The 72089-nt window shown below is 42.4% G+C and overlaps 1 long non-coding RNA gene across 1 annotated transcript; it reads left to right on the forward strand.

Moving 5' to 3' along the window:
* Positions 1 to 12973: 12973 nt before the first annotated feature.
* On the forward strand, positions 12974 to 54494 carry LOC149461210 (uncharacterized). The gene is made up of 3 exons (XR_016312917.1): positions 12974 to 13592; positions 52606 to 52662; positions 52863 to 54494. It is a non-coding gene; the product is annotated as an uncharacterized LOC149461210 (long non-coding RNA).
* The last annotated feature ends 17595 nt before the right edge of the window (positions 54495 to 72089 follow it).

The following is a 72089-nucleotide window of genomic DNA, read 5'->3' on the forward strand; positions in this document are numbered from 1 at the left end:
CTGGGCAGGATGGGGTTGAAAGCATACCTGCTGTTCAGGTAAGAGGATGCATACTATAGTTTCTACTTGAGATCTGTTGTCATGATTAAATACACCTAAAAGTGATGGCTCAGTGAAGAATAACTGTCTTTATACATATCCTCTGGTAACACATTATTTGATTACATTTTCCATTTAATCCTCTAATTAACAGCTGTGACTGTACTTTCTTGAACAGTTATTCACAATACTTTAGGTGAAATAGACATACCAGACAGACTGGTTATTCTCCAGACTGGTTAGACTGGTTATCTTCCACTAAACTGACCTAGCGCTTATGATTCATTGCAGAGCAATGTCTTTTGTTTTTTATGTGAACAGCACTGGGACAACCCCAATCCATATAGTCAGAAGTGTGTTTAATGTATACAGCTTAAGATTCCATGGGGATTAAAGGCATATTTTAACCAGCATGTTGGGTAAGTGCAGTATGGTGTGGTAGGCAGTAAACACACAGAGTTTCAATTTACAAAGAATTATGTATTGAAAGAGCAGGTTAACAGTACAAACAGACCTGGTGGGGAGGCTCACCTGTCTGGTGCCACTTACAACTATGTAGTGAGGAGACTGCGGTCGGAAGACTCAGGAATGCCGGCAGCGTCTGCCACGAGGAGTGGAGTGTGGGCTGGCCAGTCTGACCCAAAAGGGAAGATTCCTAAGAAGTTAGATGTAGTCCATGCTCTCTCCCTTCCCCACTGGAACCTTTCCCTATTGTTGCCAATGTCCCCGACAGGTGGAGAACCTACACTAGCCACTTACATAAAGAGTACCAAACCCAGGGGTCAGAGTCTTAAATAGACTCTGCTTGACCCATGACCACCAGGGTCATATGGGGCATGTGCATCTAACCGGATCACTGCCCTGGGTAACCAAGGAAATCATAGAGAAACCCAGGTGTCTCAACTATGTCTCCCATCTGCATTGCTGCTGCAGGCAAGCACCACCTGCAGTGGAAAATACAGACTGCACCTGCCTGCACTACCCACCTTTGTCAGATGCTGTCCTTGGCATAGAACACAACAAAGAACAATACATGAACAACATAATACAGCTATAGCAGAAACACTTCAAACAACATAATCAGAATACTTTGCAGGGAGTTGTCCACAGTTAGACCATAGTGGATGTAGGACCCCACTGTCTGTGGTGTTATCAACAGAGTTCTTATCTCTCACATGGGACTCCCAAGCCTCAGGCATCTGGGGGACAATAGTGTCAGCTACCCCCTTTGAGTTTGGGGCTGAGTCCTCGGAAGAATCCAGAGAGTCAATAGGACCAGAAACTTCTTGCAGAAGGGCTTCTGGACTGTCCAAGGCACTGTGATGGGGTTTTCTTCATCAAGATCTGCAAGGACCAGAGGCTCTAGTACAAGGGGAGGCAGGGGACTTTCTGTACTAGTGGAACATCTATGGAGCCCTTGTCTTCTCTAGCTATGGGCAGGTTTGGCAGAGTAATCCCCACTTAGCATGCAGGGTCTCAACAGGTTGTGGTGGAGCCACCTTTTAAAAGGGTCAGGGCCATCTGAGACCACATCATACACTGGGGTCAGAGAAAAAGACAGCTTCTCCACCATACAGGGGGTGCACTCACCTGGTCCCCCAGTAGCAACGGCAGATCCTCTAGGACGGAATTGGTGGCCAAGTTCTTGTGTCTATCCAGCATTATCTGTTTGGCCCTTTGTAACTGGTTCCAATGGTCCTGCACCCATGTGCTGAGCATGCAGGATGTGAAGCATTTTGGAGAGTCCAGAAAGAGATCTACATGTGAGAGGCCTTAGAGTCCGATGGTTTAATGTACTGCAGGCATGTCCAAAGTCCTGCCCGCGGGCCATTTACAGCCCGGGGGTCGGTTTAATACGGCCCTCCAACAGCCCTCCCTGCTCTGTGTAATGTGGCCCTCCCACGGGCCTCCCTTCTATGGCAGACAGTCTTCTGCTTGAGAGCAGAGGGCAGTGCGCATGCCTGACTGCGGCGCGTTCTCCCTAGTCTGTGTAAATGCGGCTGTCGCACGGCCCTCCCTTCTGTGGCAGACAGTCTTCTGCTTGAGAGGAGTGCGCATGCGTGACTGCGCTGCGCTGGGAGCGACAGAGGGCTGTGACGTCAGGGCCGGGCTTCCAGTGTGAAGTGTGTTTCTCTTCCCCTCCCGGCTGCCGAGCAGAGACTTCAGCTCCAGCTACCTTTTTCACCCTTCACATTAGTGCAGGTAAGTTTTTTTTTAAATTTATTTTCAATACATTGTGAAAACTCAGCTGTCAGTTGATCTTAATGTTATGAAATGAAAAGTATGTCGTTTGCAATTAACTTGGCATAAAATAATTTATTTGCATTTAATTGTAATGGTTCAAAGAATGTTCGGAAAAATGTTCGGCCCTCCACCATGTTCACTTCATCCAATCTGGCCCTCTTTGAAAAAAGTTTGGACACCCCTGATGTACTGTGTTGTTGTAGGCCCAAACCACAGCCACACATGCTGGTACCAACAATCTCTGGGACTTTGCTCAAGAATCTGTAACATGCCCAGCAAGATGTGGTTGAAACGTTCACAGGCCCCATTGCCCTGAGGCTGGTAAGATGTGGTATGAGACTTTTGGATACTACCCAAATGGTACAACTCAAACATGATTAGTGACTCGAAATTTGGGCCCTGTCTGAGACTATGCATCTCAAGCAGCCATACGGTTGGACCACATATTCCTAAAAACAGTTTTGCTGTGGCCGTGCCCGTCTTATCTTTGGTGGGTACTACCACAGCAAACTTGGTGAAATGGTCATCGCAGACCAGGGCATAACAGAACCTTGAGAGAGTGTTGGAGACTGTCAGAAAGTCCATTGTGACAAGCTCAAAGGGTTGTGAGGTAGTAATAGACATGGGAGTAGTCTTTTTGAGAGGGAATTTATGTATAGAGCAGGTTGCACATTCCAGGCAAGCTCACTGCACCCACTCTGTCAGATGTGGGCAAAAGAAATACCTCCTGACCAGGGCCTCAATTTGGTCAGCCCCAAAGTGCCCACTTGAGGCATGCAGTACTTGACAGACCTGAATAATGTGCAATTGGGGGAACACAATCTGTAATATGTCCCACTGCTTGGTAGGGATGCGTGGCTGGCGATAGAATACATTGCCCTGGGACTTGAGCTGATCCCTTTGGCTCAAAATCGCTCTCAATGTATTGGACAGTCTTTAGTATCCTCGTGAGGATAGCTTGTGCCATTGTGACGGAAACATTGTACATGTATAAGGTTGGGATCTTTCTGCTGGATCAGAGCCCACTCCTCCAGGGTGTGAATTTCGGTGGGTCATGCCTTGGGTGCTGCTGACTGACCCTTGAGGGAGTGGGAGAAGGCAGCCACGGGCATAACAGGAGCTACCTCCACATCCTCCTAATTCTAGTCCATGTCCTCCCCTGGGTGCACTACCGAACAGCGGGAAAGAGCATCTGCACATCTGTTACATTTCTCTGGTTTGTAGTGTATGTTGAAGTTGAAACAAGCAAGTCAAGCAACCCACCTCTGTTCCAGAGCCTTCATTTAGGCAGTTTCTAGGTAGGCAAATGGGTTATTATTTGTGAAGAGTTCTATTTGCTATTTTTGTTAAATAATCCGCAAACTTCTCCTTAATGGCCCACACCAGGGTCAGCAATTCCAGCTGAAAAGATCTGTGATTATGGGGATTCCACTCTGTGGGCTGCAGGCTGTGGCTCGCATAGGCAATTACTTTCTCGCTATAAAAACAAGAACAGAAGCCTTGAGCATTACCATTGTGATACCTTTTATTGGAATAAAAACAGATGTCTACTCACAAACAGCATAAAAAATCAAGCCCATCAATGTCCACAGTGTTGTGTATGATCTTGTCCACTGTACAGGTCCCAACCGCAGGAAGACCCTTTAAGCTGGCTGATGTGTTTAGAGGGAGTTCGGTCTTCCTCAGAGGTGTGGGCCTGCTTCTGTTTAAATGTGGACATATGTTGCCTCACGGAAGCCATGTTCTGGGTGAGCATCCCTATGGCCATCTTCATCCAACCGGATCTCTGCCCTGGGTGATCTAGAAAATCATAACGAAACCCAGTTTCTCTCAACTTCCTCTACCATCTGCATTGCCACTGCAGACAAATTCCACCTGGAGAATACAGTCTGCACCTGCCTACAAGCACAGTGTGGCCAAAATATTAATGCTTTGTAGCCTGTATACATATAAACCCGATCATTAAAATCTAAATCTTAAAGAGTATCTCCACTTTTGTTGAGAAAAAAACATTCCCCTCTGGGTGATATATGTGCATTGCAAGGATTTTATCAAACCTTGTTGCAGATACCTACCTTTAATTATTCTGAATAAATAGCTGTTTGTCCGTGTTCATGTGCAAAGTGAATGTGAATGGGAGTGATCTTACAATTATCAACCAGCTACTGCACATGCAGGGTTCTAATAAGGAAAGTGTCAAGGTCTGCATTCCTGTAGAGGCGATTTCTCTTTAGAAATATCTCACCACAAATTATATTTTTTTTGCAGGGGATGCCCAAAATCTGCTTTATGCAGATTTCTGGGAAAATCAGTAAGCTAATCATACAAGCAGGAAATTCCTGGGTGGGGTTTCCGAACGCCATCTGTGTACAGAATGCCTCCAACCCTGCAGATTAAAAAGGAAAGGTAATTTTTAAAAACATTTAATTACAATTTGACTTGTGTAGTAATCATATATTCTATATTATTTTTTCCCACAAAAGTGGAGTTACCCTTTAAATACACTATATTGCCAAAAGCTTTGGAAGGCATGCCTTTACACGCACATTGCATTGCACTTGGTGATGTCAGGCTTGGATGCAGCTGCTCAGCCATGGAAACCCATTCCATGAAGCTCTCTACGCACTGTTGTTGTGCTAATCTGAAGGCCACACAAAGTTTGGAGGTCTTTAGCTCTTGACTCTGCAGACAGTTGGCACTGTGCGCTTTAGCATCCGCTGACCCCGCTCTGTCATTTTACGTGGCCTAGCACTTCGTGGCTGAGTTGCTGTTGTTCCTAGCTACTTCCGCTTTGTTATAATACCACTAACAGTTGACTGTAGAATAGTTAGTAGCAAGGAAATTTCACAGATGGTGGCAACCTATCACGGTACCATGCTTGAATTCACTGAGCTCCTGAGAGCAACCCATTCTTTCACAAATGAGTGTAAAAGCAGTCTGCATGTCTAGGTGCTTTATTCTATACTCCTGTGGCTATGATGGTGATTGGAACACCTAAATCCAATGATTTGGAAGAGTGTCCCAATACTTTTGGCAATATAGTGTATATTTAATTATATGTAAACTGAATCACTAATGTCACATTTCAAAAGTCATTAAAGCAGCATTAAACCCCCAAACCAAAAATGTATTGTATTGCAACTTACCAATCATTAGATGTGGTGGCTGCATCAGAGGGGCTTTTCCCCTCAGTTTTCACCTGCTGATCTGGCCAGTAACACATACAGCTGTTACATCTGTTCTTCTCTTTTTCTTTTTTTTATTTCAACAATTTTTTATTAGGTTTGTAGGTCACAAATTCAACATACATGAGTAGTCAGTAGGCTTGTAAGGGTGGCATTATAAAATGCCAGCATGGTAATGGTAACTAACAACTAGAAGAAACAACAAGAAAGAGACGAATGATAAATTGGATTTAGTAAAATGCTGATGCATAAAGCATGAGTTTAAAAGACGGAGCCAGTAATAAAACCAATTAAGATGGTGATACTGATGTGCTACCCATGTGGTTATACCAATGAAACCAGTTAGACCAATCTTTTTTTGCCTTAAGTAGCTTGCCTTCTCTGGAGGCTAACATTCATTCATAAAAATGTGTGTGTGGACCATTGTGATTACTATACTTCAGAGGGGTACATTATGTGACCTCCATTGTTGGGCTATAACAAACCTCACTGCTAGGAGGATATGGATGATCAGTTTGTGCAAGTGATTTGGGTATTTCTCAATACCCATATTTAGCAGAGATAATGCAGGGGTCGAAGGGCATGGTGCATTTAGGACCTTAATATTAGTTGGCAAATATCGAGCTAAAATTAAGGTATTTTGGGGCATCCTCAGAATATATGAGACATGCTCCCTGTCTCCCCACATGCTCTTTGGCTCTTTAGTTCCATTTATGCACCTAGGCCAGGGTGATGTAACAGCAGAGGCTGATCTTATGGATCAGCTCCTATACGGTAGTGGAGCAAGTAGCTTTAAAGGTTGCTCCTATAGCTGCTAACCATTGGGGTTCAGTGAACATTTGTCCTAGGTCAGTCTCTCATTTGAGTATAGGGGGGAGCCTGTGGAAGGCTAGTTTATTTTGTAACATGCTGTAGAACAGCAGTAGAACGGGGTGAGCTGTCAGTTAGATATTGCCAGGCTAGAGTGGGTATGGGTTTGAATAGATGTGTATTATGAATCAGGCTGTGGGTTATTTGCATGTATCTATAATACTTCAACTTAGAGCATACGTGGTTTGTAGAGTAGTAAAAGACTAAAGGTGATCTTGTGAATATAAATCAGATATTTGGGTGATACCTTTGTCTAGCCACAGGTGAAGGGGGATATTGGGGAAAAGATGATGGAGTAATGTTAGGGCAAGTGTAGATTTAACAGGAGCTAGACCTAAAGGGGTTTTGTGCAGATGACAGTATGCTAAGATTGAGGCTGTGATTGTAGGGGAGAGGAGTTTGTTGGTAGAATTGGGGTGGGGTTGGCTGTGTAGCCATAAATATAAATCATGTTCTGCTACTTGTGTGGATTCTATATCTTTCCATGGGCAAGAATAATTAGGCAAGACCAAGCTCTAAGTTATGCCATAATGGCCGCAAGGTAGTAATCCCTGATTTCCACAAACCCTGTCCCACCTACTTTTCTGTGTCTAAGTTGGTACATGAGCACTGTGGTTTCCAGTGTTGCCAAAAAAAATGTCCTTTAACAGACTGGATGGATCTGAAGAATCTACTGGAATAGGTAGCGACCTGAAAATGTATAGCAGTTGAGGGAGTTTAAGCATTTTGAATGTTTCTACCTGACCCAGCCACGAAAGTGTGGTCTTAGCTTGTGTAGCAGAGGAAATGAATCCTATCTGTGCCTGCTGTAACCTGCTGACTTGCATCTTCATTAAATCCTGACACCTGCACAGTGAGGGATTTCAGCCCCTCCCTTCTCCTCTCAGACTGTAATAGAAAGAGAGCCAATCAGAAGAGCCATTAAAGGAGTCAATGGCAGGGACTTTCTCAAGCAGGAGGTGCAGCTGCAAAGCATTGTGGAATATGCGGTCTTGAACAGATATGGCCTGATAGGCTTATATGAGGAATGTAACTACAGGGACCAGCATGCTTAGTGAGAGCATAATGAAGGACTTCATCTTATTTTTCCTGAGGGGAGGCAGTCTGCATGTGGCAAGGTCACAGTCTGGACCTAGCAGAGAAGTGCTTAGGGTCAGTTCACTGCGTGTTTAGTTATCTGCATCAGTTAAGGGGATGCCCAAACTGAGAGATGTGGGCCTACAGTACATTACCTATACTGACAGTGTGAAGCGCTCATCATGAGGTTACCAGAGGAGCCTGTAATTTCCAGGACAATCGTTTGGGCCTTAGTCACAGGATCGGATGAGAGGGATTTTGCCCACTGGCAGATGACAGGAACACTGCACACAGACAGAGACATTACACTTCGCCCATACTCACCAGGCACTGGGTTGTGTAGATGGCTCTGCTAAACAGACACAGTATTTGCTATGCTATACAAATACTGCCACGGGATTAAAATTATACTTTACCATAGGAGTTTAAGTGCACCAACGAAAGTGGCTAGCTGAAGATCCCAAGATTCATCCTGTTACCAAGAGATTGAAGTTACAGGTGCCATACGGGCACGCGCATGCGTATTCAGGCCTCTATATTGCATAGTGTGTGAGGGAATAGCTTTACCTTGGAAAGTAGCTATTAAGCATTATTATTATTATTATACAGTATTTATATAGCGCCAAAGAGTTTGCTCAGCGCTGTACAATAGCAAGGGGGAAAGAACATGAGACAAAACAATAACAATACAATACACGAGGGGTTCGAGGGCCCTGCTCTTTCGAGCTCACAATCTAGGAGGGAGGGGAAGTGGTACAGGAGGAAGTGGCTTTGGGGGATAGAGTGGTGGGAGAAGTGGAGGAGATCGGTTGTTAGGTGAGGGTGGGGTAGGCTTCCCTGAAGAGATGGGTTTTCAGGGTGCGCCGGAGGGTAGGTGACAGTCTGATGGATTGGGGTAGGGAGTTCCAGAGGATGGGGGAAGTCCTGGAGAAGTCCTGCAGTCGGGCGTGGGATGAGGAGACCAGGGAGCTAGAGAGTAGGAGGTTCTGTGAGGAGCGAAGGGCACGGGTAGGGTGGTATTTGGGTATCAGGTCAGATAGGTAGTTTGTGGCGGCGTTGTGAGTGGCTTTGTAGGTCAGACTTAGTAATTTGAATTTGATGTGCTGGGCAATCGGGAGCCAGTGAAGAAATTGGCAGAGGGGGGTGGCAGATGTGGAGCGGTTGGTGAGGTGGATGAGTCTAGGGTGGGCAAACTTTTTGACTTGAGGGCCGCAATGGGTTCATATATTGGACCCGGGGGCCGGACCAAGAGTAGATGAATGATGTGTATGTGTCATCCATAGTAAGTATAGTAATATTCCCCAATAGTAAGCATAGTAATTAATCCCCCATATAGTAATTCATCCCCCATATAGTAATTCATCCCCCATATAGTAATTCATCCCCCATAGTAATTCATCCCCCATATAGTAATTCATCCCCCATATAGTAATTCATCCCCCATAGTAATTCATCCCCCATATAGTAATTCTTCCCCCATATAGTAATTCATCCCCCATAGTAATTCATCCCCCATAGTAATTCATCCCCCATATAGTAATTCATCCCCCATAGTAATTCATCCCCCATATAGTAATTCATCCCCCATAGTAATTCATCCCCCATATAGTAATTCATCCCCCATAGTAATTCATCCCCCATATAGTAATTCATCCCCCATATAGTAATTCATCCCCCATAGTAATTCATCCCCCATATAGTAATTCATCCCCCATAGTAATTCATCCCCCATATAGTAATTCATCCCCCATAGTAATTCATCCCCCCTATAGTAATTCATCCCCCATATAGTAATTCATCCCCCATAGTAATTCATCCCCCATAGTAATTAATCCCCCATATAGTAATTAATCCCCCATAGTAATTCATCCCCCATAGTAATTCATCCCCCATATAGTAATTCATCCCCCATAGTAATTCATCCCCCATATAGTAATTCATCCCCCATAGTAATTCATCCCCCATATAGTAATTCATCCCCCATATAGTAATTCATCCCCCATAGTAATTCATCCCCCATATAGTAATTCATCCCCCATATAGTAATTCATCCCCCATAGTAATTCATCCCCCATATAGTAATTCATCCCCCATATTAATTCATCCCCCATATTAAGTCCCCCCTATGTCAATTCACTTACCTTTGCTCCGCGCGTTCCTCTCGCCGTGTTCCCGTGCTGTTCCGGTGTAGCATGAAAATCTGTCTCCTATGAGGATCTGTCCCCCTCGACGTATCTGCGCATGTGCCAGTTTCAGGCATTAGCAGCCGATCGGCGATCTCCGGCACATGCGCAGATACGTCGAGGGGGACAGATCCTCATAGGAGACAGATTTTCATGCTACACAGGTCTTCAGGGCGGACTGTGAGAGGAGCCTAGCTCCCCTCACGTTCGTCACTCTGCCCCGCCTACACACATCCTGACAGCCATCCTGACAGTATCACGCTCCGCGGGCCGGATTAAAAGGTCCTCCGGGCCGTAGTTTGCCCATTGCTGGTCTAGCCGCTGAATTCAGGTTAGACTGGAGTGGGGATAGCGTTTGTTTGGGTAGGCCAGTGAGAAGGGAGTTGCAGTAGTCCAGGCGTCAGATGACGAGGGAGTGTACTAGTTGTTTAGTAGTGTCTGGGGTGAGGAACGTACGTATCTTGGAGATGTTGCGGACGTGGAGCCTGCATGACCTTGATAGTGATTGGACATGAGGTTGGAAGGAAAGGTTTGAGTCCAGGGTGACACCCAGGACTTTGGCGTGCGGGGTGGGATTGATGGTGGCATTCCTAGTAGTGATGGAGAGGATGGGGGGAACACCAGGAGCTTGGTTTTGGATAGGTTTAACTTGAGGAAATGGAGCGACATCCAGTCTGATATGTCGTTCAGGAGGTGGTCGATGCGGGCGGAGAGTGAAGGGGTGAGGTGGGGGGTGGAGAGGTAAATTTGTGTGTCGTCGGCATAGAGGTGATAGTTGAAGCCGGGGGGGGATCCTTTTTGCACCTTGGAGATTGCTTTGAGAAATTTCTTTAGGAGTAGATTTGCTGGATGTTAGGTGTATGCACATTGACGATTGTGTACGGAGAATTGTTCAGATGGTATAAAAAAATAAGGCATCGACCCTCAGTTTATGGACCGCTGGAGTGGATAGGTATGGTATGTTTAATAGCTAAGAAGATACCTTTCTTCTTGGCTGGTGCACTTGCAGTGAAAAAGTGCAAAAAGGACTGATTAGTGCAGGATGGTTGGTGGTGAGCATAAAAGTGCGTTTCTTTCTCACAGAGATTATCGAACTTGGACAATAGAGCCAGTTCCCAGGGTGAGGATCTTTTAGCAGGATGATTAAGGCCCTTTGTATTATTGGGGAGTTTTTGATGATCATGGTAGCTGATCTACAGGTTGGTTGAATACAATTACACAAGTTAAAGTTAGTGGCAGAAAAAGAGTTCTTTGCACAGGTGAAATAAATTCAATTGGCAGTTGCAGAGTTGAATGTACCCTTGGAGACAGCAACAAAAGGAGAACTGTAAATAAAAAAAATAAAAATAAAAAAGGGTGGGATTACGAACCAAAATGTATTGGTAACTGTTAGGTACTTCCTGCAATTCAGGCAATACTGTGCCCAGGAAGGGAATATGGGGGTAAGGGATCGTTCACACTTTTCTAACTCTTGCCAAACACCCCTATAACGTTTGACAGGTGTTAGACAGGCATGTGGGAAACGTTTTTAACGCTCCTCAAATGCTCCCCAAATGCCCTGTGCTCATTTTTTGAGGCATTTGCCAAGCGTTAAAACTGCACCACAAACACCTATAATGAAGTTTAATGGCATTAACGCTCTGCAAATGCCTGCCAGGTGTTTGAGGAGCATCACCATAGACTTGAATGGGAGGCTTCAACTCCTCCTCACATGAGGCATCAATTTTGCCATGACGCTTCAGTGTGAACAACAATGTGTGCTGCCATGTGTAGAATTTTCATAGGCATTTGAGGAGCATTAAAAACGCTTCCCAAACGCCTGTCTAATGCCTGCTAACAAAGCTAGTGTGAACTGAGCCTAAGAGTTCAGAAGAGCTGAAGACTAAGAACCACCAGGTTTGGCATTTATAGCATAAAGTGCTCCTTGGCGCAAGATCAGCATGGTCTGGAACTGTTCCAGTTGTGTTGAGCTGTGGATGGTTGTGAGATGTTGCCATTCTCTCAGATTGTGTGGAGTCAGAGGCAGGGAATTCTGGTATGATGCCCCAGGAATGCAGTTGTTGCTGACCAGCCTGAAGAGATGAAATGACATGCTTGGAACCTTGAAAGGCAACCATTAATTTGCAGCATAACACTCTCATGGAAAAAAAGAACATTACATATATGCCCAACAAGGACCAGCAACGTACTGGTATGTCACTGGACTTTGAGTGGTTATACCAGAATGATCATCCTGGTATAATTTTTTCAGCTGGCGGTCAGCTCTCATGTAAATGCAATCCTAGTGGCTAATTAGCTGTTGGATCCCTTTTACAAGCAGCAGCAAGGGATGTTACCCCCCCCCCCCCCCCCGCCACCTTCCACAGCTTTCTCAGGCTTTCTTGTCCCACTGAGGAACCCATTAATGCAGCCAGTCGTTCCATTAGCTGACTATAGAGCTAACCAGAGACAAGAATGGCTCCATTCATCTCTGTGGTCTAAGAAAACCGGAAGCAACAAGCATTTCATCATTTCGGTTTCACTGGATATAAACAGCTCTATTTTTAAATTGGAAAAACATATGATCACACCAATCTTAGTTTGATCACATGCTTTAAGAGCAGAGGTGAGCTCTAGATTCTAATAGACCCCAGATTTCTCAGAGAAGAGTACTTGTCACTTGCTATCACAGAGGATATTTACATTCCATATGAGAACAATAAAAGTGATGGAAAAAAATGAAAGGAACAGTGTAAAAATAAAAAAAGCAAAATAAATCATTTAAAAAGATCACACTCGCATTTTAGCATCTCAAGAAATGTGATAGGCAGTCAGAATATAAAAGCTGCGTAAATTCCAATGTACTGTATATACCATAGTTTGTAGACGCTATAACTTTCCCACAAACCAAATAATATACACGTATTGGGTTTGTCTTTTTACCAAAGACATGTTGCAGAATACATTTTGGCCTAAATTTATGACAAAATTTGAGTTTATTGGATATTTCCTATAACAAAAAGTAAATGTTTTTTTCAAATGTTTTTATTTATATCACAAAAGATGTAAAAAAAACCCAGTGGTGATCAAATACCATAAAAAGAAATCTCTATTTGTGTGAAAAAAGGACATACATTTTGTTTGGGTACAGCATTGCATAACCACACAATTACCAGCTGAAATAATGTAGTTCTGAATAGCAAATAATGGCCTGGTCGAGAAGGGGGTCAACCTTCCAGGGCTGAAGTGGTTAGGATTATTTGTATAACATCCTTGTGTAGCCCAGTGCTATAATAAGAACTATGTTGAGCAAGAGTTCTCTCTAGAGTTCAGCTGTGATAGCAAAATATTGTTCTGAGGCACAGAGAAAGGGAAGGACCCTACAGAAGAGACGAGGATTGTGAGATGAGTGGAGGATTCTGGGATATGTAGTTCAGAAGGCTGGATATGCAGAGGGGCCAATACTGTTGTGAGCTACAAGTTCCAGCCAGCTGGCAGAGAAGGTGGAATGCTGGTAGATAATATATAAATCAGACTTCAGGAGAAGGGCTTACTCAATGCAGGGGTCTCCAAACTACGGCCCTCCAGCTGTTGAAGTACTACAGGTCACATCATGCCTCTAGGAGTCTGGCCTGTGGCTGTCAGAGTCTTGCAAGGCCTCACGGGACTTGCAGTTCCTCAACACCTGGACTGCCATAGTTTGGAGACCCCTGCTCTAGAGACTACAGGCTGATGTTGAGAGGAGGAACCTGGCTGCTGTGAATAGTGGAGTAGGCTGCACAGTCCAGAGAGTGTGGGGGATCTTTGGTTGGTGAGCTACAGAAATGCAGACAGATCATCCGTCCCCAGCTTGTCAGCAGAGTGACTAACTGGAGTTTACACATGTCACTGCCACAGCCACAGCGGATCCCCAGTGTCATAAAGTGCTAGGTCAGGCACCACACACTGGTTGCAAATTGTGCAGGAACCTTACAGGACATCCTGAATCCTTTGAGCCACAGTGTCATCAGGATTGGTGAGTTGGCAAAAGCCCACACTGCATGCACATATCTTTTACCATACGTCTTCTCATAAATCAGAAGGTTTCACTAGAAATCATTTATTTATATCATCCACTATTGCTGGTCACCATTGCAAAGCAATCTCTTTGGGCCCTAATTGAGCCAGCTGAAGATTCAAGACCCCTGACCATCAAGACTCCTTTTGCTACCTCTCAAGCCAAGTACTCTGTGCCTCACATTTGCGCTTATATTAAAAGAGGACTCTATCTAGAATCTGTACATAGAATAGCTAATACGTTTAGCTCTTACAAAGTGTGTTGTCATTACTAGACCTGTGGCATCTTTATTTTAAGGGAGTAGGCTGACACTGAGAAATCTTTCTTTTCCCTTTTCATACCTGGGGTCAAAGGCTCTCTCTGGAAATATTTGAAGCATTATCTGATTTATTGTGTTTACCAATGCAAGTGTACTTGCATTTCGCCTTGAGAGTAGAAAACAGGTGACTACTCTGAGAAGTATTTGCATTAACTGTCTTTTGCCTAAAGAATCTTTAGTAAATATTTAATTGCTTTACTGTATTTTGGTGTTTTTGCAATCATGATTCCTTGTGCATTCTGTATGAACCCAGGGTATCAGAGGTGTTGGAAGGTTTTCAAGGTCAGGGCAACCTTTGGGGATCGTCATCTCATAGTGGCCCTTACAAGGGTGGTGCTACATTTGGGGGCTTGGTCCTAGCAAGCAGACTGATGAGCCGAGAGATGGAGAACAGATGGGCCCAGCCAAAGTGGCAGTGTGTGGCCATAAACAAGGTAGCTGACTGGAGTTGTGTACAGTGGCGGAAATACCTGGGAGTGAATGGACTGAAGAGGAGATTTGGAAGCTAGTGAAGAGAGTTGTACCAGAAAAGGGGCTTATCTCATTGACATGAGGACCAAATTTGGCCTACATTGCACCTTTGCCCAGCTAGAGTGGAGAGAGGCAATACTGGCTTGCTTCAAAAAGGACATTATGTGTTTGGCAGAAGGGGTTGAGGCTCGAATAATACCCCTGATGGACCAAGCTCTACAAGCAGTGGAGGACTGGGATGTCCCAGAGGTGGTGAAAAGAGAGAGATGGATGGGGAAACCAGACTATGTGGCTACAAACTACAAACTACATTGAAACGTTGTATGCGGTTTTTGGTAGCGTAGCGAAGATCTCAGATCTAAAGTACAAGTTTGAACATACCTATTAATCACTAGCCTACAGGGCACTTATACCCCCTTCCTGCCCAGGCCTGTTTTCAGATTTCAGTGCTGTCACACTTTGAATGACAATTGCGTGGTCATGCAACACTGTACCCATATGAAATTTTTTATACTTTTTTTGAGACAGATAGAACTTTCTTTTGGTGGTATTTAATCACCTCTGGGTTCTTTATTGTTTGCTAAACAAACCAAAAACAACTGAAAAGTTTGAAAAAAAACACGTTTTTTCTTAGTTTTTGTTATAAAATTTTGTAAATAAGTGATTTTTCTCCTTCACTGATGTGCCCTAATGAGGCTGCAGTGATGGACACTGATAGGCTGCACTGATGGGCACTGATGGGCACTGATGAGGAGGCACTAGTAGGTGCCACTGATGGGCATTGAAAGGCAGCACTCAAATATGGCACTGATAGGTGGCACTGATAGGCGGCACTGACTGGCACTGTTAGGCGGCACTGACTGGCACTGTTAGGTGGCACTGTTAGGCGGCATTGATGGGCACTAATAGGTGGCACTGATTGGCAGCACTGATAGGTGGCACTGACTGGCATTGATAGGCGGCACTGACTGGCACTGATAGGTGACACTGAAAGGCAGCTCAGATGGGCACTGATATGTGGCATTGATGTGCACTGGTAGGAACTGATATGTGGCATGGATGAGGCACTGATGGGCACTGACAGGTGGCATTGATGAGCACTGACAGGTGGCATTGATGGGCACTGACAGGTGGCACTTCTGGGGCCACACTGATCATCAGGGCACACTGATCATCAGTGCCCTGATGATGAGTGCCCATGTTCCCTCCGAGGAATGCCGATTACGGCTCTCCTCTCGAGCTGTCAGCATGACAGCTCATGAGGAGAGAAATGCTGATAACCGGCATTTCCATATTTACATGTGATCAGCTGTGATTGTACACAGCTGATCACATGACTGAGCCGACATCTTCGGCTTTTTCCGTTGATCGGTGATCCACTGCGCTCCCAGAGCCGCGCATGCGCGGTTAGAGTGGGAGGACATCATAACGAGAGAACCGCCTTGCACCCTTCCTTATATGGCGGGTGGGAGGCGGTTAATGTAAGGGTGAGAAACTGACTATATCAGTGGATCGGATCCTGTGATCTGGATTGGATACGGAGACTGAGGAAAGCTCAAACCTTCCCATTGTCAAGACCTTCAGTGAGGCGGTCCCAGTTGAACTGCTGACTCAAGTCATTCAGACCTCAGGCAGGATGCAACAGGCTCTATTACAAGCGATTGAGGCTCAGGCTGAACTGCAAGTGACTAAGCCTGACCTGAGGAAATGCTTCCACTGTGAAGAACGAGGGCATCTTCAAACTCAGTGTCCACAAAGAAGGGTGATCCAGACCCTGCAGCTGAAGTATTGGAAGCATTACAAAATCTCATGCTTGCCCAGAAGGTGGGAAACTTCAAGGGGTCTCAATGAAAGAGCCAGCTGAGAACCCCGACAAAATCCAAAGCATCAAAAGAGGGAAGAAGAGGAAATCCAGATCGAAGTGTAAGAGGAAGACTTCAGCTCATACAGCTGCCCCTTCAACTCAGCTGGAGATCCAGCCACCTAAGGCAGGACTGAGCACAGAGAGTCAATGCACCACCGTCTTTCAGACCCACTGCTAGGTCCTTTCAGCAGTTAACAAAGAGAGGAGGGAACTTGGCCTACTCTAGAAAGAGAGCTAACCTGCCAGAAACGTTTATAGGCTCTTCCCCCATAGTGTCAGTGCAAGTGGAAGGGATTTACACCAAAGCTCTCTTGGCCACTGGCGCACAAATGACACTGCTGTATATGGATTTCTATGACAGATATATGAAACACATTTCAATGTGTAAGTTGCAAGAGCTAGAGATCTGGGGAATCAGATCCGAGAAATTCCCTACGATGGCTACATCCCAATCAAGATTACCTTTGGGCCATCTGTAGCAGGAAAGACAGAAACTTTCGACACACTGGCTGTTGTGTGCCCTCGACCCCCAGAGGTGGATCAAAACTGAATGCTGATAGGAACCAATACTGACCTGGTGAGGTGGTTTATTAGTTCCACTGGCTGGGAAGGAAGATTCTGTGCTTAGAGGAATACACCATCAATTGCATAAAGCCTTTAAGCAAGTAGCCTGAGAGCAGAATGCTCCAGCTGAAGGGGTGGGGAGGCTATAGAGGCTAGGAGCAAGAGAGAAAGTGCTGCAGCCAAATGAGATAATCTACATGAAGGCCGCTCTCAAGTTGAATTGGGACCAGCCAGGCCCCTTTTTTGTCTTGGACACTTACCCGCAGCCAGGTGAAGCAGGGGTGGAACTGGTGCCAGAGATAGTGCCAGGAATGGACGGAAAGTGCCAATCAGGCTCCGAAATGTCACGGATCAGCCAGTTACATTGAAGGCATGAATGTTGATTGGACAAGTCCAGCCGCTCCAGTGACTCCTTCAGAGATGGCTGAAAAAGGGGTCCATGAGAAGCTGGAAGGGTAATTCCTTTCCTGGACTGAGTCGTTGCCTCCGGAATGGCAGTCTAGAGTCTGAGATCAGTTGTCCAGATGGGAGAAGATGTTCTCCAGGAATTACTTTGATGTAGGTTGTGCCAAAAGTGCTCAGCATCGGCTTCGGCTGCAGGAAGATAAGCCATTCAGGGAAATAGCTTGGCTGGTCCTGTTCAGTGATCTAGAAGATCTCAGGTAGCAGCTTGCTGAGCTGAAGAGATCAGGGTAATTTGGAAATCCAGGAGTCCCTATGCTTCCCCTATTGTGGTGGTAAGGAAGAAGAATGAGACACTGTGAATGTGCATTGACTACAGAACCTTGAAAGAAGGACCATTCCTGACTTGTACACCACCCTTTGTATTGAGAATGCCCTTCAATGCCTGCTGGGGGCAAATTGGTTCTGCATGCTGGACTTGAAAAGTGGATACCACCAGATCCCTAGTGGTAGGGAGAAGACGGCATTCATCTGCCCGTTGGGGTTCTTCGAATTCAGCAGGATGCCTTAAGGATTGTTGGGAGCCCCATGCATTTTCCAGCAACTGATGGCAACATGAACCTAATTGAGGCACTGGTTTACCTGGACGACATCATTGTCTTTGGAAGGACCTTGGAGGAGAATGAGTCAAGGCTCAAGAAGGTATTTGAGAGACTTCATGAAGAGGGGCTGAAGCTGTCATTAGAGATGTGCCAGTTCTACTAAACCTCTGTCACTTAGGACATGTAGTCTCTGCTAAAGCTACTGCTACAGACCTTAAGAAGCTGGATGCTGCTACAACTTGGCCCCAACCAAGGACCTTGACGGAATTGAGGTCTTTTCAAGGATTCTGTTCCTACTATCAGATTTGTGGTGAACTTCACAAAGATTCCCTTGCCCCTTAATGAGGTACTCAAGAATGAGGGGGCTGATGAAGACTGCCAGCTATGACAAGAGAGGTCAGGGGCCTGGAAGTCAAGAGAGCCTATCCAGGGGCAGTTGACCCCTCAGTGTAAGGGGAATTTCAATCACCTCAAGAGAAGCCTCACTGAAGCACCCATGTTGGCTTACGTAGACCCAGATAAGCCATATGAGCTTCATGTGGATGCCAGTCGATAGGGGTTGGGAGGAGGATGGGAGGAGTCCTATATCAGGAACAGGATGGTGCCCTTTGCCCCATAGCCATGTGAGTCTAAGCATAACTTTGTTCGAGAATAATTACTCTGGGCACAAGCTGGAGTTTCTGGCCTTAAAGTGGGAAGTAGTAGACAAGTTAAAAAACTATATGTGCAGTATATATGGGGCCTCTTTTGTAGTGAAGACTGATAATAATCCTTTGACATATCTACTGATCTCAGCCAAGCTGGTTGCTACCAACTATTGATGGCTAGCAGCCTTGGCCGCATTCCAGTTCAGTCTGAAATATCAACCTGGAACAGGGAATAGAGACACAGATGCTTTGTCTCAGAGGCCTTATAGGCCAGCCAGAAAGCCAGACGACTGGAATCATGTGACATCTGAAAGAGTGCAAGCTCTGTGTCTGCTTTTGAGAACACTGAACTTTCTCTTGCTAAGTTAGAGCCAGCCCAGCTGTGTTCGGAGTCTCATCGTCTCATTGATTCTGGAAGAGCCCTTACCAAATTGACTGAGGCAAAACATAAACCAGGCAAAAAGACTAACCTATGAGGTATTAAGAGAGAATTGAGACAAACTAATACCTACCATCAAATGGCAAAACCCTGTGCCAGACCCTTCTACCATTCATTGGGTAGGAGGTGACCTTGAGTCACCCTCTGACACTCCTGGGTGGACCACAGTGATAGCCCTGACTTGTCAGCAGTTTGGCTGTGAGTCAAATGGAGGTATATATGAATGGCTTCAACAAAATCCTGAATTATGCCAGCTGTTGTTGAATTTAAGCTATGGTTGATGGCATTATGATATGTGTGTGTAGCTTTATTAGTTATTAGTAAAAATAATGCTTAGTAACGTTTATGTCTGTTTGGGGACCAAAGATTTCAAGTGGGGGGAGGATGTAGCCCAGTACTAGCATACTTACTTGTATCATTGCAAGACATTCATAATAACTATGTTGAGCTAGCACTCCCTCTAGAGTTCGGCTGTGATAGTGAAATATTCAGAGGCACAGAGAAAGGTAAAGACCCTACAGAAGAGCCGAGGATTATGGAATGAGTGGAGGCTTGTGTGATATATAGTTCAGAACGCTGGATTTGCAGAGGGACCAATACTGTTGTGAACTACAAGTTCCAGCCAGCTGGAAGAGGAGGTGGAATGCTGGGAAAAGATACATGAATCAGACTCCAGGAGAAGGACTTGCTCTTGGGACTACAGCTTGAAGTTGAGAGGAGGGAGTGGAGTAGGCCGCGCGGTCCGGACAGTGTGGAGGATCTTTGGTGGGTCAGCTACAGACCTGCAGGCAGATCATCTGTTCCCAGCTTCCTGTTGGCAGAGTGACTAACTGGAGCCATGCATATTGTCACTGCCACAGTGGAATCCCAGTGTCACAAAGTGCTAGGCTGGGCGCCACACTCTGGTTGCAAATTCTGCAGGTGCCTTCCAGGACATCCTGAATCCCTTGAGCCACGGTGTCATCAGGATTGGTGAGCGGGCAAAAGCCCACACTGTGTACACTGCATGCAAACACCTTTTACCATACGTCTTCTCATAAATCAGGTTTCACCAGAAATCATTTATTTATACAGTATTATCCACTATTGCTGGTCACCAGTAGTCCTCATGCACACTGGACATTTTTACAGCTGCTGTTTTTGGCTTTTGACGGGTTTTTCTACAGCCATGTTATCCTATGTGTCCATACACACATAGACTGTAATCAACGTTTTTTAGTAGGGGCGCTTTTTGCCTGGAAAAAACGCCCAGTACTAGTGGGATTCTAGGAGTTTTTTAGCTATAAAAATAAAAAACACTGAAAAACTCAAATTTTTAACATGACATTACACAGCTAACATTACCAGTGTTATTAAAATGCCCAATGTAAATGGAGCCTTATACAGCAATCTCTTTGGGCCCTTCTTGAGCCAGCTGAAGATTCAAGACCCCTGTCCATCAAGACTCCTTTTGCTACCTCTCAAGCCAAGGACTCTGTGCCTCGCATATGTGCAAATTTTAAAGGGGGACTTTATCTAGAATTCATTCATAGACTAGCTCACACATTTAGCTCTTACAAATGTGTTGTCATTGCCAGACCTGTGGCATCAGGCTTTTAAGGGAGTAGGCTGGCACTGAGAAGTCTTTCTTTTCCCTTTCATACCTGGGGTCAAAGGTTCTCTCTGAAAATATTTGAAGCATTGTCTGATTTATTGTGTTTACCATTGCAAGTGTATTTGTGTTTCGCCTTGAGAGTAGAAAACCAGATGGTTACATGATTACCATGAGAGGTATTTGCATTAACTGTTGACTAAAGAACATTTAGTAAATACTTACTGTAATTGCTTTACTGCATTCTGGTGTCTTTGCAATTGTGATTCCTTGTGCATTATGTCTGAACCTGGGGTATCAGAGGTGTCGGTAGGCTTGCAACATCAGGGCAACCTTTGGGGACCGTCATCTCATTTCGGCTATCATGATGGTGGTTAGAGATGAGCGAAGTATTGAAAAATTCGATTCGGCTGATTCGGCGAATTCCAGTATGAAATTCGATTCGATGCGAATTTCTTCGCTACGAAGATGGCTTATAAAAAGGGTTTCTAGGCTTCAGAGAGCCTTTAAATTAGTGCAGAACACTGTACCTTTAATTTAAATGCCCTTGGAGATCAGGAAGGAGAAGGAGAAGGATGAGAAGAAGGAGAAGGAGAAGGATGAGAAGAAGGAGAAGGAGAAGGATGAGAAGAAGGAGAAGGAGAAGGATGAGAAGATGGAGAAGGAGAAGGATGAGAAGAAGGAGAAGGAGAAGGATGAGAAGAAGGAGAAGGAGAAGGATGAGAAGAAGGAGAAGGAGAAGGATGAGAAGAAGGAGAAGGATGAGAAGAAGGAGAAGGATGAGAAGAAGGAGAAGGAGAAGGATGAGAAGATGGAGAAGGAGAAGGATGAGAAGAAGGAGAAGGAGAAGGATGAGAAGAAGGAGAAGGAGAAGGATGAGAAGAAGGAGAAGGATGAGGAGAAGGAGAAGGATGAGAAGAAGGAGAAGGATGAGAAGAAGGAGAAGGATGAGAAGATGGAGAAGGAGAAGGATGAGAAGAAGGAGAAGGATGAGAAGAAGGAGAAGGAGAAGGATGAGGAGAAGGAGAAGGATGAGAAGAAGGAGAAGGAGAAGGATGAGAAGAAGGAGAAGGATGAGAAGAAGGAGAAGGATGAGAAGAAGGAGAAGGATGAGAAGAAGGAGAAGGAGAAGCAGAAGGAGAAGGATGAGAAGAAGGAGAAGGATGAGAAGATGGAGAAGGAGAAGGAGGAGAAGAAGGAGAAGGAGAAGGATGAGAAGAAGGAGAAGGATGAGAAGAAGGAGAAGGATGAGGAGAAGGAGAAGGATGAGAAGAAGGAGAAGGATGAGAAGAAGGAGAAGGAGAAGGATGAGAAGAAGGAGAAGGATGAGAAGAAGGAGAAGGATGAGAAGAAAGAGAAGGATGAGAAGAAGGAGAAGGATGAGAAGAAGGAGAAGGATGAGAAGAAGGAGAAGGATGAGAAGAAGGAGAAGGAGAAGCAGAAGGAGAAGGATGAGAAGAAGGAAAAGGAGAAGGATGAGAAGATGGAGAAGGAGAAGGATGAGAAGAAGGAGAAGGAGAAGGATGAGAAGAAGGAGAAGGAGAAGGATGAGAAGAAGGAGAAGGATGAGAAGAGGGATGAGAAGAAGGATGAGAAGAAGGAGAAGGATGAGAAGAAGGATGAGAAGAAGGAGAAGGATGAGAAGAAGGAGAAGGATGAGAAGAAGGAGAAGGATGAGAAGAAGGAGAAGGATGAGAAGAAGGACAGTTCTGTGACAGTTTCTGTCTATTTCTGACAGTTCTGGGACATTCACTCCATACAGCGGTTTCAACCGCTGTATGGAGGGAATGTCCCAGAACTGTCAGAAATAGACTATTTCTGACAGTTCTGGGACATTCACTCCATACAGCGGTTTCAACCGCTGTATGGAGGGAATGTCATAGAACTGTCAGAAATAGACTATTTCTAACAGTTCTGGGACATTCCTTCCATACAGCGGTTGAAACATTGTATCTATTTGTTTCCATAAATGGATTCATTTATGGAAACAAATAGATACAATGTTTCAACCGCTGTATGGAAGGAATGTCCCAGAACTGTCATAAATAGTCTATTTCTGACAGTTCTATGACATTCCCTCCATACAGCGGTTTCAACCGCTGTATGGAGTGAATGTCCCATAACTGTTAGAAATAGACTATTTCTGACAGTTCTGGGACATTCACTCCATACAGCGGTTGAAACCGCTGTATGGAGGGAATGTCATAGAACTGTCAGAAATAGACTATTTCTAACAGTTCTGGGACATTCCTTCCATACAGCGGTTGAAACATTGTATCTATTTGTTTCCATAAATGGATCCATTTATGGAAACAAATAGATACAATGTTTCAACCGCTGTATGAAAGGAATGTCCCAGAACTGTCATTAATAGTCTATTTCTGACAGTTCTATGACATTCCCTCCATACAGCGGTTTCAACCGCTGTATGGAGTGAATGTCCCAGAACTGTCAGAAATAGTCTATTTCTGACAGTTCTGGGACATTCACTCCATACAGCGGTTGAAACATTGTATCTATTTTTTTCCATAAATGACATTCTGCATATACACTTAGAGGAGCGCTGCAGATACACTTTTTGCCGGCTTGGAATTATTCTTATTTTCATCCTACTTCTTCTTCTTCTTCTTATGAGGATGAGGATGAAGAAGAAGAAGTAGGATGAAAATAAGATTAATTCCAAGCCGGCAAAAAGTGTATCTGCAGCGCTCCTCTAAGTGTATTTGCAGAATGTCATTTATGGAAAAAAATAGATACAATGTTTCAACCGCTGTATGGAGTGAATGTCCCAGAACTGTCATAAATAGTCTATTTCTGACAGTTCTATGACATTCCCTCCATACAGCGGTTGAAACCGCTGTATGGAGTGAATGTCCCAGAACTGTCAGAAATAGTCTATTTCTGACAGTTATGGGACATTCACTCCATACAGCGGTTGAAACATTGTATCTATTTTTTTCCATAAATGACATTCTGCAAATACACTTAGAGGAGCGCTGCAGATACACATTTTGCCGGCTTGGAATTAATCTTATTTTCATCCTACTTCTTCTTCTTCTTCTTCATCCTCATCCTTATAAGAAGAAGAAGAGGATGAGGATGAAGAAGAAGAAGAAGTAGGCAAAAAGTGTATCTGCAGCGCTCCTCTAAGTGTATCTGCAGAATGTCATTTATGGAAACAAATAGATACAATGTTTCAACCGCTGTATGGAAGGACAGTCCCAGAACTGTCATTAATAGTCTATTTCTGACAGTTCTATGACATTCCCTCCATACAGCGGTTGAAACCGCTGTATGGAGTGAATGTCCCAGAACTGTTATAAATAGTCTATTTCTGACAGTTCTTGGACATTCACTCCATACAGCGATTGAAACATTGTATCTATTCTTTTCCATAAATGACATTCTGCAGATACACTTAGAGGAGCGCTGCAGATACACTTTTTGCCGGCTTGGAATTATTCTTATTTTCATCCTACTTCTTCTTCTTCTTCTTATGAGGATGAGGATGAAGAAGAAGTAGGATAAAAATAAGATTAATTCCAAGCCGGCAAAAAGTGTATCTGCAGCGCTCCTCTAAGTGTATTTGCAGAATGTCATTTATGGAAAAAAATAGATACAATGTTTCAACCGCTGTATGGAGTGAATGTCCCAGAACTGTCATAAATAGTCTATTTCTGACAGTTCTATGACATTCCCTCCATACAGCGGTTGAAACCGCTGTATGGAGTGAATGTCCCAGAACTGTCAGAAATAGTCTATTTCTGACAGTTATGGGACATTCCCTCCATACAGCGGTTTCCGGCAAAAAGTGTATGTGCAGAGTTCCTCTATTCTGCAGATACACTTAGAGGAGCTCTGCAGATACACTTAGAGGAGCTCTGCACATACACTTTTTGCCGGCTTGGAATTATTCTTATTTTCATCCTACTTCTTCTTCTTCTTCATCCTCATCCTCTTCTTCTTCTTCTGAGGATGAGGATGAGGATGAAGAAGAAGAAGAAGAAGAAGTAGGATGAAAATAAGATTAATTCCAAGCCGGCAAAAAGTGTATGTGCAGAGCTCCTCTAAGTGTATCTGCAGAACTCCTCTAAGTGTATCTGCAGAATAGAGGAACTCTGCACATACACTTTTTGCCGGCTTGGAATTATTCTTATTTTCATCCTACTTCTTCTTCTTCTTCTTCATCCTCATCCTCTTCTTCTTCTTCTGAGGATGAGGATGAAGAAGAAGAAGTAGGATGAAAATAAGATTAATTCCAAGCCGGCAAAAAGTGTATGTGCAGAGCTCTTCTAAGTGTATCTGCAGAGCTCCTCTAAGTGTATCTGCAGAATAGAGGAACTCTGCACATACACTTTTTGCCGGCTTGGAATTATTCTTCTTTTCATCCTACTTCCTCTTCTTCTTCTTCTTCTTCTTCATCCTCATCCTCATCCTCAGAAGAAGAGGATGAGGATGAAGAAGAAGAAGAAGAAGTAGGATGAAAAGAAGAATAATTCCAAGCCGGCAAAAAGTGTATGTGCAGAGTTCCTCTATTTCTGACAGTTCTCTGACAGCTTCTTCACATGTACAGCGGTTGAAACATCTGTATCCTAAATGGAAACTAATAGATACAATGTTTCAACCGCTAAACATGTGTTCCTTCTGTCAGAGAACTGTTCAGAAATAGCGGAGCTCACTGCAGGGACACTTTTGCCGGCTGATCGGGAAATGTTCGATTCGCGCACCCGAAGTAGGCAAAATTTCGGATTCGAATATTTCCTGAAATTCGACTCGAATTCCGGTTCGCCTGGTTCGATTCGCTCATCTCTAATGGTGGTGCTACACTTGTTTTACCAAAAGATTACACAAGTGACAATTGATTCCTTGATTCCAATGGATAGATAAAGAGAAAACACAAAAATGTTGTCTTTAACCGCTTCCCGTCTGCACATTCCAGATAGACAGCAGACAGGAAGTAGCGCCGATGCGGACTAACATTCCTGTATGTCAGCCCACATCAATGGCTCCTGCGCCAGCTCACAGAGCGCACCCCCCCCCCCCCCCAGAGCCTAGTGATTGGTGTGTCGCCCAGGCACAGCGGATCCCATTATCACTGTGTTCAGGTGATCATGTGGTGTTTTACCATGTGACTGCTGTGACCAGTCACATCACTCACATGGTAAACAATGAAACTGAAAGTAAAGATCGCTTCTCTCTGCTCTCAGTGTGAGAGCAGAGAGAAGCGATCCTACAGTTTGTGAGTGTACAGCAGTCTGTCAGGCTGCTTGAACACACGCACTGCAGTGTTAGCCACCCCAAAGCTACAGTTTATTGCCCCTGTGATCACTGCCCCACATTATCAATAATAAATAATGCAGGTAGGCCCTGTCACCTGTCCCAGTGCACACAAAACACCCCCATACACCACACCAGTGTCCCGATCACCACCATATCCCAAACCAACACCCTGATCACTGCCATATTCCATACCAGCACCCTGATCACCTCCATATACCATACCAGTGCCCCTGATAACCTCCATACATCATACCAGCGCCCCTGATCACCGCCATACCCCATCACAGCATCCTGATCACCGCCATACCCTATGCCAGCATCCTGATCACTGCCATACCCTGTGCCAGCATCCTGATCACCACTATACCAGTGTTGTGATCACTGCCATACACCATACCAGTATTTTGATCACCGCCTTACCCATACCAGCATCCTGATCACAGGCATACCTCATACCAGCGTTCTGATCACAGGCATACCTCATACCAGCATCCTGATCACCCCCATACCCCATAACAGCATCCTGGCTACTGCCATACCAGTGTCCTGATCACTGCCAAGCCTCATGCTAATGTCCTGATCACCGCCATATCCCATACCAGCATCCTGATCACTGCCATATCCCATACCAGTGTCCGGCATTTTAGGATCTAAACTGATCAATTTTCAAATATACTGTATATCCTATCGTTTGTAGACTCTATAGCTTTCACACAGACTAAATAATATAAACGTGGGTTATTTTTACCCCAAATATGTAGCAGAATACATTTGGCCTAAATTTATGAAGAAAAATGATCTATTTGCAAAATTTTATAACAAAAACTAAGCAAATAATAATTTTTTTGTCAAAATGTTCAGTATTTTTTAATTTTTATATAGAAAGAAATAAAAAACCCAGTGGTGATCAAATACCACCAAAAGAAAGCTCTGTCTCGAAAAAAAGAATAAAACAATTTCATAATGGTACAGTGCTGCATGACTGAGTAATTGTCACTCAAAGTGTGATAGTGCTGAAAGCTGAAAATTGGCCTGGACTGGAAAGGGGTGAAAGTGTCCGAACTTGAAGTGGTTAACTGAAACATCTGAAAACATCATGCCAAAGAGGGGAAGGAGGCAGTGACTGCTCAAACTCATTCAGATGTTTGCAAAGTTCAGCTTGAGCCACTGAGCTCTGTAAACAACAGGTGTTTTTGTCAGGTTAACGTAGATAAGAATACATAGAGGAACATGGAAAAGGAGGCTAGAACTATACCTGCTGGCTGTGAAAATAAAAGTAAATATTCGCATATAATAATTCATAGTTATGTGACTAAAATAGGAACCACATATGTCTTTCAAGTTTTATTTTTTTAGTCCTAACCATAATAACACAGAAAGCCACTATGCAATCCCTGTACAGCCCTGTAAAGCCACAGTCCAATACAAACTGAACATGCTTTCAGGTAGAGATGGCAGAATCAATATTTGGTTTACTACAGTGGAATACTTGCAAGGCTATGTCTTCTAGCAATAGTGCCCAGATCACAAGGTAGAACACAAATCCTTTGGCAGGAAAACATTTAATTTATATGCATTCCAACTGTGTGTTTAACTGTTTGCCTGGAGTTTAGTTTTATAAGAGGAGTAAAATTTACCCTAGGCTCTGTCTCCATTCCCTGCTACCCTTTCCACTATGTATGTTTTTCATCCAGGCATTTCTGTAGTGCAACAGTCCATTCCACTGCCTTTGCAGGTAATCACTGTTCCTGGAATGTGCCTGCTTGGGATGCTGGAACTCACAGTGCATACTTCTTTCTGCTTCTCACATAGAGCCACCAATCATATTCACACCTGTTGTTGACATTTAAACATGGTTAGTGATACAAAAGCAGGGAGAGAGTAAGGAAGAAACCTTGATCAGACTTCATGGTACCCTCCTCCTCAACCTTTATGGATCTGCATCTGCTTGAGGATGATATTTATTTCACAAACAACTTCATTCCTTATTATACAGTATCATTTGTCACATTGAATGGCAGCAATGTCTAAAATCTTTGTAATGAAAAACTGTCATGCAATTATGCTAGAGCAAACGTCAAGTCCTTACACCCATAATATGTGTTTTTTTTGCCCTGTCAGGTATGCAAAGTATTACACAATGTACTTTATATGATTGAGTTTGTGGTCTTGTGTTTGTCCTGTAGTCAGGGCCATCTTAATAGCATCATGGGCCCCTGGGCAAAGTAATACAAGCCTGGCCCATTTTACACACTTTCTAGTTTCTATAATAAGACATAAAAAAATGAAAGGTCAAGTTTCTTCATATATTTAGGCCAAAATGTATTCTGCTACATGTCTTCAGTAAAAAAAAAACCCAATAGGTGTGTATTAATTAGTTTGTGTCAAAGTTATAGCGTCTACAAATGATGGTATATATATTGGAATTTAGTCAGCTATAGATGTTATACAGTGGGACTGTGACAGCGCGGTGGGCAATGTGGCACTAACAGACCCTCACTGGGAGGGTCGCTGACTGACACTGACATTATTAGGGACACTATTGCAGTGATCAGATATAATACTGTACATTGTCAAGGTGAAAATGACACTGACTGGGAATGGGTTAGCATATTATTATTATTATATTATTATACAGGATTTATATAGCGCCAACAGTTTGCTCAGCTCTTTACAACATATAGGGGCAATCAAGGGGTTAACTGTGTGCCTATCAAAAATGATAGGCTGAAACCTGTTTATTAACCCAAAAGACAGGTGGCAACCCGCTTGTGCCACCCACCATCAACAAAACTACTGCGGGTGGGTGGCAAGTGGTTAAGGTACATTCACACCAGATGCGGTGGGACTGCGTTGGGTGGCTATTCCAGCACAGTCCCACCTCATAACAAAGCAGAATGCCTTATCTCTGGCATATTCGGTTCACCCAGTTCAATGTAATTCACCAATTGCAATGATGCATGCTGAAAAAAAGTACTTCATGCAGCTGGGGGTATACACAAGCTGCAGCCACGATGCTTTGCTTCCTGACTGTGGCTAGAATAGAATTATATCCCCAGTTGAGTTTTGTGGGCACTGCCGCTCACCAAACACAACCCATTCAAATAAAAGGGTCTGCGCTGCAACTTCCCCATAATCGCGTGCAATGCACATAGTTGTGGTGGGGGTGATGCTGCATTTAGGGAGTTCAAAAAGGTGGTAAGAAGGTGACATATCGCCTCCTCATCACCTGGTAAATGCATTTGAAAAGCAATCTATGTGTGGATTGCTTTTCAGAGGAGTGGCAGAGGGGGGACATATGCAATTGTCAAGGTGGGGGGGGGGGGTTGGACAGTGGACTCACTCACCAATTTAGCAGTCTTGCATGGGTTGGGCATTCGATGCAGGCCCAGCAGGGATTGGCTGGATTACAAAGAGGGGGGACAAAAATCCTGGGCCTCTGTAGCACCAGTGCTGTTCATTCCAAATCATGTCTGTCAATATCTCAGTCACAGAATTTGTGAGAGTGAGATATTGAGTAAGAGGTTTGGCACAGCAACAGACTTCACAGTGCACTGTGCACCCACTCTCAGTGCAGTGGGTGGAGGTAGAGCATCTGGCAATGGTCAGAGAGAGGATGGAGATGTGCACCAGCTCCCAGCCATGGACTCCCGACTAGGGGAGATGGAACCGCCTGCACTGATCAGAGATGGCAGGCAGAAGATGCTGCTGGGCTGGTGCTCACTCAGTCACCTAGTAACTAGAGTTATTCATGTGCAGTGCAGTAACAGTTACCATACCACCTGACCTCAACACTTCCAGCAGCATCCCTTTAGGTCAGAGCCAGCCTGGATGGGGCTCCATGTGCACGTGGGCCCTCTGGGCAGTGTCCAGGGGTGCTTGCCCTGTCTGTAGTTACTTTAGAGTCAGTGCAGTTGAATATTGTTTAAAAGGCAGGCATATCTTTCAGTGCAATCTCTTGAATCTGCCCCACTCTGAGCAGCACATTGACAGACAAAAAACACTATTCACTGCCCAGACCGCCCAGAACTAACACAGTGCTCATGGTCCTTGGTGTATCCAGCAGCTTTTGATGTTTTGTATGTACTTCAGTATCCTGGACTGGATTCCTCCCTAGGCCATATAGGCCATGGTTGAGGGCACCAAAGCTACCAGGGTCCAGTTTGTATGCCCTGCTTCCCCATTTTAATTTATAGGCTCATAGAGCACCATATCTAATGCTATCTTGCTATGAAGACTGGCTGGCCATTATTAGCTGGGTGCAATCACTAATGCCTAATGGCTGTCTCCCATCTTCTCCCACTTGAAGAAATTAAAGTGGTTCTAAAGGCAAGTACAGACAGTGAGGAGAGAGCAGGGGGGCAGGGCCCCTTGTGCCCCCTATGCACATGCAAGTGGGGGCACTCAGCAGGAGGAGGAGCCAGGAGTGCCAGCAGGGGACCCCAGAAGAGGAGGATTGGGGAGAAGTGGTTTTGTCCAACTATGTGACCAAGGTGTGCAAACAGCGAGGTCAATAACACCCAACAACCTGTCGTATGATAAAATGCTCCTGTCCTTCACACAATGAAATGCTAGTAAGGGGGTATGATCGGCCAATGCAGTGTTTAAACCAGGAGGGAAATCTGGGTCATTGTTTAAAGATGTCAATGGGCCTGGAGAAGTTAAGTTCGGTAAGCGCATGGCGGACAGCATCATGGAAGGCTACTAATGTAGCACCGATCAGTGGGTGGCATTTAAGATTAGGAGGGGATTTTGACCACATTATCCAAGGGGAGTATTTCAAAGGTATCATAGTAGAGATTGCTTCCAAATGAACCCCATCTTTATTAGTGCTGTGGCAATGCCAGTCGACTATTCAAGCCAAGTGCATCACAAGGTAATATTACCAGAAATGAAGGAAACTCAATCCTCCCTTCAGTTTAGGGACCATCAGGTATTATTGACTAATACAGGGCTTCTTTCCCGTCCAAAGGAATTTCCAGACTGTAGCATTTAATTGTTTAAAAAAGCTAGAAGGAACAATAATGGGTAATGTATGACAGTGATACAACAACCTGTGTAGAATGGCCATTTTAATTATAGCCACATGGCTGAACCATGAAAAGGTCTTAAGGGTCCATTTGGAAAAATGTCTTCCTATTTGACATAGTAGGGGTTTGTAGTTCATCACAAAGATTTTCTTGTGAATCAGGGCTAAGCCAAATACCCAGTTATTTCAGCACTTGTGGGATCCATTTAAAGGAATTATTTTGCTGAGCCAAGGTTAAGGCAGCAGATGGGGAGGGATGAAGTAAACATTTTGTACTTATGAGAGGTAAAGCCATCAGGGCCCCGGTGTTTGCCAGGTTTTAAATCCTTGATGGCTAATAACAACTCATCTTCCTTGATTGGCTTCCTTAGCGATTCAGTATTTGATTTAAAAAGTGTAGGCATACTACTTTGTGTTAAATAATCACAAAAGATTTGAGGTCTATCACCCTGAGAAGATGGCGGACTATGCATTAGAGGGAGATTTTATAGCTTGGTATAACAGCTGTGAAATTCTGAAGCAATTTTCTCTGTAGAGTGCTCCAATGCCCCAGAGGATGATTTTAAACCTAAAATATTAGAAGACATGTTAAGGTCCTTCAGTGCTTTCGCTAAGTATTTGCCCGTTTTATCTCCATGCTAGTAAAAAATTCCTTTTCTATGAAAAAGGGATTGTTTAGCTTTCAGATCTAACAGTTGTTGAAGTTCCTGCATAGTCTCTAAAAGTTCTGTGGCTATGTGATCTCCAGTGGGCTGTTTGTAGAGCAGTTCTCAATATGCTATTTTAGAAGCCAAATCTGTAATTTTTTGTTCCGCAACCTTTTTTATGTTGAGAATCTAAGCTATTAAATTCGCACCTCAGTAGACATGTGTGTGCCTCCCAGATGGTTAATGGGGAGAGCTCATCATTACTGGCAAAATATGATTGTAGGTTCATTGTCGCCAATGCAGGTGTTAGGGATCCGGGTATAACCAGAAATGTGTGGGAACACAGCTGTAGTCAGGGCTGGGGAGGTGGAATGGTCAGGCAGGCCGTTTGGCACTGTTAAGCACCGCCTGGCGATGTCTCTAGCAGCCCACAGCACAGGGTTCCTCAGGACGCGGGGTCTAAGTCCCAATCTGCTTATTCACCAGGGCCCCTGATGGTGGGGATGGACTTGGAGCAGACTGAGACCAGGTCGCGACCCCTGAGTACGTCCGGAAATGGTAGAGAGCGTCGTCAGAGGTGTGCGGGGAAAGGAGCCTGACGTGAAGAGGCTGGCAGACCTGGTAACAGGGACAGATCCGTGCGGGATGGATGGATCGTCTGGGTAGCGTAAGGCGTAGTCAGGCAGGCCAGGTCAGCAACGTGCGGGTAGCGAGGTACCGGAGGAGCAGGCAGAGAATGGTCAGGGTCACAAGCCGGATTCAGTAACTCACGGGCAGCGCGGTACAGAGGATCAGGCAGAAGGATGGTCAGGCAAGCCAGGGGTTAAACAGGAGATGGTCAGCAGGGTCAGGAACAATGCAGAGGTTGGCAACAGAAGATTCACAGGATACCAGGTACAGGGGCTCATGAGAAAAACTACAAGGCACTAATTGCAGGCCTGGTCCTGCTTAAATAGACCTCCTGCAATAAGCCTCAGGTGATGGCTTGATTGCAGGAGTGAGACCCTGGCTGCTGAAAGCACCCTCTGGTAGGAGCTGGTACTGCAGCCCACAGAGCAAGTGAGCCACAGCACCACCAGTGGTGAGTTCATTCCTGACAGCAGGTGAATCAGGGTCCTTTAGCAAAGTTGTATTTAATTTAATCTTCGAGAACATTACCTCACCTTTGGCCCAGCAAAATTGGGAGTAACCGAGATGAGGCAAGGCCCGAAATGGATTGAATGCCTATGTGCACTTCCTGTAGGATTGGGGGATCTCTCTGAGATATAAAAATGTAATCTATGCATGAGTATTTCTTATGGAGCATAGAAAAGAACGTAATATCCCTGCTAGATGGGTGGGCCATCTGCCATGGGTCCAAGAGGAATAGGGAGTGAAGCAACGATTTAATCTTTTTTAAGAATTGGTATTGTATGCTGGATTTCCCATGGACATGTCTTGTAAGGGGTCTTGGGGTACAATGAAATCCCCACGTAAAAGAGTGCATCAAGAGGAAAACCATTTAGGTTCTTCAACACTTTTTCTACAAAAAGAAGTCTGCATCATGTTGGGAATATACACATTGGCCAGTGTAAGCAGCATACCTTTCAATAAATTTCAAACTTTCATAAATGTGCAGAAGTATGTACGGAAATTAAATGTCAAAAGATACTTGTTGTCAAACCCTATACGTGACTCTAGAAAGATTGTACCTCAGGTCACGCATTCCAAATTATCAAACTCCTCTCTGTTTAATCCCCTGACTAATTTATTTCCTTGTTTACTTGTATTTAAAGATCTTGTCCTGAAGGACCTAGATGGATTAACCACTAGCCTACAGGGCACTTATACCCCCTTCCTGCCCAGGCGAATTTCCAGCTTTCAGCGCTGTCACACTTTGAATGACAATTGTGCGGTCATGCAACACTGTACCCATATGACATTTTTATAATTTTTTTGAGACAGATAGAGATTTCTTTTGGTGGTATTTAACTACCTCTGGGTTTTTTATATTTTGCTAAACAAACCAAAAACAACTGAAAATTTGGGGAAAAAAACGTTTTTTCTTAGTTTTTGTTTTAAAATTTGGTAAATAAGTGATTTTTCTCCTTCACTGATGTGCACTAATGAGGCTGCAGTGATGGGCACTGATGGGCACTGATAGGTGGCACTGATGAGGAGGCACTGGTAGGTGGCACTGATGGGCATTGACAGGCATCACTGATGGGCACTCAAAGGCAGCACTCATAAATGGCACTGATAGGCAGCACTGATAGGTGGCAATGATAGGCGGCACTGACTGGCACTGTTAGGTGGCACTTACTGGCACTGATAGGCAGCACTGATACGTGGCACTGATAGGTGGCACTGACTGGCAGTACTGATAGGTGGCACTGACTGGCACTGATAGATGGCACTGAAAGGCAGCTCAGATGGCCACTGATATGTGGCATTGATGTGCACTGGTAGGCACTGATATGTGGCATTGATGTGGTACTGATGAGCACTGGTAGGTGGCACTGATGAGCACTGACAGATGGCATTGATGGACACTGACAGGTGGCACTGCTGGGGCTACACTGATCATCAGTGCCCTGATGACCAGTGTACATGTCCCCTCTGAGGAATGCCGATCACCCGCTCTATTCTCCTCTCGAGCTGTCATTGTGACAGCTCGAGAGAAGAGAAATGCCAATAACCGGCATTTCCGTATTTACATGTAATCAGCTGTGATTGGACACAGCTGATCACATGACCGAGCCGACATCTTCGGCTCTTTCCATTGATCGGTGATCCACTGTGTCCGAGGGACACAGCGCACCACCGATCGCCACGCTGCACGCTCCCAGAGCCGCGCATGCGTGGTTAGAATGGGAGGACGTCATATGAAGATCTCACCCCGTGGGGTCAAAATGATCACAAGAACGATAAGCAAAAATCCCAGGACCACACGGGGGGACCTAGTGAATGACCTGCAGAGAGCTGGGACCAACGTAACAAAGGCTACCATCAGTAACACACTATGCCGCCAGGGACTCAGATCCTGCAGTGCCAGACATGTCCCCCTGCTTAAGCCAGTACATATCCGGGCCCGTCTGAAGTTTGCTAGAGAGCATTTGGATGATCCAGAAGAGGACTGGGAGAATGTCATATGGTCAGATGAAACCAAAATAGTACTGTTTGGTAGAAACACAACTCGTCGTGTTTGGAGAGAGAATGCTGAGTTGCATCCAAAGAACACCTTACCTACTGTGAAGCATTAGGGTGGCAACACCATGCTTTGGGGCTGTTTCTCCACAAAGGGACCAGGACGACTGATCCATGTACAGGACAGAATGAATGGGGCTATGTATCGTGAGATTTTGAGTGCAAACCTCCTTCCATCAGCAAGGGCATTGAAGATGAAACGTGGCTGGGTCTTCCAACATGACAATGATCCCCGGGCAACGAAGGAGTGGCTTTGTAAGAAGCATTTCAAGGTCCTGGAGTGGACTAGCCAGTCTCCAGATCTCAAACCCATAGAAAACCTTTGGAGGGAGTTGAAAGTCTGTGTTGCCCAGCAAAGCCACAAAACATCACTGCTCTAGAGGAGATCTGCATGGAGGAATGGGCCAACATACCAGCAACAGCGATCTTTAACTATTGCCAAAATTTCTTCCTTTAAGCTAAAGCAATGCGAGCAACAGATAATGTCAAGAGGTGAAGCGGACTCACTTGGTTTCGGCTTCAATGCCTTGTGTGCTCTAACAAAGTCAATTGGTGTATCTGTGGGTCTGCTGAGCAAGTTATTAAATACTGAGCATAAGACAGAGGAGATTTGATCAGGGTTGATGAATTCAGGAATACCTCTAACCCAAATGATCTGCCTCCTGCTTCTGTTATCTAGGTCTTCCTGATGCTTGTTTATGGCGATCAGGTGTGCTACATGAGTTTCAGTGGCAGACTCATGATTCAGGTTCACTTTATCCCTCTGGGTATCTGCTTTCTCCACTAAGGCCAATTTCTCTGCCAGGGCTGCCTTGAGTTCAGTGATGCTCACAGAGAAAGTATTTTTGATGTCAGCCGCAATGGCTTTCAATGCAGACAGTATAAGTGGGTGATCTGGAGCTTCTGTGGCTCTTACCAGATCCTCTGAAGCTGACTGGGACCCTTTGCTGTTATCCTCCTCTCTTTGAATCAGTGTCATCTTGCTTGGAGTCCCGTGGTCCATGTGCAACCTAGTTTTAAAGTTACTGGGAAAACTCTGGGCTCCAAAGGCTGAGAATGAGCGGTGGGTGCGGGTCCTAGAAGGATGCCTGGTCAGTTAGCCCATGTCAGTTGTCTGGTTAGCCTGCAGGAGAGCAGAGAAGACTGCGGGTCTCACACTGGTCCAGGCTGTGGGTCCTTCCCTAAGCTGCCATTTTCATTGAGTGCCAAGCCTTGCCCCTGCCTGCAGTAATTTTTATTCAGTCAGGTGTATCAGAGGGGCTGAAGATGTTCTTGGAGTTCTTCTTGAGTCGAGGTGTAGAACAGAAAACTCAAAAGTTACTGAGCTGCTCTTTAAAAGGTGGGGCTACATAAATACGTTTGTTATTTTTGAAGAAAGGCAAGCTTTTACAATCACTAATGGGATAGCATCAGCCACAAACAATATCAGTGTATGCAGAGTACGTAGAAATAATTTTCCTGCACAATAAAAGTCTACGTTTCAGTACAAATTTGGTTGTGCAGATAGCCTTTTATCTGTTCTAGTACCATATTGAGTTTCTCTAGAGATGTCTTTGGTTATGTCAGTACAGCACTGATTTTGTCTCTGGGAACATGTTCCTGCTGTGTCAGTATGGGCCTGATTTTTGTTACCCATTAAATCACTATCATACTTATTGTGTCTTTCCTGATATGTTCCTGGTTGCCATTATGGTACGGTTTGTGTCTCTGTGGATACAGTTGTGATTTTGTAAGTTATTGTGTGCCAAATATTTAGGCAATTCCGTTTTTTTTATATATATAATATATACTGCATAGTGAACAGGGATAAGAAGTTGGACTCAATCAGCTCCCTGGGATGAGCCCACAGCATGAACAAATGCACAACAGACTCCAGAAAAAAATAATCTTTATGAGGTTTATTCAGATGCTATACAGCATTTACAAGTGCAGATGAGAAACAATGGGGGACTGTCTGGCTGTCAGAATACAGTAGTGCAGCCACCTCATATGTAATGGATGGGGGAATCTGTTCAGTTTCTGAAAAAACAGAACCATGTATGACCTACTTAAAAATAAAGGCCCGCTAACTATAAAATGATAGTTCCTTTACTGTTAACCTAACAGGTCTATTGCATATTACCAGTTTTTCTCAAGGATTAAGCCACAAACAAGCTCACCTTTAGAAGTTTTACTCACGTCTTAACTCCATAGACAATACAGTGTCTTTTACTGGGCCAGAACAAAGCAGACACTGAGCTAGAAGTTAATAAACCTTGGTGCACACTAGTGCAACTGCAGCATGATGTGTTTTTCAGTGTATTTTTGTAGTGTGACATCGCATGGTATTGACACTTTTTTATGTGTTTTTCATGCTGCTGCATTATTTGTAGGAGGAGAAGGCTTGATCTTATACAGTTGTGGCCAAAATTATTCAACCCCCACTGAAATTGAGTGTTTTGGCCAGTTTGACATTGCTTTTGATCATTCAGTCATCTTGCTTACATTTACATTAAAGAGGCACTTGTAGGTCAGACAAATATAACATAACAGTTATAATGAAATAACCACAAATGTCTTTTCTGTGCTCACAGCATTATCAGTTTTATTCAACCCCCAAGTGACATTCAATCTTAGTACTTAGTACAGCATCCTTTTACAGTTATAACAGCTTTTAAACGTGAAGCATAGCTTGACACAAGTGTCTTGCAGCGATCTACGGGTATCTTCGCCCATTCTTCATGGGCAAAGGCCTCCAGTTCAGTCACATTCTTAGGCTTGCGCACTGCAACTGCTTTCTTTAAGTCCCACCAGAGGTTCTCAATCGGATTTAAGTCTGGTGACTGCGATGGCCACTCCAAAATGTTCCAGCCTTTCCTCTGCAACCATGCTCTAGTGGACTTGGAGGTATGCTTGGGATCATTGTCCTGTTGAAAGGTCCAACGTCTCCCAAGCCTCAGGTGTGTGACGGACTGCATCACGTTTCCATCCAATATCTCCTGGTACTGAAGAGAATTCATGGTACCTTGCACACGCTGAAGCTTCCCTGTACCTGCAGAAGCAAAACAGCCCCAAAGCATGATTGACCCTCCACCATGCTTCACAGTAGGCAAGGTGTTCTTTTCATCATAGGCCTTGTTCTTCCTCCTCCAAACATAGCGTTGATCCATGGGCCCAAACAGTTCTAATTTTGTTTCATCAGTCCACAGAACACTATCCCACAACTTTTGTGGTTTGTCCACATGGCTTTTGGCATACTGCAGTCGACTCTTCTTATTCTTTGGAGACAGCAAGGGGGTACGCCTGGGAGTTCTGGCACGGAGGCCTTCATTACGCAGTGTGCGTCTTATTGTCTGGGCTGAAACTTCTGTACCCACATCTGACAAATCTTTTCTCAGTTCCTCAGCAGTCACACGGGGACTTCTCTCCACTCTACGCTTCAGGTAGCGCACAGCAGTCGAAGTCAGCATCTTCTTTCTGCCACGACCAGGTAGCGTTTCAACAGTGCCCTTTGCCTTGAATTTGCGAATGATGCTTCCTAAGGTGTCTCTTGGTATGTTTAACATCTTTGCAATCTTCTTATAGCCATTGCCCTTCCTGTGAAGAGAAATCACCTCTTCTCTTGTCTTCCTGGACCATTCTCTTGCCTTCACCATGTTTGTAACCACACCAGTAAATGTCTAGAAGGAGCTGAGTATCACAGTCATTTTAAAGCTGCCTAATTGGTGCTTATTATGCTTGATTGCTGCTCGGTGACATCCACAGGTGTTTTCAATACCTGATGGAAAGCACCTGTATGAACCTCTGTTCTTCAGAGTGGTAGTCTTTAAGGGGTTGAATAATTGTGGCAATGAAGAAACCACATAAGAACCATTTACTACTGTATTACATAAACAATTGATGTCATTTTAGTTGCATTTGGGTAGTTACAACGTCCTTGTAGGATTTGATTCTGAATACAATTCCAAATGTACACTATAGTCCCTAAACCCCTTTACAGCATTGGGGGTTGAATAATTTTGGCCACAACTGTACTTTGCAAAGGCACACTAAAACTGCTCTCCTATTGACGTCTATGTCTATAGGGCTGAAATCACTCTGAAACTACACCAAAGAAGCTCCTACATCTTTTAAAAAAATATGTTGCCGCTGCATTGCATCAATGTGAATGAGCACCATAGGGAAAATTGTTTTTTCCATTCACATGCAGTGCTGTGCGGTAGCAACTGCATCAGAAAACACACTAGTGCAAATGGGGACTTAACCTCACCTGAACTTGCTCAGTCTAGGAAAACCTGAACTAGAGTTAAATGATCCACCAAGAGACATACAACAAATCAATTGCATCCAGGACAGAATCTCTCTTCATATATACAGTTGTATTCAAAATAATAGCAGTCAGACATCACCAGGGTGGATTTGATTTAAATCAAACTGATTTAAATCACGATTTAAATGACTAGTCAGTAAGGCTTGATTTAACTCATAGTTTTCTACATAAAGACTAATTCTTGCTGGTATAACTTTAATATACAAGTAGATGAAGATTTTTAGAATAACTTTTCATATTAGTTTTTTTATCCTCAGTTTAATAGGTTAATCATTCATATTTAGACAACTTTTCTGTTGTACTTAGGAAGGAGAAAAATAATCATTACCTTAATAATAACAATTTAAATAGATTTATTCAACTGAAACAATAACATTCCAGCATATGTGATTTGCTTAAACAAACATCCATGTTTGGTAACTACTTTGGCTAAACAAAATATATATATTTTAAGAAACTTAGACTGTCAGCCCCTTCCTCCTCACACTTAGTTTCACATTCTTCTTGTGCAGATCTATTCCACTCAAAACAATCAGAAAAATATTGTTTCTATTCTATTCACTGAACTTCTTGAAATTTAGCACTGAAGGGGTTGATTCTGTATTCATAGGTTTGTAGAAGTTAGGATTAAGGTCTTTTTCTTAACTCTGTTCATGTTATAACATTTTTGCTGTGAAGAAGAGGCATGTGATCTCCGCTGAGTCAAATTCAGTTTTGAGAACTGCAAAAGTAAACCAAGCATCTGTGATAATATCTTGTAGGCAGAGAAACTGCCCAATAATCTTACAAAAACCTCTGGAAGAGCATGACATTGTGAATGGATTAATGGCATTTATTTACCAAAAAAAATAAACATATACAGCCTTATTCTACATAATTAAAAAAACTAATCTTTCTTTCATGATGGAATAACCTTTGGATGGTAATATATTTTCCTCAAAAAGCATTTTAATCAAAAAAATTTAATTTTTTTGATTTAAATCGGATTTTGTTGATTTAAATCGGATTTTTTAAATTTTTTTAAAAAATCATTGATTTTTATCCACCCTGGACATCACTAACCTGATCAATCACTGTTTTTGGTAGAAATGATATTTCTTTTTTTTTTTTTTTTTTTTCCAAGAAATTTTTTATTGAGATATGAAAGGCATAACAAGTCATAAACAAATACAGATCGCAGTCCGCGCAAGTCTTTAAGCATGTTCTCCCGTAACGCAGACGGGATCAGGACATATAAGTAAATCGTAGCTCAACCTGAAATACAGTCCTAAGGGGAAGGCATAGTATATACCCATAGCAATGATGTTAGCAGTATGTAATTTATAGAAATACGGGGTACAATAGTCCTTGTGTAGGGAGATCTAAAGAAACAGGACAGTGAGGTATATAACAACAGTCGTGTCAACTCAAGGCATATATGTCTTAGGATTCCGTACCTGAACATTATAGATTAGATTTGAGGAGTATTGTTACACCTGTGTGTCTGTAAGTACTCTGTACCTTATGAAAAATATAGTTAGTTAGAATATGGTAAAGAGGTGAAAGAGAGAGAAAGAAGAGATGGGAATGAGACGAGCAAGGGAATGGAGGAAGAGTATGAGGAAAAATATCATAGTGGGGCGAGGAGGGACGTAGGGGACGAATACAGAGGAAGAGAGAGAGAGAGAGAGAGAGAGAGAGAGGGGGAGAGAGGAAAAAAAAAAAAAAAAAAAAAAAGAAAGAAGAGGGGGGGGGGGGGTGAATGGGGGAAGGATGAGGTATATAACTAAATAGGCACAACCAAACCAGTCAGAAATGATATTTCTACATGGCAAATAATTTACTAGCAGGTGTAGTAGAGTAACAGAAATCCAACACACCCAACAGTCATGACATGCATGCTGCTGATTCTGTGTAATTGAATCACTAATTGAAAGGGGCATGTTCAATATAATAGCAGTGTGGAGTTCTATTAGTGAGGTCATTCATTCTTTGAAAAACAGGTGGCAATTATTGCCCTTATTTAAGGAAGGAAGGCAGCAAATGTTGTACATGCTGGTTACAGTGCATTTCTCTCTGAAATTCTGAGGAAAATGGGTCGTTCCAGACATTGTTCAGAAGAACAGCGTACCTTGATTAAAAAGTTGATTGGAGAGGGGAAAACATATAAAGAAGTGCAGAAAATGATAGGCTGCTCAGCTAAAATGATAGCAAATGCTCTAAACCTGAAAAACGTGGAAGAAAGCAAAAAACTACCATTCGAATGGATAGAAGAATAGCCAAAATGGCAAGGACTCAGCCAACAATCAGCTCCAGGAAGATCAAAGAAGGTGTAAAGTTACCTGTGAGTACTGTTACAATTAGAAGACGCCTATGTGAAGCCAAGCTATCTGCAAGAAGCCCCCGCAAAGTCCCACTGTTGAAAAAAAGACATGTGCTGAAGAGGTTACAATTTGCCAAAGAGCACATTGACTGGCCTAAAGAGAAATGGCGCAACATTTTGTGGACTGATGAAAGCAAGGTTGTTCTTTTTGGGTCTAGTGGCCGGAGACAGTTTGTCAGACGACCCCCAAACACTGAATTCAAGCCACAGTACACTGTGAAGACAGTGAAGCATGGTTGCGCAAGCATCATGATATGGGGATGTTTCTCATACTACGGTGTTGGGCCTATTTATCGCATACCAGGGATCATGGATCAGTTTGAATACATCAGAATACTTGAAGAGGTCATGCTGCCTTATGCTGAAGAGGAAATGCCCTTGAAATGGGTGTTCCAACAAGACAACGACCCCAAACACACCAGTAAACGTGTAACATCTTGGTTCCAGACCAACAAGATTGACGTTATGGCATGGCCATCCCAATCCCCGGATCTTAATCCAATAGAAAACTTGTGGGGTGACATCAAAAATGCAGTTTATGAGGCAAAACCAAGAAATAGAGAAGAACTGTGGAATGTAGTCCAATCATCCTGGGTTGGAATACCTGTTCACAGGTGCCAGAAGTTGATTGACTCCATGCAACACAGATGTACAGCAGTTCTCAGAAACAGTGCTTATACAACTAAATATTAATTAAGTGATTCAAAGGAAAGCAAAATTAGCCGATTAGCAATTTGTGTTACCAAGCAATTGAACAGGTGTACCTAGTAAAGTGGCCTGTGGGTGTATATACAGTATTCTCCACCTGCACCTGCTACTACATACTGCTCACTGAATGCCCTGCCACTGTTTTCTGCTCACTGACTGCCCTGCTGTTCCATACTGCTCTTTGCCCTGAGCTTTCTTACTGCTATATACCATACACTCCACAGCTCTGCACTGCCATTTCTTACTGCCCTGCACTGCATACTGTTAATTGCACTTTTCTTTGTACTGCTCTGTACTAATCTGCTACTTCTACTGAGCATGGGGATACCACATGTGTGAGACTTTTTGGGAGCCTATTTGCGTATGGGGCCCAAAAAGCAATGACCACCGACAGGCTTTCAAAGGGCATAATTTCCCAATTTCACTTCCTCACTACCTCTCACAGTTTCAGAGGCCTTGAAATGCCAGGATAGCATAACCCCCTACCCCCCTTCCCCGGATGACCCCTTTTTGGGAAGTAGACACCCTATTTTCTGAGAGGCATGTTGAGTCTATGGAAAAAGTTTTTATGTCATGAGTCTCTTGAAAATCACAAAACATTTTTTTACACAAAGTTGTCATTTAAATGATATATTGCTCACTCTTGCCAAATGTATATATGAATGAAATAACATCCTAAAACACATTCTTCTACTTCTCTGAGTATCCCAAGTTGGGATACCACATGAGAGACTTTTTGGTAGCCTAGACATGTACAGGTCCCCAAAATGCAATTACCACCTTCAGGCTTTCAAAGGGCATATAGTATATCCTCACCCCCCCCCCCCCCCTTGATCCCTTTTTCAAAGTAGATACCCTAAGGAATTTGATAAAAAGGCATGGTGAGTATTTTGCAGATATAATTTCTTGTCACAAGGTTTTGAAAAATAAAAAAAAGTAAAGAAAAAATAAATTTTTGTTTTCTTTCTTCATTTTCCAAAAACATGTGGCAACAAGTGAGATCTGCAAAATACTCACCATGCTTCTTAGCAAACACCTTGGGGTGTCTACTTTTCAAAAAAAGGGTCATTTGGGGGGTGTTTGTATTTTCCTGGCATTTCAGGACCTCTGATAGGTACAATAGTCAGGAAGCAGGCAGCACAGTGACAGTGATTAGCACTACCACCTAGCAGCACTAGGGTTGTCGATTCAAATCCCACCCACAGCACTACCTAGCTGGAGTTTGCATGTTCTCCCTGTGCATTTCTTCTGGGTACTCCGATTCCTCCCACACTCCAAAGACATGCTGCTGGTGTGCTAATTGGCTCCTGTCTAAATTGGCCTTAGTATATTTATGAATGTGGGTTAGGGGCTTTAGATTGCATGTTCATTGAGGGTTAGGGACTGATGTGAATGTACAATATACTGTAAGTAAAGCGCTGCGTAAATTGACAACACTTTATATGTACCTGCAATGAATAAATAAAAATAAGTGTACTGAGGATATCACGTTCTTTAAAAGACTAAAGGTGGTCATTGGACTTTGGGGGCCTGTACATGGCTAGGCTGCCAAAAAGTCTCTCATATGTGGTATCCCCATACTCGCGAGAAGTAGCAGAATGTGTTTGGGGTATAATTCTACATATACCCATGGCATGTGTGAGAAATATCTTAAAGTGGCAACTTTGTGTATAAAAAATATTGTCATTTTCCAAATACTTGTGGCAAAAAATAGAATCTTCCATGCACTCAACATGCCTCTCAGCAAATACCTTGGGGTATCTACTTTCCAAAAATGGGTCATTTGGGGGGGGTGTTTGAACTGTTCGGGCATTGTATGCCCAATATTAGAAGCTCCTGCCACACATCACCCATTCTTCTAACCACTTGAACACCTGTCACGGTCTGGGTCAGGTTCAGAGACCAGTTGCTATAGCAGTGTTAAGGCTTACCTGAAACCAGCAGGATAGGTACACAGCAGGTCACCCTGGGAAATTACATAGGCTCACCTGAGGTGCGGGGTCTAAGCACTAACCGGTTTTCACCAGAGCTCCTAATGGTGGAGATGGATTTGGCTGCGTGTTAGTACCAGATCGCAGATCTCAGGATCACCCCACCAGGGAATGAGCAAGCCAGGAATCCAATAGCAGATTGAACAGGTTAGGGATCAAGCAGAAGCGGAGTCAGTCAACAAGCCAAGGGTCGGTCACAAATGGTAGTAGATGTGGATGAGGCAGAATCATAGTCCAGGAACAAGCCAAAGGTCGGTAGCGAAGATATAGATGGTAGCAGGAGAGACAAGTGGGATAGTGACTGGAGAAGGCACAATAATCTGGCAAACATGAAATGCAGAGACATGGCTTTTATCAGGAAGGTCATGGGAGGAGCAAGGGGTTCAAGGTTCAAGATAAACAAGGTAAAGGTAGGATCATCCAAGTAATTGTCAAAGGAGCTGTCCAGCATTGCAGGTGGCTCAGCAAGAAGAAACATTGCCTCTCACCGCAGAAGGCCCAAGTTCGAACCCAGGCTCTGACAACACCAAGCCTTTTCTGACCTTTTTTTTTACAAGAAAAAGCAGTATTTTTTTTCTAGAAATTTACTTTGAACCCCCAAACGTTATATATACTTTTTAAAGCAGAGGCCCAAGAGAATAAAATTGTGGGTGTTGCTATTGTTTATGTCACGCAGTATTTGTGCAGCAGTTTTTCAAAAGCAAATTTTTTTTACATTTTTTGAAATTTAGTGCACAAAAACAAAATATACTGCCAAATGGTTTGATAAAATGTAAAACATCATGCTATGCTGACCAAATAGATACCAAACATGACATGCCTTAGAGCCCAAGAAAGTTGTGAAAAGTGGCGGGAGTGGGGATGTTCCCTCTCACTGCTTGTAAATGCAATCCAGCAGCTAATTAGAGGCTAAAATTGCTTTTACATGAAAGTTGACAGAAAAAAAAACTATACCAGGATGATGCCTGCAAATGCAGGCATCATCTTGGTGTCACCACTCAAAGTCTAGTGATGTACCGGTACATCGCTGGTCCTTGTTGGGCATATATGTAATGTTCTTTTTTTTTCATGCATCCTGTAGTTGTGGATGTAGAAATCTCTGTCAGAAAAAGTGTATGGTATGCCCACCATTAAAATATACCACCTTGCATCCAACCACTTCTACTGTTGGGCATACATGTAATGTAAAAAAGGACATGACAGATTCCACCAAATCACATTGATCGGTGTGAATGAAGAAATCTCTGCCAAAAAAAGTGAAAAGAATATATGGCGAAGCATAGGAGCTATCCGTCCACTGACCACCCCAGGCCCCCTGAATTCCAGGTTGGGCAGTGACTGGGGGAAGTATAGGTGCTGCACCTATGGACTTATGGGACTCTCCATGTCACCAAGTGATACTGCAGTGCTGGTGTGTAAAATGCCAGGATGTACTAGGCTACTGGTGCCTGCCAGTTCACCAAAAGTTAGTGCAGCGCTAGTACTTGGACCCTGCAGCATATCAGATAAGTCATGCAATCCTAGCACCTCAGCTACATGGGGTTGAGTACACCTGATCTTAACAGGGACCTCTTCTCCATTGTCCAAGATACCTGTTCGGCTTCCGCTGCTCTCTACAGGTTTCTATTCGGAGGTGGATTCTGTTAGTGAGGACTCCTCTTCACTCTCATCTGACATATTATGGATCCTGTAGGCCTCTTTCTTTGGACATTTTGACCACTAAATTTGTAGGTACAGTACCTAATGGGACTCACGGGAAAAAGAGCTTCTGGCTGTCAGGGACCGCTGGAACAGCTAGAAATAAAATTTTCCTGCTAGTTCTAGAAGAGAGTAGGTCTGATTCTGCTAACGCTGTGGTGTTATGTGCAATGTATCACAGGTGGCAGTGATCAGAAATTTTACTGACACTGTACTTCTTGCTGGGAGTGGGGGTGGAGCTCAATGTTAGTGCTGGCAGTAAACGGGGCTGATCCTACTAGCACTGCATTTTTGGGGATGCTATACTAAGAAGACACTTGTATAGTTCTGTTCGTGATCAATATATTGGTCCGCACAATCACTATACTAGTAATGGCAGTGATCAGTGACCTATAACAGGGGTCTCCAAACTTTCTAAACATAGGGCAGTTTACTGTCCACCAGACTTTCGGGGGGGCCAGAATGTGGCCTTTGGGAGTAGAAATTGTCCCGGCATCAGTGGGAGTTTTTGGTATTACGGGGAGGAATAGTGCCCCTTCATTGGTGTAAGTGGGAGGAATAGTGCCACATCATTGGTGTCAGTTTGAGGAATGGTGCCCCATCATTGGTGTCAGTTCGAGGAATGGTGTGCTATTGTGTCAGTGGGGGGAAATAGTGCCCCATCAATGGTGTCAGTGGTAGGAATAGTGCCTCATTGTTGATGTCAGTAGCAGTAATTGGTGGGAGGAAAGGAATAATGTGTTGTATCAGTGGGAGCAAAAGTGGACAAAGGGGGCGAGATAAAAGTAAGCAAAGGGCCACATCCAGCCCCCAGGTCACAGTTTGGAGACCACTGACCTATAGCATGAGTGTGATAGTGTGCAGGCAATCTAACGGTAGCTGACCCTGGCTGAGAGGGGCTCTAAATTACCCTAATACTATCCGATGTTGCTAGTGGCAGTAATACAGTGATCAGTGAAAAATTCTATATGCTGACACTGTATTAATGGCACTGGCTGAGTGATCAAAGGGTGAATAGGGGTGATCAAAGGGTTAAATGTGCTAATCTAATGTACAGTCAGGTCCATAAATATTGGGACATCGACACAATTTTAACATTTTTGGCTCTATACACCACCACAATGGATTTGAAATGAAATGAACAAGATGTGCTTTAACTTCAGACTGTCAGCATTAATTTGAGGGTATTTACATCCAAATCAGGTGAACGGTGTAGGAATTACAACAGTTTGCATATGTGCCTCCTACTTGTTAAGGGACCAAAAGTAATGGGACAGAATAATCATAAATCAAACTTTCACTTTTTAATACTTGGTTGCAAATCCTTTGCAGTCGATTACAGCCTGAAGTCTGGAACGCATAGACATCACCAGATGCTGGGTTTCATCCCTGGGGATGCTCTGCCAGGCCTCTACTGCAACTGTCTTTAGTTCCTGCTTGTTCTTGGGGCATTTTCCCTTCAGTTTTGTCTTCAGCAAGTGAAATGCATGCTCAATAGGATTCAGGTCAGGTGATTGACTTGGCCATTGCATAACATTCCACTTCTTTCCCTTAAAAAACTCTTTGGTTGCTTTTGCAGTCTGCTTTGGGTCATTGTCCATCTGCACTGTGAAGCGGCATCCAATGAGTTCTGAAGCATTTGGCTGAATATGAGCAGATAATATTGCCCGAAACACTTCAGAATTCATCCTGCTGCTTTTGTCAGCAGTCACATCATCAATAAATACAAGAGAACCAGTTCCATTGGCAGCCATACATGCCCACGCCATGACACTACCACCACCATGCTTCACTGATGAGGTGGTATGCTTAGGATCATGAGCAGTTCCTTTCCTTCTCCATTCTCTTCTCTTCCCATCACTCTGGTACAAGTTGATCTTGGTCTCATCTGTCCATAGGATGTTGTTCCAGAACTGTGAAGGCTTTTTTAGATGTCGTTTGGCAAACTCTAATCTGGCCTTCCTGTTTTTGAGGCTCACCAATGGTTTACATCTTGTGGTGAACCCTCTGTATTCACTCTGGTGAAGTCTTCTCTTGATTGTTGACTTTGACACAGATACACCTACCTCCTGGAGAGTGTTCTTGATCTGGCCAACTGTTGTGAAGGGTGTTTTCTTCACCAGGGAAAAAATTCTTCGGTCATCCACCACAGTTGTTTTCCGTGGTCCTCCGGGTCTTTTGGTGTTGCTGAGCTCACCGGTGCGTTCCTTCTTTTTAAGAATGTTCCAAACAGTTGTTTTGGCCACGCCTAATGTTTTTGCTCTCTCTCTGATGGGTTTGTTTTGTTTTTTCAGCCTAATGATGGCTTGCTTCACTGATAGTGACAGCTCTTTGGATCTCATCTTGAGAGTTGACAGCAACAGATTCCAAATGCAAATAGCACACTTGAAATGAACTCTGGACCTTTTATCTGCTCATTGTAATTAGGATAATGAGGGAATAACACACACCTGGCTATGGAACAGCTGAGAAGCCAATTGTCCCATTACTTTTGGTCCCTTAACAAATGGGAGGCACATATGCAAACTGTTGTAATTCCTACACCGTTCACCTGATTTGGATGTGAATACCCTCAAATTAAAGCTGATAGTCTGCAGTTAAAGCACATCTTGTTCATTTCATTTCAAATCCATTGTGGTGGTGTATAGAGCCAAAAATGTTAGAATTGTGTTGATGTCCCAATATTTATGGACCTGACTGTATGTGTGTAAAATGTGCTGTTTTTGCTTACAGTATGGTGTTCTATCTTCTCTCCCTGGACCAAAAAGAGTCTCCGGCAAAAATCATTGGCTGGGACCCATGGATGAACTGCTCCTGCAGTGAATGACAGGGGGGTCAGCGCTCATGTGACCAGGGACAGTAAGCGGTGACAGCGTGTTAAAAAAAAAAAAATAATTTTTTATTCAATATTTTAATTCTTTTTCTATGTATTTAACACAATTTTGTTTTATTATTTTTTTTTTTAAATACTTTCATCAGAGTAGTGAAATGTTACCATAGTAACGTAGCACTAACCTCTTAGGGATTGCTGAGTAATTTTTGTGTTCCCTGTCAATCTGGACCTCTTGTTGAAAGCCCAACCTCTGCTGACACCACCATGCCCTGGTGACCCAGATAAATCACACTTGTAGAATGGACTCACACACAGAGTAGTATAAACCAAAATGAAGTTTATATTGGATTTGGAGGTAAGAGTCAAGAATAACAAAACTCTGGTATTGGCAGCAATTCTGATCACTCTTGACAACTGTGAGCAAAAGTAACAACATTCACAATAAAACAACAGTATCTGTTAGCAGGCTCGCTTTCAGAAATAATCCACTGCCTCCAGTCTGAGGGGACTGTAGAATCCCCCTGGGTCCTCAGAACAAGATAACAATGATTAAATGTGAAATAAAGAGAATTATCAGTTTTAATTGGCAGTGTCCCCTTTAAGAGCTCTATAACGTCTTCTGTGCACCTGTTGGGGTCCAATCGGTGTGAAGTTGCATCAAGGGAGGGATGATTACTATCTCTGATGTAACCACCCTGAGGAACAAAGGAAAAAGAGAGCATTCAACACTTCCCTGAGTGATGGTAAAGAATTAGTGCAAGGTTCCCTTTAAGAGCTCTAACCCTGAATTGAGCTTGAAGTAGTAAATAGCAACAATTGACATAACTGTCTATGGACAAAGACAACTCCCTCTGAATGTCAAAGGCAAAAAGGTGAACAGTAGTAGGATTCCTGAACTGCTGTATCCTGGTCTATAACTGTATGTCCTGCTGTCAGCTTAAACAATAACTGTACTGCTGATATATGCCAACAATGGCTCTGGGAAAACTAGGCTGCAAACTGAGGCGCTGTACGTAATGTTCACAACTAAGTGCATGCAGATATCTGAGGTAGCGAACTATTAATGTTCACTTTTTTTAGTGGATGCATGGGTCTCTCTCACCCGATCAATGCGGTTTGGTGGATTGCGGCGATTCATCTTTCCGATGGATAGAGACAGTCCACGGGTCCTCTGGTTCAGACTTGGAGTTCCACTCTTTCTCCTGCTGTCAGAGTGGCCTGCTTGGCAGTGTAGTGGGCTGGGCAGTCAGTGATTTCTTTCCGCTCTCTCTATCTCCAATCTGGGCTCCGCGGCCTAGTTCAGCACTTCAGCTGACAGCACACCACCTTCTCCTTCAATCTCCCTCTGCACTCTCCTGGCCAATCGCCTGGGCTTTTTATAATTATATACCCCACCCACATGCTACCTCTCCTGGGAAATGTAGTCCTAGACCTTCTACTTATCAGCCAGTTTCTGCTATTCAGAAATACAAGATCCAGAGGGCTGTTCTATCAATGTGAGCAACCCAACATAGCTGGCCATCGCCATCTAATGTACATTTTAATGTATTGCAAATAACATTTCAATGGGTTATAGTAACATTGAACTACTCTGGGGGAGGGGGTGATCAGGGATTTTTTTGTTTTTGATTTTTTTACTTAAACTTTGATTGCTGGTGCAATGAAATAGATTGCATCGGCAATGCTGCCATGAATGGGTAACGTCCATGACCGTTCAGAATACTAGTACTAGTGATCTGTGATTGGCTACAGCTAATCACATGGTACAGGGTGCTGTGATTGGCCTAAGTACCATGTACTAGTTGTGGGACAATCACAGCTCAGTAATAATGGAAGCAAAGCTGTTAAAAATCACATTGATTCATTATAGCTTTGTGGACATTGTGATCATGTGATTGCATGATGATCACATGATCACTGGGTCCAGATTACTGGGATCCTAATTGTGGGGTGCAGGCATGCAGTGCCCCCTAGTGTCAGTACAGAAAGAGCGATGTACAAGTATACCGCTGTGCCTGCACATACCGCATGCCCACATTACTTTTACTGTGGGTGGCCGGCGAGTGCTTAACAACCATTACTCATCTGCTGTTAGCAGGATTCCCGGCTGACAGCAGAATATAAACAAAACAATTGCCAGCATTGTTTTCTTTTTTTTTTTTAATGGTGTGGGGTCCCCCCCAAAATGTATACCAGGCCATTAAGTCTGGTATGGATTTTAAGTGGAACCCCGTGCCAACATATTAAAGTGCAGTGGGGTTCCCCCAAAATCTTTACCAGACACTTATCCAAGCATGCAGCCCAGCTGACAGGAAAGAGGGGAGACGAGCAAGCCCCCCTTCTTCCTGAACCAGACCAGGCCACATGCCCTCAACATGGGGAGATGCTTTGGGGCAGGATGGTTCCCCAAAGCACTTTGTCCTGGTATTGATGGGGACAAGGGCCTCTTCCCCACCACCCTGGGAGGTGGTTGTAGGGTTCTACAGGTGGGAGCTTATCAGTATCTGGAAGAATATGTAGTACCCCTACTCATTCACCAAACAAAGTGTCAAAAAAAAGTTCTATGGATTTTGTATGCTGAATTGCAGGACTTTGCTGGAAGGCAGGAAATTAGACTACATTTCCCAGGGAGCCGGCGTGTGGGTGTAGAAGCCCGAGAACCCGGGGACAGAAAGGGAGCTGGGAGAGAGTTGGAAGGAGGGTGAGAAGGCTGTGAGGGACGCCAGAGGACTGGACCAGGCCACAGAGAGAGGAAGAATAACTGATCACAGATATTGCCAAAGAGTCTGGAGAACTACCCTATCAGCCTGTGACCCGCAGTGCTGCTGTCATGAACAAACTCTGCATGAGGGACCACAGGACCAGTGGGGGGCCCCCCATTTACAGAGAGATCGCCAGTGACCTGAATGATGCCACAGATCAGGTGAGAGAGTCCCATTCTCCAGCCAATTAAGTTGTCACTGGCATTCTCTATCTAGTTACTGACATTGTTCACAAGCTACACATGTTGAGGCCTAGTTCACCCGGCCTATTAGCAAACATATCTTCAGCATAATCCAGTCATCAGAGCCTACTGCAGTGTCATCGCTCTGAAGGCCAAGCCACATCACTGCTTCCCTTGCATTTGGCCCACTATCATCAAGGGACATTTTCCATTGTTGCCATTTGCTACTGTGGCCTAAAAAGGGATCAGCCTTTACCAACAAGTGCTTCTACCCACTCCCCAAACCTGTGTAAAGTCTTCAACTCAGCTTGTGTTTTAAAGGGGTACTGCCCAAGTTGGATATTGCTTAAAGGAGTAGTACTTGTTCTTGCATTAATCTTTTAAGGAATGTCCACTTACTGCATCTAAGGAGACCTGAATTCTTGTAGTGCACCAACGTGGGCCCCAAAAAGCACACAGAAGATCCTAGACTCCAGTTTTAATCCTTTGAACAGCCTAACTTGCCTTAGCGGCTATATAGTGTCATATTTTGCTTCTGGCAAGTTTCTCCTTACTTTTGGAACACATGGCATCATTTCTGGTTCATGCTTTGCTTATGACACGTTTTTTCCTGTATTATGGAACATGTACAGCTCATTTCTGCATATTTATACCTATTTTTAGCTGTATACTTCTGCAGTATTCTTTTCTGCTTGTTGCACACATGGCTCATGCTTGTTTATCCAAAGTGCCCTAAATGTTCACTCCTCCCTTTTTGTTTGGACTTTGAAATGTGCCCCAACATGTTTGATGTGCAGTTGTTTGGTATGGTTTAGAATGGGAAAACTAAATAAGCCCAAACTACATTTAATCTTTCCAAGATTTTTACATTTTTTTACAGCTCCAAACATCAAACTTTGAGGCAGACTTTTCAACATCAGAAGTAGTTACTGTATATACATGCAATGTATTACATTTGGTTTTTGTTCTCTTTACTGTCAACATACATTTCAATTCAATCATTAAAACAAAAATGCTCTTGTTCTTAAATGTGCTTGAAATGGTTTATCTGCTCTCTAAGCATTTTATTATTTCCTTTTCAACAGTATGAAAACATGGAAGAGAAGTCACTTGCTGCATTCTTAAAGTATACATGGTCAAATGTAAGTATGTATTTATTAATCAAACCTACATATGCACATGTTCATATTTTGTTACTAAAATGTTTTTATTGTTTCCAATAGATATTACATCTTACTTCCTTCCAATCCTAAACCTTGTGTTTTTAAATGCTCTCTCACGTACATTGTAAATAGTTTGCTTCAAATATGCGTCTACCGTTTTCCATTTCTTTCCTTTGTAGGCACCCGAAATAATCATCTCAGAAAAAACAAAGGGGAAAAACATCTCAGAATGGCAAATTCCCAAAGCAAGTTCTATACTTCATTATTGTGCTGGTACTTACTCCTGTCCAAGCAAACATACTTCACATTTCTCCTAACTATGCACAACTTAGTGATTCTATTGTAGTTGAAGGATGCTTTCCCCAAAAAACTTACAGGAAGGATGGGATTGTTAAAACCAAGTTTATCATAAACAATAGGTGGTATTTTTACATCTGCATCCGGAAATACTCAACAACTTAAAAGTATTTATGTTTTTTCCATCATGCCCCAATGACAATGCTGTCCCAGCAGAAATCAATCCTGGAATCAGCAGGTCGCCTGCGAAGTCTCGCTCATCTGGAAGAATCAAAAGTAAGGTTAGTCTAAACCTCTGAGAATGCTAAAGTCAAAAGAGTAAACATGTTATAATATCGTGTAAATCTCCCAAAAGATCTGTCTTTCGCAATCTTCCAGCATTTTGGCAAGTGACGAAGAGGAATAGTCAGAATGGACCACTACTCAGGAAAGAAAAAAAAACAGCATTTAACTCCTAATCAAGTCAATTACATAGCTAGCAGTACAGAAGTGGATGATGAGGCTGCAGACCAACTTTTGTGCCTTGTGTTGAGGAACGCTCAAGTGATAGCAGTGCCAGTTTCAAGAAGATGCCTTTATCAAGACCAAACAGAACAGCAGGAAAGCTCAAGTGTCAAGCAGATGTCCACTAACCCTAACATGAAGAGGTAACGATCAGATGGTCAGCAACTCCATATGAAGATCACACATGCAGAAAATGTGGCATTGGTAGAGAACCCTCCTTCTCTATTCTAAACCAGCAGATGTTCCTGATCTAGGCTTCACTGCATCTGACAAGAATGATGACAACTTCAGCTAGTTTCTAGAACCGCAGCCTAATGCCAGAGTTGAGGTAGTCAACCTTCTGTCAGCATCTGCAAGTTCCAAACAAAAGATTATAATTTAACTATTACCCGGTTGACTGACTTGATACGCACCATGGCTTCAACTATATGCTGATATTTTTATTGTGGCGCGCCTCACATGTTGTGAGCCACCTACCCATAAGCATACACTCCTTTTGTCCGTTTTACCATATCATAAGCCCTACCTCCCCCCCCCCCCTTTTTATTTTTTTTCTATCGCTTTCTCTCTCTCGCTCTCCTCCTTCTCCCTTTCTATATACTTACGTTACTGTTCTACTTTTATCTTCGTATCATAACCAATACAGAATGCTGTACCTCAAACAGATGTATTACGCTTCATAACACTTATACATCTAATTCTTGGACATGTGACACAGATGTAAGGCTTTAATAGGTGCTATTTATATTCGATATCACACACTTCACACTTCCCTGACAGAAAACCCTGCTCAAAGGTCAAAAGATAATATATCTCCTTACTCATTTCTTATTTGTGTTACATTTCCTGGATTGTAATATTATTTTGACAAAATGTTTTACAACGTTATGTTTTGTATTGCCTGTTAGGCTTTGACCCGTCTGCGACACGGGAGATGACACACAGTAATATGTCCGATTTTGGATTCATGTCTGTATATGTATTGTTATGTCTGCTTTCTTCTAATAAAAATCTTTTTTGGGGAAAAAAAAATAATAATTTAAACACAAAGTTCAATTTGGGTTCTACCACTCCACCAAGTGACATACAACATGGGTGCAATATATTTTGCACAAGAAATATTAACCGAGAACAGCTTATTATGACCAACAACAGAGTGAGAGGTCCCACCAAGCTCAAACAGAACATTGTGAAATGTTAGAGGATAATAAAGGCCATTGAAGTAGAAATTAAGGGCATGAAGGCATGTATGCAGGAATTCTTTAGAAGTACAACAGAGTATCGGCAATAGAAACTTGACATAGTCAGTGGCTTAATAACTCTTTTGGCGTTAATACACTGCCTGATTTTGCCTCTCCCTTTTCTGTTGCCATTCCATTACGTTAAACTATAGCCACCATTTTTTTTCTAATGTCTTTTTTATATGTGACTCTTGTATTACATGGCAAAAAAGTGTAATTGAAGGCAACATGTTTTTTTTTTTCTTTTGAATACAGCAGAGGGGTCAGAACATTTGTCAGTTTTTCTTTCTGTCTTTGCCATTTTAGGGAGATTCACTCTCTCTATTTCTACTGTTTCTCCTTATCAGTGAAAGGACTAGAAATACCAACATTTGTCTTGTCATACAAACAATAATAGAGGGTGAATCTCCTTAATTGAATGCAGATGGTGAAAACAGACTTATGGGGGTTCTAACACTCCCTTACTGTCTCCAAAATGAGAAAAAAACTGTTTTGCCCTTAGTTACACTTTCAAGTCCTTCTCGATGTTCTATTTAGCAATGTCATTGCTATGTCTTGGCACATGTGTGCTTTTTTCATGATGGAGAATAGGCATTGGGCGCTATTTGCTAAAACTGGAGCCTTGAGAATCAGGTGCAGCTGTTTATACTAACCAATCAACTTCTAAATTTAGCTTGTTCTGTGAAACTTGGACAACAACAGCTAGTAGCTGACTGGTTACTAGGCACAGCTGTGCCAGATTTTATATCCACCAGTTTTAGTACATCTCCACCATTGTCATTCTAGACAATGTTGAGTCTAGTTTTTTAAGTCTAAACATCTCCTCATTAAGATGAGGAGATGTTTAGTGGTGTGTATCAACTCGGGATGGGACACCCAAGTCCCTTTGGCATATACTGCAAGACTTGTAAATACAGTGAATTTTCACAGTTTTAGTCTAACAATGGTTGTGTCTACAAATGGCGGTATATATACCAGAATTAAAAAAAAAATTCTTATACTAGTAATGGCAGCGATCAGTGACTTATAGTGGGACTGACATCTCCAGTGACACTAATACAGTGATCAGTGCTAATAAAAAGCACTGACACTGTACTAATGACACTGGGCAGGAAGGGGTTAACATCTGGGGCGATCAAAGGGTTAACTGTGTGCTGTTTTAATATTTTGTCTGTGTGTGCTGTATTGTGTAATATAACTAATATTCATTCACTCATCTCACCAGAGCCGCTCACTTATTGGAATCTAAGGGAAAAGAGAAGAACAGGACCAGCATTTAGAAAGTCGTGCAGGTCACTAATTGTTGAATCTAATATTCGCAGTTAAGCTCCGGAGAAAGTTCACGGAGAGGAGTCTGGAGAGATCTCGTACATATCTTTTTATACAAGCTATATTGGGTGCAATGGAGCACCTGTTTCATGCGAGTGGCTCTTTCATATTTTAATAAAATGCCAATTTTTAAATTGATAAAGCACTATCGGTTTGCCTATGTATTTTTATGTGTACTGAGTAGAGGAGAAGAAAGGAGCTGAGTCAACAGTGAAGGAGAATCTTGGTAGAAGTCATATCATCAATATATGTCCACCTAGAGGACGCAAATCATTTTGACCAAACGTAGTTGTGAGGTCAAAAATTTCAGGTGAGAGCACAACTGGTGTAAGTGTTGGTAAAGGTACACTGTATATGAAAAAAGGAAGATTTTTTACAGTATGAACCTTATGGGATGAAAGGATCACGTTACGGAGATGGAATAGTTTATAATGATTGTGTATATTGTTATAATATTTTTTATTATCTATTCCACATTGGAATCATTTTTATGTCAATGTTTTTCATTTTTTAAGGGATTATATTCTTTTGAGAGAAACGCGGCATGGATATTGTATGATTTTGTGACATTTAGCACATTTGTATGAGTATGTGGTGGTGTGGACAGCTTTTTATTTTTAAATATGGTAGTTTAATTAGTTTTTTGGGGGGTAATTTAATATTGCTCACGGGTTTTCAATTATATCTGAAATAAGTACTCCCAAGTCCTTTCCTCTGAAGTGCTGGCCAACACTGTACCCACAATGTTGTACGCTCTCAAGGGATTATTTTTCCCTAGGTGTATTAGTTTATATTTAGAAACATTGAACTGAAATTTCTACTTCGTTGATCAATCTTCCTGCAATGCCAAATCATGTTCCATATTACAAACACCTCCAAGGATATCAACCCTGTTACACACCTTTGTGTCTCCAGCAAAAAGACATACCTTACCCAAATAACCTTTAGCTATGTCACTTACATATAGATTAAATAAAACAGGACCTAGTAAAGAGCCTTGTGGTACACCACTAGTGACTGGTCTCTGTTCCGAGTGAACAGAGACTACAACTATTTCTCCCGCTACCATCTGATATGAGGCCTTGTCAAGAAAGTGCAGGACAGCCAGCAACTTGGTCATGGGTGTAATAGCGTGACTACGCAGTGTGTTGGGCTCCAGAAACGTTTGCAATTTCCCAAAACAGCAGCATAATCAGCTGCTTACATAGACAAAATTTAGTGAGCAGTTCTGCTTCGATGCAATAATTGAGCAAGATGCGCTGCTTAAAAGGAATGTGAACGCATCACAAGCACTCGTCTTTTTCTCCTTGCCCTCCTTAGAATGGCCTGAAATTCCAGCAAATTAGCCTCACAAAGCTCCATTAGGGATGAAGGGGAGAACAATACTATGTCCAGCTGCCAAATGTGAGAGTAGACTAGCCAAATTCTTATTAGATTGTGAACAGGCGCCATTTTTAAACACTTCCATGTCCTGCTCATTCAGGTGTTGTGATCAAAGTCATCAATTCCATCATTACTGCATGCCTGGAACACTACTTAATTACTGCATGCATTTATTTATTTAATTATTTCCATCTCCTAATTATTTTCATTTACCAAGTGTTTTATCATAAATACCAGAAAACCGTATAGTGAATAGAAAATTTCAGAATCGCATGAGATATTTAGGGAAAATGTGTCTGGACATCTAAATATTGCATGCTATCTGCTTAGTGAATGGAACCCTGAGGCATATATTTTATCTGTTCATTTAAGGGTCAAGGATATATAGCTAGTGGAACATCCAAGTGGAGAAGATGGACCCAGGACTAGAATTAGAGTCAGCAAGAAGGCCATGCCCTATACAGTGTATGACTGTACATTAGTGAGCACTGTGGGGAATACATTCAGAAACTATTTGCAATTCTTTCATCTGCGTCAAGTAGGAAAAAAAAAACTTGTCAGTCCTGTTTGTTCTTTAAATTTTTCTTTAGAATTGTCTACATCTGATACATAATAGCAGATGAATTACAGCTAGAGGCAGATAATTTACTGTATTCTTGTCAAGAATGTAAACTATTTAAATACTCTCCAGCAGTTAGTGTACTTTTCTTTAACATACCCAAGTCTGGTTTCCTACAAGGACATTTTAGTGTATCTGTGTCTATCAGCAGTCATCACACAACTCTTGAGGGTGCACTCACATTGGCAGTTTTAACGGAGCCCAGGCACGGCTCACCCCCTTGGTCTGGTTTGTTTGTGTAATGTGAATGCTCTGAACTGTGCTCATGAATCGTTAGGTGTACCCTGCCCAGGATCACCTTGAAGAGGTGGTCCCAGGCAGGGCTGCGGATGGGGGGGACCACACAGGGGACTTGGAGAGGGAGGCGGAAAGGTGTGGTGTGGCAGTTACAGTCCCTCCCTCCATCAGCCTGTTACGCCGGGCACCACAGGAAAACAGGGTGCTGTGTCAGGACTTGGAGAGGACCCCTTCCTAGGCCTGTCATAACGCACAGGCACCTCTGGGAACTGCCTAGGGGCCCTAAGTGCATGGGGGCCCTTGCAGTTTCCTGCCCACAGTTCCTCTGCTTTCAGGTCAGTTCCGTTATCAGTTTCTCACATCTCCAGCTGTCTTCTCTCCCTCCCTGGCATCTTCCTCCCCACCTCAGCCACTATCCCGTCCTGGTCCTTTCATTCTCACACAGATCCATCTATCTCTGCAGGCCCCTCTGCCTCTCTCAGATCATTAACACTCGCTCCCTTCTCCCAGCCTAGCAGTTCTGCTCATTCACAGCCTCATCCCCCAAATGGCTGGACTTCTCTTCCTGACACTTTCTCAACAAGAGTCCCCCCAGTTCACTCCCCCTCCCTCCACATCTATCTGCTTCTTCTCTGAAGGTAGTTCACCTTAACACAGGTGTGTCCCCCCCACCCCATACACAAACACTACAAATGGCTGGAATCCCCAACCTTGTATTATTTAATGGAGATCACTCCCTCTCTCCCAGCCAGCCCATTTGGTTTAGCTATACTGTGGCTATTCCTCGCCAGCCAGCAGTATTCCCCCATGTCCATCCCTGACCATCCCTCCCCAGACCCCTTGACCCCCATCTATTTACTTCTCCTCCCCCTTCCCTCATGCCAGCACAAATCCTCCTCCTTTTGTATTCCTTTACAGACCAGGATCTCCCAGTTTCACTCCAGGTCTTCTCTACTTATCCCTCATCTACTACCCCCCCCTTACCCTCCTTCTCTGTTACTCCACGATACCCAGCCTCATCCCCCCCATTTTTTGCAGAGGTTAAGGAAGAACCCCGAGGCGGAGCATCTTACTACTGCCTCTGCTTATGTGGGCAGGATGTATACTGCACCAATCCCTGCTGACCCTCCTATTCATCCCATGTGATTGGCACAGTAAAAATGCCACCCACACAAGCAGCAGCAGTCATAAGCTGCTCCACCTCGGGGTTCTTCCTTAGCCCCTGCAAAGAGCCAGAAGAGAACCAGAAACTCCAGAGGGGAAGGTAGAGGGGGATATGTAATTCCAGTTGTAGATTTAGCCCAATGAGAGCCTGCCAGAATAGGTAAGATCTGTGACAGCTGCTTCCCTGCGTAGCTCCGCCCGAGGAGACAATATCTGTAATATACATTTCTGACCCTATGCTGTAATTTCTTGTCCCCAGTACTGTGTCTGCTTACCCTCCCCCTGTACTTTACACTCCTGCCTCCCCTTTCCAGTGCACCCCCCCCCCCCCATACTGTTCCTCCCTGAGTTATGTTGTGTTTGTGTCTGCTAATAATGATTTTCATGTATTTTTTGTGAAAATATTTTTATATTTTTTTGAGGGGGGGGGGGGGTCTGTCAGGTAGGCTGTACAGGGCCCCGTGATTTCTAACAGCAGCCCTGGTCCTAGGCTTGGTTCACCTGTCATTGGTATGGTTTTCTTCAGCATGAGTACAAACCATACCATAGCACAGAACTCTCCATAGATCATGAAGCATACAGTAGAAGCCGTGATCACTGTGGTCTGGTTGGCAGGAATGATGATGTAAGCATGCTCAGGAACACTTGCTTATCACTAAGTGTGAGTGCAGACCAGTGGGGGAGGGGGGACAATAAAACTCAGGCACAGTTCATTTCAACTCTGCCCAGTGTGAGTGCACCTTTAGATGCTGGCCTGATGATGGGCTTATAGGCCCCTAGGCAGGCCATACATGAGCATAGGACACTTTGGGGAAGATTTATTAACCATTTGCCATCCTGAGGATTTACGCCCCTTAATGACCAGGCCTCTTTTTGCTATTCGGCGCTGCACTATTTCAAATGCAATGCTGTACCCAAACAAAATGTATGTCTTTTTTTTCACACAAATAGAGCTTTCTTTTGGTGGTATTTGATCACCTGTGCGCTTTTTATTTTTCACACTATAAACAAAAAAAGACCGAAAATTTTGAAGAAAAATTATATTTTTTATTTTCGGCTATAAAAAAAAATATATAGTAAACTCAGTTACCTGTAGTCATAAATTTAGGCCAAAATGTATTCTGCTACATGTTTTTGGTAAAAGAAAAATCCCAATAAGTGTATATTGATTGCTTTGTGTGAAAGTTATAGCATCTACAAACTATGGCATAGATACTGCAATTTACGCCATTTTTTTTTTTGCTATACAGCTCTGCACTAGTTTAACTAACAATTGCACAATCATGCAATACTGTACATAAATTATATTTACATAATTTTTTTTCACACAAATAGAGCATTCTTTTGGTGGTATTTGATCACCTCTGCACTTTTTATTTTGGCGCTATAAACACGAAAATTTTGAAAAAAAAAAAAAAAAAATCTCATTTCGGTCATAAAAAATATTTTAAAAAAACCCCTCAAATTTCATCATAAATTTAGGCCAAAATGTATTCTGCTACATGTTTTTGATTAAAAAACAAATCCCAATAAGTGTATATTGATTGCTTTGTGTGAAAGTTATAGCGTCTACAAACTTTGGTATAGATAATGGAATTTACACAGCTTTTATTCTGACTGCCCATCACATTTCTTGAGGCACTAAAATACCAGGACAGTACAAACACCCCCAAATGACCCCTTTTCAGAAAGTAGACACCCTAAACTATCTGCTGAGAGGCATATTGAGTCCATGGAAGATTTAATTTTTTTTCCACAAGTTTTTAGAAAATGACAAAAACATTTGTTTTTACACAAAGTTGCATTTAAATTATATATTTTTCACACAAGCCATGGGTATATGTGGAATTACACCCCAAAATACATTCTGCTACTTCTACCGAGTATGGGGATACCACATGTGTGAGACTTTTTGGGAGCCTAGCCACATACAGGAGCCTGAAATCCAATGACCACTTTGAAAGCTTGAAGGTGCGTAACTTCCTCATTTCACTTCTTCACTACCTATCAAGGTATTTAACCTTAAATTTGCGTCCTCTTTTTCCCATGAATTGAGCTTTCTTTCGGTGGTATTTAATTACCCGTGTTTATTTTTTGCGGTATTAAAAAAAAATGCAAAAAATTTTGAGAAAAAAAACAATATTTTGGACTTTTTGCTATTAACCAATAGCCACCCGGCGAATAGCCCTTTGGCGGCCAGCAAAATGCTGTAGATTTCTGGGTGGATGCCATATGGCGTCCTCCCGGGCATGCACAGTTTTTGCGCTTGCAGAGCCGCACAGCGGCGTGATCTGTCACCGGCCGTGTACCTCGGACATGGCCGATGACAGATCTGAGTACCGACCCCCGTTGCCGGTACCATGTGACTTGCTGTGACCAATCACAGCAGGTCACATGACAGTTATATACAATAGATGGCTTCATTCATGCCATCCATTGTATACTAGTGTCTAGCTGTGAATGGTCACAGCGATCACATTCATATGTCATGTGATTAGCTGTGGCCAAATCACAGCGAAGCACAAAAAAAAAAACCCTGAATGAATCGATGTCATTCAGGTAAATGCTTGCTTATAGCAAAGTAATTCTTTGCTATAAGCAAAAATTGTGTAAAAAAATAAATACTGATCACTTCCCCAAAGTAGTACAATGTTACTATGGTAACATTGTACTACTTTGGACATAGTGAAATATGAAAAAAAAAAAAATCTTAAAAAAAAGAAAAAAGTAATAAAAAATTAAAAATAAAAAAATATATATATTTTTTTTATACTATCACCAGTCAGTGTCCCCGATCACCGCCATGCCAGTTATATGATGACGCTGTACTGCACTGGTGACCATATGTAAAAAAAACAAAAAATAGTGAAAATAAATTTTTAAAATTTTTTTTATTTTCCGAAAAATGACCAAAAAAAAAATACAACTTCAAAAAACTTGCCATGCCTCATATGAAGTACGTCGGACTGTCTACTTTGCAAAAAGTGGTCATTTGGGTGATATCTGTACTGTTCTGACATTCTTGGACCTCAAGAAATTATATTGGCTGTCAGTACTTCAGGACTGATCAATATTCAGATCTATACCATAGTTTGTGAACTCTATAACTTTCCTACAAACTAAAAAATACATCCTAATTTGTGTTATTTTCACCAAAGAAATATAGTAGGATACACCTTGGCCTAAATTTATGAAGAACAATTATTTATTTGCAAACTTTTATAACAGAAACAAAGAAAAATGTGGGGTTTTTTTCAAAATTTTCGGTCTTTTTTTGTTAATTTAGCAAAAAATAAAAACCCCAGCGGTGATTAAATACCACCAAAAGAAAGCTCTAGTTGTGTGAAGAAAATTATAAAATTTTAGTTTGGGTACAATGTTGTATGACCGCGCAATTGTCATTCAATGTGGCCAGCAGGAGCACAAGTGCACCATGTTAACCATTGATGTCCTTATGTATACCTTGAATCCCCAGATGTCTGTACCCAACTTGTTGAGTTTACTACAGCAATTTTCTATAGCTTCAGGACTCTTTAAAAACTCTTCTAAAATGACTGCTCTCAACATTACTTTATCCCCCTCAGAGGTACAGAACCTTTGGGACAATTACGACTTTCAATGTGCTACCCACTCCCTTCCCTATCTCTGGGTTAATTTAACACACTCCATCACGACTCTTTAGCTTGCAAATTATCCCCCACTCTTTAAACGGCTCAGAGAAGACATTCGTCGTTGGGTGGGCTTTCCTGTATCTTGGTTTAGTTGAATTAACTCCATTAAAATGGCATTCTTACCTAGAGTACTTTTTTTCTTTAGGACACTGACGGTCGCAGTCCCCATTGGAGAACTATTAGGATTACAATCTGAACTCCTTCGTTTTGTGTGGGGTAATAAATCAACAAATCAGTAAATATAGTATCAGAAAACACATGGCAGCTTAGGACTTCCCAGCCTCCTGGCTTATTTTCAAGTGGCCCAGATAACACACCTCACTTACACTACAGCCAAAGGCTCTAATCCCCACTGGGTTATTATTGGAGCCCAGTTTTGTCATCCTTATGCCATTGGCTCTCTGATGTGGCTTCCCAATCAATTACGTCCTCCCATTTTATGCCCTACATTATCTTGCTCCTTAGCCGTCTGGGACAGGCTGCGCATCCATAAATCTTTATCTTCTCCTCATATCCCTTTAGCCCCCATCTTCTGTAACCCTGAATTCATACCTGGGCTTACACCGCCCTTATTTCAGTGTTGGCTTAATAAGGGCCTTCTCTGGATCAGGGATTATTTAGCTGGGGATCGACTGTTCTCCCTGCAACATTTTCAGGATGAACACCAGCTCCCATCCAGTGAGACCTTTCAATATAACCAAATCGCATCCTTTATACAATCCAAACATAAATTGTTGCAAGAACCCCTAACACTCACTTCCTTTGAACTATCCTGTCAAGCTACTGGTATGCTGAAAGTTTGAATATCCACTATATATATATACTTCACTTATTAATCCGAAAACCAAGCTCCCTTATATGCTTCATTGGGAACGGGACTTAACCATCTCCCTAGAACTAACCGATTGGCAGGAAACTGCTTATACTCTGTCCAAGATTTCTATTAATACCACACTAATAGAATCTAGCTATAAACACTTCTATGATGGTACGATAATCTTGATCCCCACACATCTTGCAAAAATACATCCTACTACATCGCCTTCCTGCTTTCGGTACTGTGGGCAGGAGGGAACCAAGTGCCATATTTGGTGGCAATGCCCTGTGGTGACTAGATTTTGGATCTGAATGTTTAACTTTATTTACTCTGACAGGAGTGAATATCCATAGATCCCCAAAGATAGCCCTTTTTTAAAAGTTACCCTCAGGAATCCCTAAGAAATTGACCAAATTGATCCTTTACATGATCCTGGCTGCCAGAATCACTATTGCTAAATATCAGAAGCGATCGGTGATAGCACTTGACTGTTAAAAATAAACTGAATTGGATTATGGTTAATGACAATTTTCAATAACAATATGTCAAAATTTGACAGAACTTTGGATCCGTGTATTCAATACCTCTCTGTCCCTTTGAGGGACTATGGCTGACCCTCTTTTACTTCATTCTCTCTCTTATTCCCATTCTTCTTTCATGTTTTTGTTTCCAACATTACCTTTTGATGTATCTAACCTTAATACCTGACTACGGTTTGGTCATGCTCATGAGTAATCGGTTTTCATAGTGAAATATGTACTGAAATTCTATCTATTGTTGCAGCCTATCCTTTTTAGCTGTAGATTACATCAGAGGGATTTCCTGGTCCCATACATGCAAGCTATATCCGATTCCTCAATCTGTCTGTACAAAGTCAGTGTCACCTATCTTCACATGTGAATATTGTCCTAGAAATTCCATATCTTTCATTTGTTGGTCCGTATGTTTGATCCTTTTAATAAAAAGATTGAAATATAAAAAAAAAAAAAAGCACAACTGTCCACAGAATCTTTTTTCCATTCAAACCTCATCACCATCATAGGCAAGACCAAAAAGAGCTGTCAAAGGACATCAGGGACAAGATTGTAGACCTGCACAAGGCTAGAATGGGCTACAAGACTATCAGCAAGAAGCTTGGTGAGAAGGAGACAACAGTTGGAGTAATTATTCGCAAATGGAAGAAATACAAAATAACCATCAATTGCCTTTGGTCTGGAGCTCCATGCAAGATTTCGCCTCATGGGGGAAGGATGATCATGAGAAAAGTGAGGAATCATCCCAGAACTACATGGGAGGAGCTTGTAAATGATCTCAAGGCAGTTGGGACTACAGTCATCAAACAAACCATTGGTAACACAATACGCCGCTTTTGATTGAAATCCTGCAGCATCCGCAAGGTCCCCCTCCTCAAGAAGGCACATGTACAGACACATGTGAAGTTTGCCAATGAACATTAAAATGATTCAGAGAAGGATTGGGAGAATGTGCTGCGGTCAGATGAGACCAAACTGAGCTCTTTGGCATTAACTCAACTCGCCGTGTTTAGAGTAAGAAAAATGCTGACTATGACCCTAAGAACACCATCCCTACAGTCAAGCACAGAGGTGGAAAATTATGCTTTGGGGCTGTTTCTCTGCTAAAGGTACAGGATGACTTTGCCACATTGAGGGGCCAATGGATGAGGCTATGTATTGTAAAATCTTGGAGGAGAACCTTCTTCCCTCAGCTAGAACACTGAAAAAAGGTCGTGGATGGGTCTTCCAGCATGACAATGACCAAAAACAAACCGCCAAGGCAAAAAAAGGAGTGGCTCAAGGAGCACATTAACCCCTTCCATACAGGGAACTTTTACCCCCTTCCTGGCCAGGCCAATTTTCAGGTTTCAGTGCTGTCACACTTTGAATGACAATCGCGCGGTCATACAACATTGTACCCAAACTACATTTTAGCATTTTCTTCACACAACTAGAGCTTTCTTTTGGTGGTATTTAATCACTGCTGGGGTTTTTATTTTTTGCTAAAATTAACAAAAAAAGACCAAAGATTTTGAAAAAAAACACGTTTTTCTTTGTTTGTTATAAAAGTTTGCAAATAAATAATTATTCTTCATAAATTTAAGCCAAAATGTATTCTACTACATTTCTTTGGTGAAAATAAACTATGGTATATATCTGAAAATTGATGAATCCTGAAGTACTGATGGCCAATCTAATTTCTTGAGGTCCAAGAATGTCAGAGCAGTACAGATATCCCCCAAATGACCACTTTTTGCAAAGTAGACAGTCCAACGTATTTCATAACAGGCATGGCGAGTTTTTTGAAGTTGTAATTTTTTTGTCATAATTTTTCGGAAATGAAGAAATAAAAAAAATGATTTTCACTATTTTTTTTTACATACTGTCACCAGTGCCGAACAGCATCATCATAACTGGCATGGCGGTGATCAGGGACACTGACTGGTGACAGTATGAAAAAAAAAAATTGTTGATTTTTTTGTATTACATTTTTTCTTTTAAGATTTTTCTTTCATATTTCACTATGACCAAAGTAGTATAATGTTACCATAGTAACATTGTACTACTTTGGGGAAGTGATCAGTATTTTTTTTTTTTTTACATAATTTTCTTATAGCAAAGAATTTCTTTGCTATAAGCAAACATTTACCTGAATGAAATCGAGTCATTCAGGGGTTTTTTTTGTGCTTAACTGTGATTTGGCCACAGCTAATCACATGACACAGCTGGGCTGTGATTGGCCCAGCTTGTGCATGTGATTGCTGTGACCATTCACAGCTAGCCACACTTGTATACAATGGCATGAAAGGAAGCCATCCATTGTATACAACTGTCATGTGACCTGCTGTGATTGGTCACAGCAGGTCACATGGTACTGGCAATGGAGCTGGTACACAGATCTTTCATCAGCCGTGTCCGAGGTACACGGCCGGTGACAGATCGCGCGGCTCTGCGGGCAGGCAAACTGCGCATGCCTGAAAGGACGCCATACGGCATCCACCCAGAGGGACGAGCTGCTCGCCCAGCTGCCTTTGTGCTATTGGCCGGGCGGCAACTGGTTAAGGTCATGGAGTGGCCTAGCCAGTCTCCAGGCCTTAATCTTATAGAAAATGTATGGAGGGAGCTGAAGCGTCGAGTTGCCAAGCAACAGCCAAGAAACCTTAAGGATTTAGAAATGACCTGTAAAGAAGAGTGGACCAAAATCGCTCCTGAGATGTGTGCAAACCTGGTAATCGACTACAAGAAATGTTTTACATCTGTGCATGCCAACAAGGGTTTCTCCACCAAGTACTAAGTCATGTTTTGCATGGGGATCAAATACTTTTTTAACATAAAACCAAATTTATAACATTTGTATCATGTGTATTTTTTTTGGACTATTGGTTGCTATTCTCTCTCTATCATTTAAAATACAACTGTGATAAAAATTACAGACCCTTCATTTCTTTGTAAGTAGGCAAACTTACAAAATGTGCAGTGGATCAAATCATTATTTTCCCCACTGTAGATACATTGAATTATGTTTGGAGTCTTTTTGCAGCAAATGATGTATATGCTTGTATATACACAAAAAATGTGGCAAGAGAAAATTGATTTTACTACATGTAAGGAGTGAATTTACTAAAAGTAAAGGAGTGGATTTACCTAAAGTAGTAGGATCGATTTACTAAAGGCACATAGACTGAGCACTTTGCAAGTGAAGTTGCTCCAGAGCTTAGCAAGTGAGGGGGAGCTCCGCTGACTTCAATCTCCCAATTGTGCGCAAGCAAAAAATGCAGTTTTGTTCCTTGTATGTGGTTGGATATTCTTTGTAGAGTGAAGCTTTACCTCATCTGCTAAGCTCTGGAGCAACTTGCAAAGTGCACAGTCTATTTACTCTGTAGTAGAACTATAGGCAAACAAAAGGTATTTTATTTTTCATTTTGGCTAGAGTAAGGGAGAGTTGTAACATCTTTAAGGTGTCCTATTGGAGAGATTTACCTTTACTTCCAGTCCCATAGCCAAGGCAGGAAGTGAGAGGAAACCCCTACAAAGTAAACCAATCCCTTGGGGCCCCCCAGATCACCAGAACCGGTATCCCCATTGGAAAATTTTTATTACTGTTCTGGGGACAACCAAAAATTTGGGATTTTCTTTTACTTTCACTATCAATGATAATGTTAAACAGGAAAAATAGAGAGGATGAATTTCTCTAACGTTGGCACAGACAACAATACAATTCTGACAGGTGTTATAATCCACCTCCACTCAATCCAAAACTAAAAAAGTTTTTCCTTTAGTTATACTTTATTTAAAATCAACCTCAATGGTTTCCATATTTCGGAACTAATCCAAAGAGGCAGACGCTACTCAAAATTGGCTATTACAGTATATTTTTATATTACTTAAATACCACATGCCTTGACCACTACTTAATTACCCCATGCATTATATTATTTCTTTCCTTCTGCAAATAGACTTTAACTCCTTTTTATGCAGTATTTACTGAGTGTTTTGCAGTTAATACTGCAAAACTGCATAGTGAATTGACAATTTCAGGATCACATGCACTATTTAGGGAAAATGTGTCCGGACACCTAAATACCGCATGCGATCTGCTTAAGTGAAGGGAGCCCAGTATCATAAAAAGCATTAAAAATAATCTGAGAAGTTATATCAACATATAGTGATCACAATAATGATGAGTGCAACGTCTTCATATAATGCGTTTCATGATGTTCTCTTGTTCAGGGAAACTGAGAAAGTACAACAAAACCAATAAATAACATAGCATGTGGCTGGTAAAAGCACATCACACTAGAGGATGCATCATAGTAGGCCCAAGGTCACCTCATTTGTAAGGATCTGCAGATGCCAAACTTGCAGGACTTCATGTATATAACATGATATCTGCACCCACGATTGAAATATGGGCCCAGGTGGAAAGTAATGGTGTGCAATAGGCTTAAAAATATTTGGTTCCCATTTTATAAAAGGTGTTGCAGATGTACACAACCTTCCACTCAGTTTGTAAGGATCAGGTTGAATATATATTATGGCAGCCTGCGAGAGAATGTGCTTCAAGACCGTGGCCAGATAGAGATGATCTAATAGACTAACATCCACCAGGAGTAGACATATGGCTCTTCACACCTTGAATGTGGTTCATTCTTTCTGGTATTACTCGAGGTAATTCTGCTGCTAATCAACAGACTACCACTTTGTGTTTCCTGAAGCTCATGCAGGTTCCAAATCTACCTTTTCTCAATGGATCTGGCAAGCTCATGCCTTAAAGAGTGGGGTTTCACCTTTTCCAGAGAGAATCAATTCTACTAGGAGTGTAGGTGCCTCCTGGGCTATTCATCATTGGTCTTTGGTGGCACTAGTTTGTGAAGCTACTTCTTAGTCTTTGGTTCATACTTTTAACAAGTTTTACTAAGTGGCCACTGAGCATGCTTCCTTGAGTTGGCTCATTGTTTTGCAGACGCTGCATGAGTTTCTTATCTATTCAGGGTTAGTAGCTGGTGTTGGTCGCCGTGTGCCCTCCCAACAGTTTATTGCTTTGGGATGTCCCTATCTGTATGAATATGAAGACGTTCTGTGCCCCGGGATGTACAAAAAAGAAAGTCGGATTTACACCGTAGGACACAGAAATCCTGTCCCTCTTTTTTTGTGCTTCATGGCTTGCTACAAAAACTGGAGCCTGACCTAACAGGGAAAGGTTATATCTGGAAGGGGACCTCCTGTCCTTATTTGCCAGTGTTCAATCACCTGAAGGTGCCAGCATAACCCTATCATTATGAATAAGGAGATGTTTGGTGTCCTATGATGTACTCAAAGAAAAGGTTTTTACAGGTAGCCAAAAATCTGATTTTTCTTTCTCCATTTTCTAAAATGTACTGGCACTCCAGGGTCTCCAAAAACATGAAAGGTAGTCAGGAAACTAGATGCATATATTATGCCCCCATGAAAGTATGAAGGTACTTCCCAGGTTTTAAGTCCCTCTATATGGCTGTGAGAACATCTCACACATGTGATGGACCTCTGTTGCCCTGGAAATGACACGTGTTGGGCGGAGTTTTAGTGGTGACATAATCACGCACACCGAGGTGCTCGATGTGGTTTGTACAGTATGCCTGAACATTTCTCTAAATTGTAAGTAGATGACTTGTTTTAATAAACTGCTTTTTATTGCTACACGATGAGCGATCCCCTTACTTTTGCATGTGTTCATCCAAATCAGCTTTGCTGGGATCTTGATTACTCATCCTTTAGTGCAAATTGGGGTTTTAAGAATTGCTAGATAGTGATACCTGTAGCAATCTGGTGGGCTGATAGTTCCTTATTTGAAGCTGAGCTGTGACCCATCCATCCAGTTATAGTTCTCTCCCTTAAGCACATCTAGACCTTTTATTTACCGGTCTACATTTTGATAGGAGGCTTTAATATTCATCTTGGTGGAGTGCACAGTGGTGAAGAGCAGATGCACAGGATCAAAAAATAAATGAATGTACTTGTGAGCTACTATGGTGTTTGTCTAAACTATTACCATTAATTAATTTGACAAACAAAACACAATATATGATACACCTGTGGTTCGCTGGCACTCAAACCTACTCATTAGACAGTGTTCTGTGAGAAAATTAAATATATAAATTGTGCCGCGCTCCTGTGTATAAATAATTACAATATTCACTATTTCAAATGACAATCCAAAGTAAAAAAGTATATATATATACTTATATCTAGTGTATAAAATAAAATTATCTTCTGCTTATAACATCATAAATAAATACCGCATACTGTGCTGGTGACTATAATAAATAATGATAGTGATAAAACAATATATATGAAAATTGTGCTCATAGACAGTCCTCTTTCAATTTAAATTGTGATGGTGCAATGCCGCTCCCATAATCCACGTGCAGTGTGATTTTATTATGCGCTCACCAACTATTTATTATAGTCACCAGCACAGTATGCGGTATTTATTTATGATGTTATAAGCAGAAGATAATTTTATTTTATACGCTAGATATATATCATTTTTTACTTTGGATTGTCATTTGAAATAGTGAATATTGTAATTATTTATACAAAGGAGCGTGGCACAATTTATATATTTAAGATGCACAGGATCCTTGCTAGGCTTACAAGCAAAGCACCTTTTCTATGCACTTTACTGCGCATATTTTTGCATTTATTTATATAAACATTATTTTCTCACTTTTCATTATTTGATATTCATATTGTAATCATTTATATTTATTTATGCACAGTTATTTTATTCTATGTAATTTATGAGAGCACAGCACATTCATTTTTGTTAGATTAACTTTGTATTGACATGTGTAGATACAGTGAGAGCTGCTGTTTGAATTTAGTGATTTTTTTTGTTGTTGTTTAGTGACATTGCAGTGCAGGTTATTCTTGTATTTTTTTGTGTTTGTATAAATATCTTATTAATTGACAACTTTGTGGAAGAAAATACATTTTCATTTTCTCTTAATTTTTTCAAAACTGCAAAAAAAATATGATCCTCCAACTTCCTATTCTGCCTCTTAGTAGATATGTTGAAGGTTATGCCTTGTAAAATGTGATCATTTTGTGAGTGTTTGTCCTGTCTTAGCATTTCAGGGCCTTAAGAAATGTAATAGGTAGTTAGAAAATCAGATGCAAATTACATGCCCCTGTCTGAAGGTACTCCTTGGATTTTGGGCCCCTCTATGAATTTAGGTAGCAAAACTCTAACACATGTTGTATCATCCTACATCAGGAGTAGTAAAAGAATGTGTTTTGAAGAGTATTTTTTTGTGAAAAAAATCAAATTTTATTTAGTTTTTTTCTAAAAATAAGTATCAAAAAATATTTTTTACTAAATGCATTGGCGTGTCTACTTTCCAAAATGGAGGTGCTTGTAATGTCCTGGCATTTTTGGCCCTCAAAAAATGAGGCAGTGAGAACATTATTCTTGATAAATTTAAAATACATATACCAAAGTAGTAGTCTAAATATTATACATTTTTTTTTGCCGAAGAAATGCAGCAGAATACATTTTGGCCTAAATTGATAAGGAAAAAGTATTTATTTACAAAGATTTATAACAGAAACTAAGTAGCAGTTTTTTTAAGAAATTAAAAAAAAACCCTA

This window comes from Staurois parvus, unplaced genomic scaffold (assembly GCF_062004578.1).
Source record: "Staurois parvus isolate SC_StPar_1 unplaced genomic scaffold, SC_StPar_1.0 ptg000207l, whole genome shotgun sequence".
NCBI classification, from domain to species: Eukaryota; Metazoa; Chordata; class Amphibia; order Anura; family Ranidae; genus Staurois; species Staurois parvus.